Source organism: Rattus norvegicus, chromosome 4 (genome assembly GCF_036323735.1).
Source record: "Rattus norvegicus strain BN/NHsdMcwi chromosome 4, GRCr8, whole genome shotgun sequence".
NCBI lineage: Eukaryota > Metazoa > Chordata > Mammalia > Rodentia > Muridae > Rattus > Rattus norvegicus.
Genome location: NC_086022.1, coordinates 121,622,656 through 121,693,832, shown reverse-complemented (window position 1 = coordinate 121,693,832; position 71,177 = coordinate 121,622,656). Strand labels below are relative to the sequence as shown.

At 44.6% G+C, this 71,177-nt stretch overlaps 2 protein-coding genes and 1 long non-coding RNA gene across 16 annotated transcripts in view; 2 read left to right on the top strand and 1 right to left on the bottom strand.

The window, feature by feature from the left end:
• Cfap92 (cilia and flagella associated protein 92) overlaps nt 1-9,944 on the top strand; it is a 55,032-nt gene extending 45,088 nt beyond the window's left edge. For 8 of the 9 annotated variants that reach the window (XM_063285337.1, XM_039108729.1, XM_017593016.2 and 5 more), the window contains 4 exons: nt 5,748-5,912; nt 6,731-6,937; nt 7,018-7,174; nt 9,642-9,944. In XM_063285337.1, coding sequence (XP_063141407.1) covers nt 5,748-5,912; nt 6,731-6,937; nt 7,018-7,174; nt 9,642-9,817 — 705 coding nt within the window. In that variant the 3' untranslated portion in view covers nt 9,818-9,944. Of the gene's footprint in view, nt 1-5,747; nt 5,913-6,730; nt 6,938-7,017; nt 7,175-9,641 lie in introns of those variants that run through there. The other variant, XM_039108731.1, reaches the window with a different exon arrangement.
• A 3,908-nt stretch (nt 9,945-13,852) lies between these two features.
• Aplf (aprataxin and PNKP like factor) lies at nt 13,853-66,033 on the top strand. 6 transcript variants are annotated; one of them, XR_005503300.1, is made up of 11 exons: nt 13,857-14,206; nt 16,588-16,659; nt 28,164-28,336; nt 31,993-32,149; nt 32,416-32,551; nt 36,175-36,359; nt 45,883-46,238; nt 50,662-50,787; nt 55,883-55,929; nt 65,011-65,314; nt 65,643-66,032. XR_005503300.1 is itself a non-coding variant. In XM_017592825.3 (10 exons), exons 1-10 carry the CDS (start codon nt 14,111-14,113, stop codon nt 56,174-56,176), a joined length of 1,392 nt encoding a protein of 463 aa, XP_017448314.1. In that variant the 5' UTR covers nt 13,853-14,110; the 3' UTR covers nt 56,177-57,717. The 6 variants fall into 6 exon arrangements, 5 of the variants coding, with proteins under 5 accessions (XP_017448314.1, XP_017448313.1, XP_008761298.1 ...); XM_017592825.3 differs by lacking the exons at nt 65,011-65,314; nt 65,643-66,032 and adding an exon at nt 56,133-57,717 and having other exon boundaries at nt 13,853-14,206; XM_008763076.3 differs by having other exon boundaries at nt 65,011-66,032.
• LOC120102330 (uncharacterized) lies at nt 18,526-49,577 on the bottom strand. The gene is made up of 3 exons (XR_005503699.2): nt 49,458-49,577; nt 26,102-26,206; nt 18,526-23,611 (listed from the first exon to the last, which is right to left on the bottom strand). It is a non-coding gene; the product is annotated as an uncharacterized LOC120102330 (long non-coding RNA).
• Nucleotides 66,034-71,177: the final 5,144 nt, after the last annotated feature.

Here is a 71,177-nt window from a genome sequence, read left to right as displayed (position 1 = left end):
CCATTTCTTCGGCAATTTAAAGGCATTCTAACTATATGCCAATACGTTTTCTGCCGAAACGGTGCCGTTCTTCTTAGGATTGTACACTTAGGGTTAGAATGCTGACTCCATGGCCTAGATCATATATTGTTTTTCAAAATAGTAGTTAAGTCAATATATGTATGTAGCTGGTCTTTGCTACTTTGAAGGCTCTTCTTTTCCCCACCCTCTATCCCCACCCCTGGTTTCATCCCCTAACACTCGATAGGAGAGACAAGGGTAGAGGGGAGAGGAATTAGGAAAACCCCTGAGCTGATTTCTTTCCTTTTGCTTCTTTGACCATGACTACTAGCAAACCACAACCAACCTCCCGAAATGAACGACTCCCCCACCCCCTTCCTTGACGCTCGGGAATGTAGCATTTATATACTTTCTGAAAAGTTCCCAGAGTTCCAAACATCCCACAACTGCAGAAACCATCTGCAGCTGGCAAAACCACGCCCCTGTTCGAGAACGAGGCAGATCATAGTCAGCCACTGCAGCCAGTTCAAACCGTCCCGTAGCTCCACACCTGGGATTAAAAGGAAAGCACATTCCTGTCATATTTCTGTGTTTTATAAAAAGAAACTAAAATTCCAAAATTATCACTTCATATTCACCCTTATCACAGAGACCCACCTCTCTCCGTCTCTGAAGTGCTGGGATGAAAGGCACGCACCACCATACTTGGCTCTCTTTCTCTCTTTCACTTCACTTGATCTTAGCCAAAAGGCCGAGAAGCGATCTCTCTCTTTCACTTAAAAACCTCTCTCAATGGCATTTTGAGCAGGAGTCGTTTTAAATTTAGTATATTTCCATATTTTTCTCATTTCTTCAGGAATCTTTTCCTACTCCAAGATTATGAATCTATTTTCTTCTTTGAAACGTTTGTTTGTTTTGAGGTTGGGGTGCCCCAGAATCTTGTACCTGGAGGGCAAGCATTCTACCACTGGAGTGCGTTCACGATCTGGGTCCAAATATTATCATATTTTAACTCAAATGGATCTGGACATTTTCTTTCTTTGAGACAGGGTCTCTTGCTATACAATTCTCACTGACTTACATACAACTCACTGTTTAGGTCAGACTGGCACTGAAGTTTTGGGCAATACTCCTACCTCTGCCTATTGGATGATGGACGGCAGGGCTGAGCCGCCACACCCAGTTGGGGTTTATCACCATATGAGGGTGGAATCTACTTCCGTCTCCCCCTTGTGGGTGATTTGTTGCATTCTTAGTCTGTATTTACCCTCAGAGATTGCTCTGTCAAATCAGTTAGACCAGGTTGCCTAGGATCAGGTCTGTTTATGGTGGTTGGGGTCACCAACGAAATCACCTCTGTACCATTATTGTTCTCCTCAAAAAGGCAGCAACCTGCTGTCTTGGTTTCCATATTATATGTTTACTTCTGATTGTATTTTTACAGTATTTGGGTTTAACTTCTTGTTCTTTTTTCTGAGTGCAGGTGGAAATATAGATGACTGGTGTATTATAAAGCCATCTTTATATAATTTGGTTAAAAACAAACTATGGGCATGAAGCACTTCTCATGAGTTTTTCTCATTAATTTATATATATATATATATATATATAGTGTGTGTGTGTGTGTGTGTGTGTGTGTGTGTGTGTGTGTGTGAATGTGAATGTGCTTTGCATAGCACCTGTATGGAGGTCAGAGGACAAAGTTTTGGAGTTGATTTTGTTCTCATACCATGTGGATTCCAAGGATTCAACTCAGGTCATTATGTTGAACCATGTTGCCAGCTCTGCTCCACTAGTTTTATAAAACTTATAAAATATATTGTTATTATTTTATTTGTATGTGGGGGTTGGAGTAAAGGGGAGATAGAGAAGAGAGAGGAGAGGAGAGGAGAGGAGAGGAGAGGGAGGAGAGGAGAGAGAGGAGAGGAGAGGAGAGAGAACACCATGAGTGGGTATGGGTGCTTGTAGAGACCAGAGTGGTCATCAGATCTCTTGATGCTGGAGTTCCAAGAGGCTGGATGCTGAAACCAGACTCAGGTCCTCTGGAAGAGAAGCCATCTCTCTAGCCCTGAACATGGACATTTAATTTCTATTTTTTATTTTTATTTCATGTGTATGTGTTTTGCCTGCACGTATGTCTGTGCACTGTGGCCTGGCCCCTGTGGAGGCCAGAAGAGGGCACTGGATCTTCTGGAATTGGAGATGGTTGTGTGGGTGCCGGAAACCAAACCCAAGGCCTCTGGAAGAACAGCAAATTCTCTTGACCTCAAAGCCATCTCTCCAGGCTTTTTTTTTTTTTTTTGTAAATTTTGTAAATATTTTTGTAAATTCTGTTTCTCACATACTCTGACTTTGGGTTCTACCTTAATCGCATTGACATCGGTGAGTAAATTTTGTGTCATTTTACTGTTGAGAAGTCACAGCTCAGCCTCATGAAATGCTTCGGGAGATGCTCCAGTGTTTGTGGAAACAACGTGTGCCCCACCGTTACTCAGCAGCTGTGCACGTCTGGTATGCCAGCCTGGTGATCTGTCGGGCTTGCTGTATCCTGTTTGTTTTTTCCCCAAAGCAGAGTCATAGTTTATTAAAATCGATTTTTAACATAGATTTAAGCAGGGGCTGTTACTAAGTACTATGGAAAGAATGGGACACAGCCAAGTGCTGATAAAGGCATTTCAAGACAGTCACCTAGTTATTATTATTATTGTCTTATATTTTTTACTTTTATTTTGGTTTTTCAAGATAGGGTTTCTCTGTGTAATTCTGACTGTCCTAGAACTCACTTGATAGACCAGGCTGGACTTAAACTCAGAGACTGGCTTTCCTCTGCCTCCTGGGTGCTGGAATTGAAGAAGTGTACACCATGCCCAGCATTTTTGTTATTTTTTTTTTTTCAGTGCTAAAAGTTGAAGTCAGGGCAGCATACGTGCTAGGCAATTGCTCTGTGGCTGAGCCATGCTTCCCGTTAGTCTTTGAAATCTGTTTGTTTTTCTCAGTTAGTTACTAGGAAAAGTCTTAATAAAATCAACTATGATTATTAGTTTACATTTTTGTTAGGTGTCTCTTTTGGCTTTTTAAAAACATACAAATACATTTAAACATATACAAATATAAAAATAGGACTTTATATTATTGTTGTCCTACCTATGGGACCCCTTTTATTTTTAGAAGTATACATTAAATAAAATCTACAAATCTGGGCGGGGGTGGGGGGTATGTTTCCTGGGATGGGTATGTATGTGCCTACACAAACTGAATGCACCCTTTGCCTGGACCTGATAATCTAAAGTCTCCCCGACCCCCAGGTTCTTTGAGCCAGGGTTTCTCTTTGTAGTCCTGGCTGTCCTAGAATTCTCTTTAGAACGGACTGCCCATCTGTGCCTCCTGAGTGCTGGAACTTAGAGGCATGTGCCATCGTCGCCTGACTAGACTGGAGTTGTTTTTTTTTTTTTTTAAACATGTATTTTGTTCACTGTGCTTCTGCTGTGGAATGTGATGTCAATATGAAATGACTTCTTTTACAGATGGCCTGCTGTTTCCCTCTGAAATGTTTAAAAAATTTATTTTGGCTTTGCTTTTGTATGACTTTTCAGGGGAAACCACAAACATTTATTAACACAGATAAGGTACCAATGACAGATCAGAGAAACAAGTCTGTAGGTCTAACTTGATGGACCAGGGAGTTTGTTGGAGTTCCTACAGGGCATGGATGGCTGCTGCATTACTGGCAGATCCACCCAAGCATGGGTGAGGACTCACAGAAAGCTGCATTCTTGCAGCTCCCTGCACTGCCTGTGGACCACTGGACCAGCCAGCCTTTCCTCCCTACACTTGCTGCTGTTTAAATAACCTGGGTCCTTTGAATGTACAAAAATTCTGACCTTGTTAAGTTTCTCCTACTCCATTAGGGGATGCTTCAATTCTGAGGGGGTGCCTGCACCCCAGTCTTTGCTCTCTTTAATTTTACTGAGAATGGTCTGGGGTTTCTATCATCTTTCAGACCTGCATTATTTCCCTCAAGATGTATCACTTCTCCTCTCTGTTGGAAACTGTGCTATTTGGATGTTGCTACTTCTGTGTCTCCTCTGTACTCCAGTTCTTACACATATTCCTTGTATTCAGACTGCCTGCTGGGAATCCATCACAGGCTGATTTTCCGGCACATTCATTCAGAAGCTGTGAATTTCACACACTCAAATTTTAAATATTTATATACCTCGTGTTTTTCTTTATATTTGTTTTTGTTTCATATATTTTTGGTATCTGGACTTGCTTCCTTTAATATATATTTTTTTGTATCTACCTAAACCATGTCTCCCAAGTTTTACCTCCAGATGATCAGTGCGGATTGTTTTCTCTTACCTCACGTGTTTCTCAGGCTACTTTGGTTATGACTCAAATTCTTCTCTCACATCTCAGAATACCTGGTACCCAGAGCACCTGGTGACCTACTTGATATCTTACACCAGGTGGCTCTTTTGATCCAAGCTTTGACTTTAATGTAATGGAAATAGCATGGGAGGAGGGACCACCTCAAGGTCAGGGCTGGAAGAGCAGGGAATTGAGGAACACAGGTTAAACCTTCTAAGGATGGGGGGAACATAGAAAAATAATGAAATGTTCTTACTTATGTCCATGTGGGCTATGGCCAGATCCAGTGACACATCTAGCTAGTCTTGGTGCGCACTGACTTGTTTAAAGCCATGGCAGCCACATCTTGTCTGCATGGGTGCTTTCCTTGTGCGTGAATAACAGTTGTAGCCCTTCTTCTGACTGTATTGAGGTCCTCCTTGGGACTCTAGCCAAGTCATTTGCCTATGTTAGGTAACCATCTGGACCTTAAGCGCTTGTTTGAGCAGAAGGTGGTTATTTTTCCAAATTCAGTAGGGAAATGGCAGGCAAGGTGAGAATGTGGTATGGGCCCTTCTGTGCCATCTCCCCCTTCCCGGCTCCGCCCACATTCTCCTGCCCTTTATCTTTCATTTCCATTGCTCAGGCAATCTTCATCTCTTTCTTCTACCTCTCTCTCTTTTTTTATCTCCCACTGTTCCTATTCGATTGAAGCCAGGTCCTTGCTCATTCTAGGCAATGGCTCTCCCGCTGTGCTGCCGCACCCACACCTTGTTTGTGTTTGTGTTTTAGATGGGTTCTCTTTGTGTAGCTCAGCAGGCTTCAAACACACGATCCTCCTGCCTGGGCCTTTCAGATGCTGACTTTACTGTGTACATACCAGGTTCGAGTTATTTTATTTGTAATTCCCTAGGAAACTCTCAAGTAAAGCCACCTTATTTCTTCAGCGTCCTTTCTGAAGAGGGGATAGCCCTCATTTCCTTACCCAGATTTCTGGGAAATCCCCTTGCTCCTGACATAACCTGTGAAACACAGTGCTTAGTCAGCCATGGCTAATAATACCCATCCCTGGGGCCTTAGGACATAGGGCCCCTTTCTGAATCATGAAAATGCCTTAGACCTCTGAACATTTGAACTGTACATTTTTATCTTTTCTACTTAGGCGAATGTAGGAATAGTGGCTCCATGTGTGATGTAGTTGGTGTCCTTGGGAAGTCTCAAGATTTTACCCCTCCAAATTCCACTTTGGACAGTGACATGTTGGACTAGAGGGCCTTTTGTCATGGCTGTGTGACTGTGTGATCAGTTTCTGCACCCTGGCTCTGAGTCAGAGAACATTTTCTGCACACGAGAAGGGTCTGGTATGGGTAACAACTGGCCTCTCTCTCTCTCTTCAGAAAAATATCACAGAAGCCTACCAGTTCACTAAGCAGTCTCAAAAGTCAATGAAGAGGATAATTAGAATTGCCATTCCTGAGAACAAAACCGTCCACAACTACAGCACCCAGACCATGAATTCCACAGAGCTTGCCAAGAAGCAAATGCTTCAAGAGATGGCCAAGGTGAGTGACAGGGCAGCTGGCTAACACTCTGTCTTACCGTTCTGTTGTTATGAAGAGACACCATCACCAAGGCCACTCTTATAAGAAAGCATTTAATTGGGAACTGAGAGTTGGTCTGTGATCATTATGGTGGGAAGCAGAGAGAGAGGTGTGGTGCTGGAGCAGAAGGTGGGAGCTTTACCTCCTTCTCTCCAGGTACCAATAGAAAGAGGAGAAAGAAGGAAAGAGGCAGGGGGCTGGTGTGTGCTTCTGAAACCTCCTAGTCCACCTCCCATTGGCACATGTCCTCCAACAAGGCCACATCTCCTAATTCTTCTCAAACAGTTCCGTTCCTTGACAACTAAGCATTCAAATACATGAGCCCACGGGCGGGGGACCACTCTCATTCAAACCACCACACACTTAAGTTCTTCTTTCTCTGACCAAGGGTGGGTGAAGTCAACCATTTAGGGACATTGGACAAAGGATCAGGTGATGGGAGAAGAGCCAGAGGTGCTCAGCACATGCTTAGACACTCATGGCTGAAAACAATCCAGAAGCTGTTCCTCTGGGGAGCATTGTGTTGCTATGGAGACAGCTGTCGACCATAAGAAAAAACATTTAGGCTTTTAGCACCCACCACATGTAGAAAATGGGTTTCTCTGTCAAAGGAGGCAACGATGTGACTATCACGGGTCTGCCTTAAGCATTTAGTTAGAGCACCTAGTGTTAGGACCGTCTGTATGTCCTCAGGTGTTTCTGATCCGTGCTTGGAAGCTTGATTGTTCCTAAGCCCTATCTAATGCTATTCTTACAAGACGTTGCCTCCTCACTTCTAGGAGCCAAGGAAGAGATTCACGTATTCACAGAATTACCTCTCGGCTATGGTGGATCTTCAGGACCCAAAGGAAGAGGAGAAGAAAGCCCAGAAGAAGTCCCGCCAGGCCTGGCTCACAGCCGGTGGGTTCCAAGTATGGGGTCTTCAGAGCGCCATTGGAAGCCACCAGCAGGATCTTAGACTGCCACCCATCAGAGAGCTAAATGAGGTCTTCGGGGAGGAGCAGGGCCTCAAGTCGGGGTGCTTGGGAATGTCCTTCCCCGTCACTGACTTGACGTTCTCATTTAGGAGTGGCAAGAAAGCGCTCTGTTTGCTAATGTGCTGAAGCCTGTGTTGGATCGGGAGAGGTGGGGCTGGAGCCAGCGCCACAAGGATTTTGACCTGTACAAGAAGCCGCCACTTGACTTTCAGTTGCCTTCTCTTCTGGCTCCAAAGCGTGCATCTGGTAAGATAATATTTCTGAGCCGAGTCTGGAGGAACTGCTGGCAGGCTGAGCTCTGGCCCACTGGGCGTCTCTAGCACTCTGTGTTGGTTTTGCATTTGTAGTCATACTTTCCAAGTTAGGAAACCAGGATTCAGAATGGATCTGGTAGATGTAGGGCAGAGACTCAGGATACCTGGGCTGTAGGTCTGAATGTGGGATGCTGATTGGATGCTTTTGGACGAATCTCGTTGGGCCTGATTTCTTGGCTATAAAACGGGACATTAGAAGGTATATTAGTGGCTTGTGAAGTTTCAACATTGTGACATGGGACTGGCCTCTGGACCCCTGGCAAGTTCAGAGCAGAGACCTGGGACCTTGTGGGAGACTTCTAACTCCATTTTAGTTCTAGATGGAACTACTGGAATTACTGGGGGAAAGTGAATAGTATCAGAGGCATAGGTCTTAACCAGTCTCCCAAGTCCTTTTCTCTTCCCTTACACAGTCTGTTCATGGAGAACATCTATTTTTTTCTCTAAAAGAAGTTGAAACCTTGTGTTGAGGGAGAGCATATACATTTATCAAACAGTGAGATTTGCCAGAAAAAAAAGTTCGAGAATGCTAGATCCAGTTAACAAAGGGATCTCTCTTCTGGGCTCCTGAGGGACCTGGCTACAGTGGAATAGTTTCCCAAACCGGAAGCAGGTGCTGACAGGTGCTCTCTTCCCAAGTGTGGATGCTGCTTCTGCACCTCCTGGCAGGCCTTTTTTTTTTTTTCTGAGACGGGAGAGAACCTGTGTGCTGCTGCTCCAGTTCTGAGTGAGGGGTACTGTAGGCTCTGGTGAGTGAGCAACATGCAGCTCAGAAGACCAGGCTTGCCTCTGGGGCCCCTTCAGCGGAACCTCCCTCGAATGTTTGCCTGTAAAGACAAGAAAGAAGTTCAGACGAGCGCTTACCACTCCCATCAAGTTCAAGAAATGCAGAGGAGAACCAAACTCGAGTCTAAGCCTCTGAAATCCAGAGGGATGAATGGACAGCAGGTGCAACTGCCCTACAGGCCAACACATCCCACAGGGCTGCAGGAAACAGGGTTTAATGGCTCTTCCTAAGCTTCCCGCATGTAGAGTAGTGTTCTATGTAGCCTCTTTGACCTGGTACTTTAAAGGTATGTAGTCCACTCGTGCGAAGTTCCCCGTTTGTTAATTTGTTAACCCCCCCTAGCCGACTAATTAATCTCTGTAATGTTAATTTCCAAGTCACAGCCCTGGCAAGATGCTTGGGACAGCCTAGCTCTCACAGACCCAACCTCCCATCTGTCTATTTCAAGAATCTGAGCTAAACAGAAAAAAAGTCTCATCTCCTTTGCTCTCGAGAGCTCGAAAACCAGACAGAGGCTTGTCTGCCAGACAATGCGTATTAGGACCCTGCATGCACTGCACAGCAGCAGAGAAGAGCCCGCCGGTGCAGCCTCGCTGTGTCTTCTGCACTCAGCACCTGCCAGTGCAGCCCTGCTGTGTCTTCTGCATCTACTGGTGCAGCCCTACTGTGTCTTTTGCACCTGGCACCTGCCAGTGCAGCCCCACTGTGTCTTCTGCATCTACTGGTGCAGCCCTACTGTGTCTTCTGCACCTGGTGAGGCCAATGAGGAGCCTTATATGGGAATGCATACACATAGCCACAGTTCAAGGTGGTGCCATTCTCTCATGACTGGGAGGCACGCTGAGAGCATTAGGGCTGGGGGAGGGTACCACTGCTTGCTTCCAGGACCTCATTTCACACAGTGAGAAATCAACAGAGGATCACACATGAAAAGCTGGTTTAGAGGGGTAATAGGACCAGAACGTGAAGGCTAAAAGGGACAGAGATTTTGATATTTTATACTCTTGCTGATTAGTGCTTCTGACATATGCTGTAAGTGCATTTCATAACTACTGCTGATTGTGTGAACCAGTAGAAATGGCTGCTCACACCTCAGTCTCCTGGGAGCTTTAGAAATGACAGCATGAGCCTCAGTTTCCACTCTGGTACCATCTGAATTGGTGCAGCCTCACACAGCAGACAGCAGCAATTGAATGATCTGTTCAGGATCTGTGGTCTCCATAGTCGCAGGGCCTCAGCTCAAACCTAGCTGTGGCTTCTTAAGGAAGGAGAAAGCCCCTCAGCACATGCAGGTGAGAGACGGTCTTCCTAATGACTCCAAGCTCTACATTTTTTTTTTTTCTATTTTCAGTCAGGGTCTCAAGTAGTTTAGGCTGGCCTTGAACTCACAGTGGAGCTGAGGCTGACTTTGTACACATGATTCTCATGCCTCTACCTCTCAAGTGATGGGATTAGCCTGTTGTCTGATCTGGGAGGCTATGTGAATGGCTTGCTACACAATAGGTGTTGAGTGACGACATTGCTTCCTGGACAGGATGAGGAGCACACAGGCAAGCAATGGGTAAGGTGCTTGGTTCATGGGCTCACCACTCACCCACTTGTCTTTTCTCAGGTGGTAGGCGAAAGGCAGACATCCGGTCTTCTGAACAACGTTGGCGCAGTCAAGTCACACCAAGGCCACCTAGTCTCCATGGCAGTATCTCTATGCAACCCCATGACTTATTCTCTCTCAGTGACCCATCGTCCTGTACTAAACACTCTGTCTCACCTAACCTCCACGTCTCATGAATCTTCAACAGGACTATACCACTCAAGTCCCACCTTCCACGGCCGCTGGTTTCATTAGTAGTATAATGAAGGGGCTTAGCTCAGTGCCCATAACCCTGATACAAATGCACGATTGTTCCAAGAGTAAGTTGTTCTGTGTGTCTGGCCTGTTTTGTTTTTAATATGGGGGCCTGTGGGACTCACCTGGTGATTATGATTCCAGAGTCTAGTGTGAGTGGAGCAGCTGTCACGTGCCAGCTATCCTACAGGTGGACGAGAAGGTTAGTCACCGTAACTCCTGCTGGTTCTCAGTGGTCTGGAGCAGATGCTCAGAGTGGACCCCTGCTACCGCCATGACTCTGTCAGAACTGCACCTCTGCTGTCTCAGTCGCACTTTGCTCTTCAGCAACTGAGAACCATGATGACTCTCCCTCCCTTAGTGTTGTGGGAGTCTGGTGTCAGTTGTTCTGTCAATGCAACACCAAGACCTAGAAATTTGTCTAAAACCCTAGGCCAGCATTCACTTGGCCCAATGCTGCTTTTAGCAACAAGAGCTCCATAGAGTAGCCCCATGCGCGTCTAACCCTAGCTGGGCATCTCCTCTTTATTTCAGGGAGTTTCTTTCTACCTGGAGACTCCAGAAGGAGACTATAGACCCCTCAACATGCAGCTACTACAGGCCAGCTGCCCCAGCCCATGGCGACCACAGTTTCTGGCCACGAAGGTGGAGAGTAGGCACAAAATAATCCCATGGTTGCTGGCTACGAAGAGATGGTGGACCCAGGCCAGCAGGGCACACTCATCTTCCAAAACTAAATAGCACCTTAACAGTTTGACCAAATTAATACACGGTCACCTCTAGCCTGCTCACTCTGCCCTCACAGGGCAGAAAACAGTTACTTAGTACCTCTTCCAACCATACCCTACTTGACCCACTTGACAGAGCCAGGGCTTTCCAGGTAGACAGGGAGGAGTTGGAATCGGGCATTGGAGTGCTCAATGTCCCTGGAGAAGCCTAGAGGCTAGTGGTATCCCTTTGCAATAGAAATACGAGAAGGAAATCCAGACATGTGGTATACAAACACCAAGGTTGCCACTCATTCCCAAGTCAGCTTAGTAGTCTCGAAGCCTCTAGGCAATGATTTTATCACTCACTATGCCTCCTTCAGGCTCTCTGCAGGAAGTTCACAGTGTTGCGACTGAAGGACTGGCAACGTGGAGCTCTGTGTTCACCTATGTTGGACATGTGGGCTCCTTCTGTATGGCACAGTTCTCTCAGCCTATCAGGGAGCAACCAGCCATATGGATTATAAGATGTGTGTGTGTGTGTGTGTGTGTGTGTGCACTTCCACAATATGTTGTGTGTGTGTGTGTGTGTGTGTGTGTGTGTGTGTAGGCCTTCCACTATATGGTATGTGTGTGTAGGCCTTCCACTATATGTTATGTGTGTGTAGGCCTTCCACTATATGGTATGTGTGTGTGTGTGTGTGTGTGTGTGTGTGTGTGTGTGTGTGTAGGCCTTCCACTATATGTTATGTGTGTGTAGGCCTTCCACTATATGGTATGTGTATGTGTAGGCCTCCATTATATGGTGTGTGTGTGTGTGTGTGTGTGTGTGTACACACACACACACGTGCGCAGACCTTCCACTGAGGAAATAGCCATGGGCCAAACCTAGAGCATGAGGAGATCTGTCATTCTTGATTAGCTGTGCAGCTCAACCTCTCACTGAGTGCTGCATACTCCATGACTACTTCTGAATGAGTCTACCTTGCTTCCAGTCCCTGCCTCCAACAGGAGTGACCAAGTCATTTCATGCTCAGCATCAACTATGGCTTCCAGAAGTCCTGTGTCAGCAGAGCTCTTCCCCAGGCTGCTTGCTTTCCTAACTGCCCCGTCTACCTTTTGAATCCCTGTTCTTACTCTGTTCTACTAAATGAGCCAGTCCACAAGCAGGACAGACTGACAAACCTAGTAAAAGTTTCTTACTCTGTATTGACCTAGTGCTACCCACTGCATGCAGTCTGCCACCCACCAACTGCCTGTTATGGTTATGGGAAATGTTTACGTTACGGATTAAGGTCTGAGTCATGGACAGGGTCAGGGATAAGAATGAGGGATTAGAGTTCGTGTCCTAGTTAGAGTTTTTGTCAGTGTAACACAAGCAGGATCATTGAGGAAGAGGGAATTCCAATGGAGAAAATAAGGAAGTCTACGGGGCATTTTCTTGATTAATGATTGCTGTGGGAGGGCCCCACCCACTGGGAGTGGTGTCACCCCTGGGCAACTGGTCCTTGGTTGTATAAGAAAGCAGGCTTAGCAAGCCATGAAGAATAAGCTAGAAAGCAACATTCTTTTGGTCTCTGCATCGGTTCCTGCCTCCATGTTCCTGCCTGGAGTTCTTGCCCTGACTTCCCTTCATGATGGAGTACAAATGCAAGCCCATGTTAATTTTGGTTTCTTGGCTCTGTATAGAATTTCATGGGAGTTTTGATTAGGAAGAGGGACAAAGAGCTCCAGTGACCCTCAAGTCTGTCTTCGGCCTCCTAAAGTAAGGTTAAGGTTTAAAGAGGGGGGCAGCGTTAGAATATCTGAGCCATCTCTGGCTAAGGTGTGGCCCTGCCCATTACTGCCAAGTCTCTAGTTGCTTCAGCAAGATGTTCTGACAAGTTGATAGGTCTGTGAAATCTCTCTGGGGGAAACGTCTCTCATTTTGATAGGTCTGGCTTTTGGCTTTTCATCCAGCATGGGATCACTGAGGAAAATTCTAGTCTCTTAGGGCCCACTGCTCTGAGAGTCAAAACGAGGGTCACAATGACTTTTTAACTTCATTTCTGCCAGACTGGTGACAAGGTGGTCTCTTGGGGGAAGAGATGACCTTGTTGCCCCATGGAGGCATTAGGTGATCAGACTCCAGCCCCATGACAGGATGACCTCCTTCCGCAGAGTCATGCTGTGCAGGCCTCAATATGGAAGAGAAACCCTGAAGGCCTTGCAGAGTCTGTTCTCAGTCACAAGAAAGGAAAAAATCTTAACAGAGCAGTGCCAGACTCTGGGCCAGGCTTCTTCCAAAGAGAAAGTTCCCTGTGGCTGGAAGCCCTGAGCTTAGCAACTGACTTCTCCATAGAAAAGACCACCTCTGCCCTCCTCCTCCGCCCGAAGGTTTGTGCCAACTCCCCAACTCCAGATAGACTGCTTCCCCCAATCCAGGCCTCCACCAAAGGGAAAGAGGCCCGCTACAGATCCCAGCCAGAGAACAGGCCTCCTCTACAGAGAAGGAAGATCCTCCGGCCCCATGGGCCACGTGCCTAAGGCAGGCTTCTGCCTTTGAGAAGAGAAGACTCAATTGAGCATGGGGCTCTTGCACAGGAGAGTTAATGACCCTCGAGGCTGAACCCTAAAAGTCTAAATCCAGACATACTCCTTGGGGTAGGGAGGACAATCCTATCATTAAAGCCTAATTTAGCTGAAGCCGTTTCCTTATGGAAGGAAAGGAGAAGAAACACATACACACACCATACTCCACTGGGAAAAGAACATCATCCTGTTGAAGTCACAGGGCCACCAGGCCAGCACTGTGGCTATTTATTTATTTATTTATTTATTTTTTTCCGGAGCTGGGGACCGAACCCAGGGCCTTGAGCTTCCTAGGCAAGCACTCTACCACTGAGCTAAATCCCCAACCCCGACTGTGGCTATTTAAACACTCAGGCCAGGGCTGGTGAGATGCCTCAGTGGGTTAAGAGCACTCACTGGCTGCTTCTTCCAGAAGTCCTGAGTTCAATTCCCAGCAACCACACGGTGGCTTACAACCATCTATAATGGGAATCTGATACCCTCTTCTGGCATGGGAAAGCATACAGAGCACTCACATATGAAATAAAACAAACAAAAAAGATGTAAACACTCAGGCTTAGACCTCATAACTATTATAGTTCCACCCCCACACCCCTGCGCAGAGATGCACGCATTGCCTTTCGGGATTGGTAGTTTTTCCTATGATGACTGCATCCCGGAAAGGAGCGGAAGGGAGTTGTTAGAGACTACAAGACCCAGAGTTCCATGAGTCTTGTGGGAGGAAGCGCTGGAAGATTGTGGGTGTGAGTTACAGTTTTAAGCTGTAGTTTGGCGGTGAGCTGACAGGTAATTCCTGCACGAATCACAAGCTCTCAAGAAGTAGGGATTCCGGAAAGGGAAGAAGTTCACTCACTAGAAAAGGAGCCTCGGGTCTCACACCCCTTTGGGACTTGCGCGGCGTGTCTGAGGGAGGTGGCTACGAGGTATCTCCAGGCGAAGGAATCTGATTTTACCACCATGTCTTCGGAGTTCTTTCTGCATCCTCTGGACGGCGGTCCCCGCGTGCCCGTGGGGCCGGGGCAGACTGTGATAGGCCGCGGGCCGCTGCTGGGAGTAAGTGTGGGAGGTACTCCTGGGCGTGGGCAGCCAGAGTTTGTTCGGCTGAGGCTGTCTCTGTCTCCTGTCCTTGGGAACTCCACACCTTGACTCTGCTTGTCAAGACTTTATAGGTTTGGGGCAGTAGGTTTTCAAGCAACGTTAGTCAAGTCACCGACATTTCTTTTTGGTGCCTGGAAAACGTACGGAAAGAGTTAACATCATTATCCTATCCAGCTGGCAAACTGGGGCCAAATCCAAGTTGAGCTTAGGGTTATAAGATGTAGAATGTAAAAAGACCAAATAAACAAAAACGCTATTAAGTATTTAAAGACGAATAGTACTTTAAAGGTTAACGTGTCACATGTTGACCTACAAAGCTTACCCTATTTACAGTACCGTATGGCCCATCACAGAGAAGGTTGATGGCCAGTGACCTCCCCTAAGCTAACTTCTTTTATTCCCTGGCCTCTTTTGTGGGGCCGATGGGCCTTACCAATAATAGTAATATTCCTTTTGGTGATATCAGAAGCAATCGTTAAGTTGTCTGGGTAGTGAAGCAGTCATTATTCTAAAGAGATACTTTAGATTTACTACTTAGATGCTTTCTATTAGCCTCGTTGAAATGAGGAAGTTGGAGTTTAAACTGGTCACTAAGGTATAATATATTCTTTACCTTCTTTGGGAAGAGTAGGAACCAGAACATTTCCAGTTTGCACTATGAAATTATATTCGCGTTGCCATAAGACATAGCATTTACAAAGGCCACTCAAGAAAACCTGGCGATCTAGTTAAAATATCACAAGGGAGAGATGGGTTAGCCATTAAGAGTCTGGAACTTCTTACAGAGGATTGAGTTCCCAGCAGCTATGTCAGGCAATTCACAAATGCTTGTAATTCTGCCTCTCTGGGCACTGTACATACATGCCTATCCTGACACACAGGTATGCATATATAACAAAAAATAAAAATGTAAGAATTAAAAGAATTTCTGTTTTAAAAATCTGTGTGTATTTCCCACCTGAGCGGTATTTTCTGTTTTCTTGCTGCCCTGTTTCCTGGTTTCTTTCTCTTCTTTCCCCATTATCATATGAGTTTTGTGCTCCAACATAGACTGTCAGATTGGCGTTTCTGTCTTTCTTGTGCATCGTCGCTAAAGTGTTTTGTAATCTCCACCTCCGGATTGGGCTTTAGATGTTGATATGTTTTGCTCTAGCTGTTGATTCTTGTGGGATGTGTTGGAATGTTAGACTTTAGGTTATTTTAAATATATTTGTCTTTAAAGAGAGGATCTCACTACGTAGCCCAAGCTCCCCTTGGACTCAAATTTTTCCTGCCTCATTTCTCTGAGCCGGGTTTACAGGCACATATGTACCCAACGAAACCACTTTCTATTTATTTTTTATTTTTTATTTTTGGTCAAGAGATGATGTTTGTAATGAAATAAACCATGTGTCCACCAGAGGTCACACTATACTTTTGTATTATTCAAGATATCCTTTTCTTCCTAGTGTTAGGCATACTTAAAAGATAGATCTAAAAGATCTGTTATTGTTTATGTGGATAGTGTACAAAAGGAAGGAAGTGTACAAAAGATGGACTGTCAGAGGGACCGTTTTTCTATATGAATGACCTTACATGGGTCTAGTCATGTGACTGTTTTCTCACATATACCCTCTGTTTTTATTCGTAAGGATCTTGAACACTGCATATTCTGAGAGTGACTGCCCAAGTTACCTGCATCCTCTGGGCTTTCAGGATCCAAATATGTAAAATGATTAGTAGTTGCTGCTGTGAGGTAGGAAGGACGATAGTTTCCAGCATTTAAAATATAAGCAATTCGGAACATCGTTGTGGGTGAGTGATTGTGAATTGAGCATTACTAACCCAAAACAGGAAGTGATCATATCGAAGACATAGAGGTTGTTTTCCTCCTGCCTTTTTTTTTTTTTTTAACTGCCACACGTGGTCCCAGAACAGAAAAACTTTTCAGCCTCTGTCTACCCTTATGGTCACATCCTTCGGATTTACCACGTAGTTTAAGACAGGCTGAATTTTTATATTTGAAATGTTTCCTAACAGTACATATTGTATGTTATTTCTCTTGTTTGGTAGATTCATTAGTAGGAATCCTGTCTAGGAATGTTTCATGTATGGGAACTGGAGGGTTTGGGGCTGCATAGACTGTAGGCTTTTCTGGGTGTCATTTACTCTTCCATGATGTCGGTAGGTCTCCCCTCTTCACCACTGTGTCATCTGTTAAATGAGCGCAGTTATTTGACATGCAGTTATGAGTTAATAATATATGTAATGTCTGACCTGCTCGTCTCATACGCATTGCTAAGGGTTCGTTTATTTTTCAGGAAGCGGCTCTATTTGACATCTTTTTCCCCTTGTAGATAACAGATAAAAGAGTATCCAGAAGGCATGCCATTCTTGAAGTGGTTGATAGTCAGCTCCGAATCAAACCAGTGAGTATGTTGATCTCTTTTAACCCTTGGCCTCTTGCCCTTCTAGCAACTGACTGGAGAGGCCTCAGGCTTGGCAATAGGGAATTTATGTCAGAGCCCATTCTCCTGATAGCTGCAAGATAAGTACCTAAATAGTAACTTATTTCTCATAGTACAGAGCTGAATCTGAATGGTTAGATTAATGGAAGATGATTGCCTGGGTGTAAATTGTAATTTTGTTTGTAATTTCCGTAAGAATACCTGTGACATGGGTAAGTACACGCCCCGTGTAAGTGAGAACCCGAGCTCTGATCCCTGGCACACACACATGAAAAGCCGTGTGTGTGTGTGTGTGTGTGTGTGTTTGTTTGTCTAACCACAGTGGTGAGGGGGGCTGAGACAGTGTGCCTGTAGCTTGCTGTCCAGCTCAGGCTCAGTGAGAGTCCCTGTCTCCAGAGAAGAGGGAAGAGTGTGGTAGGGGAGGAAACCCCTCTCCCTCTAAGAGTGTGTGCAATGTGCCTCCCCCCCCTCCCCAGAAGGAAGGAATGTCTAATTAAGAGGCACGTGTTTGCGGGCACGTTCACTTTGGAGTAGTTTATTTGGTGGTGAGATAAATTATGGAACTTGTCTTAGTCAGGGTTTCTATTCCTGCACACACATCATGACCAGGAAGCAGGTTGGAGAGGAAAGGGTTTATTCAGCTTACACTTCCACATTGCTGTTCATCACTGAAGGAAGTCAGGACTGGAACTCAAGCAGGTCAGGAAGCAGGAGCTGATGCAGAGGCCATGGAGGGGTGTTTCTTACTGGCTTGCTTCCCCGGGGAAGGCACCACCCACAATGGGCTGGGTCCTCTGCACTTGATCACTAATTGAGAAAATGCCCTACTGCTGGGCCTCATGGAGGCATTTCCTCAAGGGAGGCTCCTTTCTCTGTGATAACTACAGCTTCTGTCAAGTTGACACACAAAACCAGCCAGTATAGAACGAAATCCACTGACTTTGGACATTTAAGGTATCTTTGTATTCTCCCCATCCCTGGCTTGTGCTCTACCTCAGAGCTGTACCCTAGCCCTGTGATCTCATTGTTTTTGTATTCTCGTCTGTTTTATACGTCTTTACTTCAATTTACACAGAATTTTGCACACTATGCTTTTACTATGCTCTGCTGTCGTCGATAATAGCCTTTTTCACTCTAATAGAACTGGGAAAATGTTTAAGTAGAACTGGTGTTGCCCCATCTTGACCCCGAATACGTGACATTTCGGAGTTTCTTCTGTCCTCATGTTGTGCCAAGCCCCTTGACAGTGTGTCAGTGTGTACTCGGCACCCTGGAGCTGCTGTAGCCATCTCTGGATCTTCGCTCTCTTACTTTCCTAGTTGAGTGTTAAGCTCCCTGAGTACAGGGAGCTGGCTTTTGTGTCTCTAGTATCTACTGAATGCCCGGACCGGGTCAGGTTCTTAGTAAAGTTGACTGCATGAGTCAGAGCTGTGATGAGAAGCGGAAGGAAGTCGGTATCCAGGGGTTTTAATGAAAGCATGTATTTTTCAGTCCCCACTTTCTAATATCCTTCTAATGAACGACCACGGCTCAAAATTAAGAAGTTTGTTGTTACTGAAGGACCGTGAGGGAAGAGTAAGGGGGATTTCTGTCCTTGTCTCTGATGTTTTCTGTATTTAGATTTAGTTGGTCCAAGAAAGCAAGAATGGATAATAAGCCATCTGGCCCCAAGAGAATGAATCGTGACAATGCTCAACATTCTGCAGGATGTAGCTGGATTGCTCTGTAACCCATGGAGGTGGAAGGGGTGAAAGACCCCCAGATTTTGGGGAGACTCTCGCTCCAGTCACGGGTTGAGGTACCCCCAGGAAACACGAGAAGCCGGTCTTGATGTAATCAACAAGAGGCAGTTTTATTTACGAGATCTCGGGCTGACACGTATCTCACACAGGAGATTGAGTCAAGCCCCGAGCCTCTCTAGGCAGGAGCTTATATAGGGAAAACCAGGGGTTTCGTGTGAATACACATAATTGGCTAATACAAAGGGTGCACAGTTACTTTTGGCACGGAGTTACATCAACAAAGCATACGTGTAATCTAGCATCTCAGCAATGTGGGCAGGGCAACTCATCTCACTGCAGCAGGGGGATGACCCATCCTCAGGGAGTGAAGGAAGGGGAGGGGGTGGCTCCAGATGGCCAGTGTCCTTGGGAGTTGATAGTCGGGCCAGTGAGCCCTATCTCAAATTCTCTCAGGCATGTCTGGACTTTGTTCATGACTAACTTTTAGAAATTTTAACCCTTCATTCCCCTCTACTCCTTGTGAATAGTCCTAATCTTAGGACTACGAGTCTAGCGTCTAGAGGCTCTTCACCCCGTATAGCCCGATACAGCCCGATACTGTTGTCTCAACATAAGGACATGTATAGCAGTAATCCGCTCCCTGACAAAAGCTAGAAGGCGATTAATGATGTAGGGCCCAAAAGTGAGCAAAAGGAGGAGGATAATCAAGGGACCAGCTAAGGCTGACAGCAGGGTGGTAAGCCATGGGGACCTATCGAACCAGCTCTGAAACCAGTTATCAGTGGTTTCTCGTTCTCGTCGTCTCTTGTCCAACCTCTCCCTAAGTTTAGCCATAGAATCTTTAATGGTCCCGGAGTGATCGAGGTAAAAACAACATTCTTCTCTCAAAGCAGCACATAGCCCTCTTTCTTTAAGGAATATCAGGTCTAATCTTCTCCTATTTTGAAGGACTACCTCTGAGAGGGAGGTTAGGTATTCGTGGAGGTCAGCTAAAAAGTCTTTAGGATTCCAATCTGAACACTATCTAAACCTATACACCAAGGTCATGACTATCTTAGAACTTTTAAACTTATGGTCCCTGAGGCACAGTCCCAAGAAGTGTTAGGAGTATTAACATATGTAATGTTACATCATTTGTAATAGAAATCAAGCCTATCTCTATATTTTTCTCGATGGAACCCAGGGCAAACATGAAATTCTTGTTTCTAAAGCACACTCCTCAAGTGAGCATTATAGCAACATCCCAGTCACGTCTCTGATGTATCCACTTATCTGATGTGCAAGTCTAGGGAGCTTTTTGAAGATCTGAGTGTCCCTCTAGGTCCCAGTTCTCAGCCCCAACGGCTAGTATGCGGCTGGTGAGGGCTGAGAATTGACGGCTGTCAGGGTGGTCAGCAGCACCAGGTACGGTCCTTTCCAGCGAGGCTCGAGTGTCTGGGCTCCGTGTCATTGTATGTACCTACAGTCTCTGACCTGGAACGGATGAGATGTCTCGGAGGTCCCTGGGGCATAGGCTGCTGCCAGCTGTGAGCAGATTTCTTTCTGTATCACCTGTAGGTCTTTTAGCCTGACACATAAATCATTATTACTATGACGTGTTGGTTCAGTAACATCATCTAATACAGTCAGAGGATCTGAGGCCCCATATAAGATCTCAAAGGGGGTAAAGCTGAATCTGGAAGGGATATTTCTTGCTCTGAAGAGAGCAAGAGGGAAGGAGTGTCACCCAGTCTGCGCCAGTCTCCATGGTCAATTTAATTTGGTCAGGGTCTCTTTTAGAGTTTTATTTATTTACTCTACCTGTCCTGAACTTTGAGGTCTGTAAATATAATGTAATTTTCAATCAACCTCTAAATACTTGGCCACACCCTGGCTTACCTTGGCAACGAAAGTAGGGCCGTTGTCTGACCAGATTACCTTGGGCATTCCAAATCGGGGGAAAGTTTCTTCCAGTATCTTCTTGATGATTGTAGAGGCCGTCTCTTAGTCCAATCCCAGTTCCCAGTGGCTGTCTCTTGTAGGCAGTTGTTGGCTTCACCAGGGCATCCAAGAGATGGTAAAGGCATCTGCAGCGCTGATGTGCTGGGGGGTAGAAGTTCAGCCATCCCAGATGACATTGTGTTGTCCACCACGGCAGCACCCACTTATCTCTGACCTTCATGAAGAGAACTGTTCCTGTCTGTGGACAAGGTCCTCGGCTTTCAGCAGGGGTCAATCAGCCAGTCGCAGAGGTCTTTCCTCCACCCATGGGCTTCTGCCAGTGCTTGACACTTGTGCTGTGGTGGCTCCAGGTCAGGATTGGGCAGCAAGGTGACCAGATTGCCCCCAACAGGTGGAGAATCTAGTCCATGGCAGCTGACCAGTGGTCCCATCTTTTGGGACACTCTATCAGCCACTCTATCACAGTTTAAGTCCTGGATTGGGTGATAATTGTCAGAGCCCGGCTGGCAGGAATGATGTGTTCCAGGCAGAACGGCACTAAGCCACACACACACATCTCCCAGCATCAGGTACTGGTGCACTGAGACAGGTCTTAAGCTCCACATACACAGTCTGTAGATATGCATACACATGGCCTCACCCAGCCATTTTAGCCCACACAAGCCATTTTGGAGAGCAATTTTCTAATGAGCAAGGGATAGGGGCAGTCAGGGATGACCATGAACTAGTGGGTGGGTTACCTGGCCCACGCCAAGGTCCACTGTTCTTCGGGCAGTCCATAAGTATTGTTCGTTGCCAGTAACCCCTTGCACTCAAGGTCTTTGGATATTGACCCACTGGGGGGTGGGGGCATAGGAGCACAGAGCATTGGGTCCCTGTATCCACACTTCCCTTCTATCTCTGTACATAGCCAGCACTCTAGGACCAAGAAGCTCTCCAGTGTCCCCTCTTGTTCTTTCTTGGGCAGTCCCTGACCCAGTGTCCTTTTTCTTCGTATTAGGCACACCGATCTTTAGCCAGGAATTCTCTTCTGTTGCCAGGTACTATCTTCCTAGGTTCCCTAACTACTGTGGCCAGTATATGTTCCTCTCTTGTCTCTTTCTCTTCCTCAGTCTCTCTGCCTGTATCTTCTTCTACAGCTATTAGTTGCTGTCTACTTTTGTGCACTGACCCTGAACCATATATCAACCTTATTTTCTCTGCAACTTACAACAACTCTCTCAGTGACTTAGCTTAACCCTTCAAGTTTCTGTAACTTTTTCTTTATACTTTTTTCTTACTTTAGCCAAATTGGTGGGGCATTTTCTAGCCCCTCTGAGACCCACCCTTGGAGCCTGGCGGCAGACCTGGCACTCCCTACCTTTAGGCGTTTTGAAGTCAACAGGCAGAAGTGAGGGCCTTCCATCCGTGTCTGGCCTCTAGTAGGATTCTGTCTTTCCTCGGTGATAAAGAAGACCTGTAACAGTTACTAACAAGCATCTCAAATGGGATGGTGAGAAAACAAGGGAATCTTGAGAATAGAGGTCCACTGAAGAGGACAAATAGCATTTAGTCACACAGCTAAACCAGGAGGCCTTCTTGGGACAAAAAGGCCGTTGTAGAAATAAGCACAAGCTTTGTTCCTGTGAAACAGAAAGGCAAGCAGAGAGGCAGCTGATCTGTTATCGACTATCTCTCTGGACTTAGATTTTCCCTTAAGGAGTACCTTCCTTTAGTGCCAGCTCAGTGGCTTTATCGCTCAAGAGACCCATCCTCTAAATGGCACTGGGCTTCCAGTAACAATAACAAAAGGATGGAGAGACGTTAGAACCTGGGTGTTAGAGTGGCTGACAAAAGAATTGTAACCAGTTCACCTGGGGCTATCAGGACTGTAGTAGTAGTCCTTTACCAAGCTGTCTCACTGGGTTAAAGGCCCATGGAAAAGAAAACATTAATCCTGACCTTGGCCACAGCCAAAGACTGAATTCTAAATTTTGACTGGCAAAACAAAGTTCTTCACAGTTTGTTGCAGATTCTTTAAAACTATTTTAGGGGCTTCTCTGCCCCCCAACCTGGGGCATTTTGACCACAGGGGCAGGAACTGGCTGCTGTGGGGATAGGATCAAAGGCACTCTCCATGTCAATGATGACTAACAGGGAAGGTTACTTAGTGTTGGAGATCAACTCCTCTCTTGGAATAGGGCCAGCAGATAAGGCAGGCTCCCTTAAAGAACTTCTCTTAATGAACACTCTCCTTTTGTGAGCAAGTGTTGAAGGTCTGGCCACTGAAGGCAGCAACTGGAATTTTTTTTTTCAGGGCCAAAATACAACCACTAACTCTACGCTATCTTTGTTGTCAAAGTGCCAACCCCAGCCAGCCTCCTTACCTTGAAACTCCTCTTGCGCTGACTTGGCCAGAGCTGCACTGTTGCCCACGCGCAGCCTGTAGCTTGCTAGTAGGCCTGCATGCTTGCCACCCTCAGCCCCTACATTTTCCTACTCTGTGCTGTCCCTTCCTTAGAAGCTGTGAATGTTTAAGCAACAGGGAGAATTTTTCTTCAGGATCTAAGGTAAAGTTTTCAGGTTCTTGTTAATGCCTGCTTCAGACGGATCACTCGCTAACCTGGAATCCTTCATACACAACGGTTAACAGCAGCTGGGCTGGACAATGGGAGTAAAGAAAGGGGCAGCTCTCCTTGGGGAGGAGGCTCAAGAGAGAAAGACAAAACTCCCCGGCAGAAAACAATTTCTCTCAAGCAAATTATTTTTAACTTTTAAGTTAAGCACCAAGAGGACCAAGTAAAACTCTATGACGAACAAAGCAAACAGTTTCATGATTTCAAACACAGTCAGTCCAAGATTTCAAACACAGTCGTCAGTCCAAATTCAAAAACGAAACAAAAGCCAAAAAGACACTCGACAATACCACAGAAAACAAACCAGACAAACAAGACCAAGACAAAGCATCCTATAACCAATTTCCACAGATGCCTGGTACCTTCAGTACCTGGCCCAAACTGCAGCTTAACCTTAGCTGCTTCTGGGATACCAAACACAGAAACAGAATACAGACAACAGACACTAACACATCTAAGCACACTTGTCCATGCCTATACTTAAATAGGCAGCCGAACACGACCTCCGAAGTCAAGTCACAGTCAGATCTCTTTGACTGTCACCTGCCGGGTCCTCCCGACAAAAGTCGGCTCGTGGGACGTCTCCCAGAGCTGGGGCGTCCTCACTTCCACTATCTAAAAAAAGAACAAAAAGAAAACAGCTATTCGAAGTAGAAACCCAGTACCTACTCACAGGCATCTGTCCGGGGTGGGAAGCCCTTCCATCCAAGCACACTTAAATACGGGGTAGGAAGCCCATCTACCCAAGTGTACTTAAAAACGACGGGGTGGGAAGCCCATCCACCCGAGTGAACTCAAAAACAACGGGGTGGGAAGCCCATCCACCCGAGTGTACTCAAAAACAACGGGGTGGGAAGCCCATCCACCCGAGTGCACTCAAAAACAACACAGAGTGGGAAGCCCATCCACTCGAGTGCACTCAAAAACAACACAGAGTGGGAAGCCCATCCACTCGAGTGCACTCAAAAACAACGGGGTGGGAAGCCCATCCACCCGAGTGCACTCAACAACAACAGGGTGGGAAGCCCATCCACCCGAGTACACTCAAAAACAACAGAGTGGGAAGCCCATCCACTCGAGTGCACTCAAAAACAACGGAGTGGGGAATCTTCTTCTGCCCAGACAGTGCACCAAGACCTTAAACCGGTACTGAAAAACACAGACTACAGGACTTAATTCACACACACACTACTCTCACACTCACACAGCGGCCGCTTTCCAGCACTCACACTAACGTACCTCCAAGAGGCATTCGGATCTCCGGGGGTTACGCTCCTATCCCGGACGAGCCCCCAATGAAAGACCCCCCAGATTTTGGGGAGACTCTCGCTCCAGTCACGGGTTGAGGTACCCCCAGGAAACACGAGAAGCCGGTCTTGGTGTAATCAACAAGAGGCAGTTTTATTTACGAGATCTCGGGCTGACACGTATCTCACACAGGAGATTGAGTCCAGCCCCGAGCCTCTCTAGGCAGGAGCTTATATAGGGAAAACCAGGGGTTTCGTGTGAATACACATAATTGGCTAATACAAAGGGTGCACAGTTACTTTTGGCACGGAGTTACATCAACAAAGCATACGTGTAATCTAGCATCTCAGCAATATGGGCAGGGCAACTCATCTCACTGCAGCAGGGGGATGACCCATCCTCAGGGAGTGAAGGAAGGGGAGGGGGTGGCTCCAGATGGCCAGTGTCCTTGGGAGTTGATAGTCGGGCCAGAGAGCCCTATCTCAAATTCTCTCAGGCATGTCTGGACTTTGTTCATGACTAACTTTTAGAAATTTTAACCCTTCAGGGGGAGTGGACACCAATACTTCAGCTTTGGATTGGTGGATCCTCTAAGAGTGCTGATGAGTGGATTTCTTTTTTTTAAAATGAACTCTTAGACTTTTCTGGACTGTGTTGTTAATATTCAAACCCAACTGATAGGAATGTGCAGAGAAATAAACCAATATAATTTTTACAACATATGTAAAGTCTTAGTTACATTTATTTGTGTTGTGTGTGTGTGTGTGTGTGTGTGTGTGTGTGTGTGTGTGTGTGTATCAAAAGCACATTATTAGGAGACCATCCTGTTTACTAATGGATGGAGATTTCAAGTTTATTTAAAAATTTCCTAGTGTTAATGAAAGACATCTGTATTCTACAACCTAAAATAGGTAAAATTTATTTATTTAATGTGTATAGTGTTCTGTCTGCATGTATGTCTGTGTTCCATGTGTGTGCAGTGCCCATGGAGACCAGAAGAGGGCATTGGATCCCCTGGGACCGGAGTTATAGATGTCTATGCACCACCATGTGGGTGCAGGGAATCAGACCTGGGTCCTTTGCAAAGAAACAGCCCATGCTCCTAATCACTGAGCTGTCTCCCCAGCCCTAGACGCTTTCCTCAATTAGCTCATTACAGGGACTGAGTTCTCCTTACAGCTGGGTGAAAAGTAGTCAGATATACTCTTACTTCTGTGGCTGTGTTAAGAATGCAGATAATATAAATGTGCACAGATAAAAGAATACGTTAATGGAAAATTTTCTCATTAAGTTTTTCCAGGGCTCAGTGAGTCAGATTTCTACATAGGATTTGGCAATGTCCAGTTAAAATTGTTTTCTTTGAAGACACACTTCACCATTACTGAGTCAGTATTAGACCTTATTCCAATCATAAGGCAACAGTGTATGACTTTACTGGTATCGTTTGAATACTAGATTGTACTAGACTTATTAGAAACTGGAGCCAAGGAGATATGTAGGAAAGAACACTTGGCAACAAGCCTAAAGTCTTGAGTAGACTCCAGACCCAAGTAAACAGTTCAGTGATGTGTTCCCCTAAGCTGAGCACTCCTGCAGAGAGATGAGAGAACTGTGTGGAAACAAGGGCTGCTGTCTCAGGTGGAAAGAGTGCTCACTCCCATACATGTGTAACCCCTCACAAAAACTTAAAAAGTACAGATTATAGACAGGAAAAGAGAGTTTCAAATAGTAAAGCATTTAAATTATAACCATTAAATAATAAATAAATAAATAAATAAATAAATAAATAAATAAATAAGTGGAATTTTCCAGTAAACATGACCCTTAGATCTAGGAGAAAGGAAAATATCTTCTTACCCTTTTCTTGGTATTGTTTTTTGAAACTTGACACTGCGTTTAACAACTTAGAGTTCCAGAACTGAAGGTTCTGAGAAAGGCCCGATCTTAAATAGTCAGCAACTTCTGAAACGGGAATTAGAGATCTTTTAATCCTATGGAGTAATTTTTTCTCCACTTTATTAATTCTGATTCATGATTCTATAACTATTCGGTATTTTCTTTAAAATTTTTTTCTGGTGTTAAAATTGCTCATTTACTTTAAGGCGTTTTAGTGATTTAGATGAAAAATGTTTAGACTATTAACAACCATTTAATCTATCTAATCTCAGGTCCCTGTCTACTTTAGCAGTGTTGGGTATGGGGTTCATCTCCTGCAGTTTGCTTACTTTCTAACATTCAGGCCACTCTGCCCTGCAGGCAGGTCTCTGCTGTAGGTCCCAGGGTTCAGAGCTGGGTTAAACTGATTTCAGCACCATGAATGCTAGTCAGCACGAGGGAAACTTCTTGTTGGGCCCCAGCTTCATGATCAGCCTTCAGTCTTATCATTAGGTTGTGGAGATGATCCCCAAGTCTTAGGAGGAGAGGTGTGACCTAGATGTCTGCTTTAGGGCTAAACATTCCATAGTCGCTCGTTCTCTGCATAGTCCCTTGATGAGTTGCGAGTCTCTGGGTTAATCACTGTCTACTGCAAAAAGAGATCCTTTAGTGAGGTTTGAGAGATGCACTAGTCTGTGGGTGTGGCAGTAAGTAATTAGGAAACTGCTTTTGAAGAAGCCACACACATTGACTTATAAACATATGTGTTTTCGTCTGTTTGGTATATATTCTTTACAATATGGCTGCATTTGGGCTTATTTGCAGATTTACTGGCATGAGGGATTTATAGTATTTTCATAGCTTCACTTGTGGGCTTCGCCTGCTTTATAACTTTTAAAAACTTAGATGCATGTAATTTGATGAATTTAACTTTCTAAATTGTATGTATGTAGGCTGAACTTAAAGAATTGATCAATATATTTTTTGGAATATTGTTTTTACTTCTAGAGTCCACTGTATGAACAGTTTATGAAAAAGATTATTAAGGAACATTGGTTCACTCTTCGGGTGGGTAGACTTATTAACTGGCTGATGGTTTGATGTTTTAAACCAAGTTTTCTTGATTCCTTTGGCTATGTTATGGCATAAATGACGCTGTTCTTCATTCTTAGGGAGTCATGTGTATACATTCATACATACATACATACATACATACACATATCTCTGTGTGTGTGTGTGTGTGTGTGTGTGTGTGTGTGTACATGTGCATGCATGGCACATATGTGACTATCAAAGGACAACTTGATGAAGTTGGTTTAATCCTTCTGTTTGGGTCCTGGGGATTGAATTCAGGTCCTCGAGCTTGGAGGCAGGCATCTTTAATTGCTAAGGCTTCTCACCAGCTCCTGTATTTGCAATTTTCGAAGTGCCTTTCAGAATATATTTTAAAAATTATTTTGGAGGAAACTATCTTTGGTAATTGGAGGCAGCCAGTGGAAAATATAATGTAAGATAATTAGTGTAGTAATAGTTTTGTTTTTGATATGTGTCAACTACTACTTGTAATCAATCTAAATGATTGTCATGGAGGGAGTTTTATTTAAAAGTACAATTGTCCTTCCAAGATAACTGCAAAGAGAGCAGTGACGCTTGAGAGATTAGCTCATCAGCTCCTGCCTCATGGTTTTTGACTTTTAAACTGTGTCAGAAGTTATTAGAGGATCCATGGCAAGCAAGTGCTGCTGCTGGGACAGGTACATTTGGGATAGACGTGGGGACGCATCTGTAGGAGAACTGTTTATTTTTTAGTCTTTCTTATCCATTGAGTACTTTATTTAACTCATCAATGATGATTTTGTTTGTTATCTTGGATTCTTTCAGAGCCCCTTTTCATATGTAAATGCTATGGTCCTAGGTCCCAGGCTTCCTAACCTTTTACGTGTAATTTTATACTCAATTGTTTTGATACCAGAATTGTGGATCAGTTCCTGTTCAGTTGTGTTTTTCACAGGCTGCTGCCTCGCTCTTTTCTTTTTTTGATTAGGTCCACAAGAACCCATGTTTCCACCAGTCCTCGGAGAAGAGCCAGCTCTCGCCAATGGAGACCCACGTGTGGAGCCGGTTGCATCCTGGGGACAGCTTTTCCTTGTTACTTGACAAGTACGCTTTCCGTGTTTCCTCTACACAATCTGAAGTGGAAGTGGAGAGTACTCTGAGGTAAGGTTGCCTGGCGAGATGCAAGTGAGTAGCGGTTTGTATCCCATTCCTCCACCGTCACAAATGCTTCAGGAAAATCGTTCCAGGGTTGAGCTGTATTTGGGCTGCGGTAGTCACATAATTTGTTTTTCTGGAAAACACTGGCTTTGGAAACTTATGCCTTGTGGTGTTTGCTCTGATGTGTGCTGGCTCTCACCTTGTATTCCTGTTTCCTCAAAACAGAAAATTAGTTACATGTTTTCTTGAATTTTTAGCTTTCTTAATTTTTAAGGTATTCTGACTTTTTTCTGATTTTGGAATCAACCTCTATTTTGCATTTGTTACTATATCAAAAACTTAAAACTGTTGTTATCAGACCTGTGTTTATCTGCTTGGCACTGAAAAGCCAATGTAAGGCAGAGAGTTGGTAGAAAAGCAAGTGTACTCAGCAGCCAACACCCTAAAAAGTGGAGGGGTCTTTCTTCTCCCCAGAAGAGCATCTTGGGGATGGAGAGGATGGCCGGGTGCCGAGGGTCCTAAGGCAGCATCTTCATCATCAGGCGCGGGCTTTTTCTTTGTCTTTTATTTTTTCCTGACTGGAAACTCGAAACCCCCCGGGCAAATAAATCCCTGTATTCCTTTAGACAAGCACAGTGTTTGTTTGCAGGTCTCCATTCCAGCAGTTCACATGCTCTATGTTAGTTGATGTTCCAGACTCAGGATAAGGAGGGCTGTCTTGTTTTCCGATGTTATCTGAGGGCTGCCATGCGTTCTGGTTTTTGAAGGAAGATTATAGCAGTTAAGGGCTCAGTCATCTCTGTGTTTTTTATAGAGTGTAGAAGAGGAAGGGAAGGAGAGGAAACTGCCAAACACAGCTGCTAGGAGTAGCCACTGTTAAGTGTGGCATAAGCTTCATGTGTCTGAACATTGAAGTCTTCATAACAGTGACTGTGAGGGGTTCCCACCGCTGATATCTCTGCTGCAGCTGAAGAAGACAGAGAAGTTTCGAGACTTGCCTAGGGTTACATAACAGGTCCACGTTCCAGACCAGTATTTCCAGAATGATGTTCTTACAGACTACCCACTGCCGCTCCAGAATGGCCGTGTGGGTGCCCACTGTGCAAGTGCCCAGAGGGCGGCGAAGTCAACCTGCAGTCGTCTTACACTGGGATGAATAGGGAAGGAGGGAGGGGGGGAGGGGAGGAGGGGGGTGGGGAGAGGGTGAGAGAGCGAGTGTGTTTGTGTTAGTTCCATGAGGAAAGTTACAAGTTGTAAAGTGTATCTTGCATTCCTGTTGCATCCCCAGCAGAGGGTGCAGAGTGGGTCTTGGTGCTCAATTGTCAGATTGGGTGACATTGTGACAAGGTAAGACTTTTCCCTGGTGAAACGTCACTGTTGATGCAGAACGAAGCAACACAGTTTTGTCCTTTAGGGAGATTTTCTTCACGATAGTCTCAAGCAAAGTACAGCAGTTTCTTGTCATATTAACTTATTTTTTCTTAAGTATTGAAATTCTCTGCTGTCACCTTGGCTAAGGATCCAGTCCTTTTTTTTTTTTTTAATAAATCTCTTTTTTAAAGATTTATTTTTTCTATATGAGTGCACTGTAGCTGTCTTCAGACACCAGAAGAGGGCATCGGATCCCATTACAGATGGTTGTGAGCCACCATGTGGTTGCTGGGAACTGAACTCAGGACCTCTGGAAGAGCAGCCAGTGCTCTTAACCGCTGAGCCATCTCTCCAGCCCCAAGTACTGAAATTCTTAGCACTTACATTCCATATAAACAACTGCTGGTTTCAAGAACTAATTCCGAACAAAGCAATAAAATGTGGATAGAAATCTCATTTTAATGTGACAATGAAAAGCTTTAGCACTCATTTGTAGTTACAGAAGGGTGTGGATTTAGATGGGAGAGGAGCTGGGAGGCTCTCAGAGGGGAGGGGATAGGGATTCAGAATATATTGTATGAGAAAAATCTAGTCACAGTACAAGGAAAATGAAAGGAAAAATTTATAAAATCATTTGTAATTCTTTTTAATCAGTTTCTTTGTATTAGCATATTTCATATTAAAGATGAAAATAAGCAGCATGTTTGAACATAATTTAGGTTATATTTGGAACCTTTAAGGATGACTTAACTACCAATACAGTCTTAAGTATGAGCATGATTACTGAAGAACTCACATTTCCCAAGTTCAAAACCTGCTACAAAGTGCAGTCATTATTTCTGACGTAACAGCAGACATAGCTCAGTGGAGTTGAGGGTTCAGAAATGAGCCCTTGCTTTTACGGTCTTTACCATGGGCAGAGGCACCAATTCTAATCAAGTCAGTTGTCCAGACAGCACTGGAAGAGCTGATATCCACCAGGAACAAGTGAAGTTAGACTTTCACTTTATATCACATAAAAATCAAAATGGATTAGACACCCAAATCTGAAGAGGGGCGTATATATATAAATCCTTACCACCCTGCGTCAGGTGATGGCCTTACAAGTCTAACAGCGAAGTATTAGCATTTGGTAAATCGGATTTCCTCCCATTTGAAACTGTGTATGCTTATGAGAACAGTAAGAAACAAAAAGCACAACTGAATGACAAAATATTTGTAAATCACATATGTCTGTACCATCTACATCTAGAGTATATAAGCAGTCACAACTCAACAATGAAAGGGAAACCTGATTTTAATCTGTTCAGCTGATTGGAATAAATATATCCTAAAATAGGCATGAAAAGATAGTACTACTAGCCACTGGGAAGTTTAGCCAAATCTATAATGAGATACTCTTAAAAATTTGAAAAAAAATGCTTATTTAGCGACTAGGCATCTGTAACCAAAGACATTAGAAAACGTTGATATTGGCATATGGAGAAACTGGAATTCTCATATACTGTGTGGTGTTATGAAACAGCTCATTCTCCTTGGAATGCCCATATTGTTGGTTCTTTAGACTTTTAAAAATAAAAGCAGCCGTATGACCTCACACTGCCCTGTTAGCTTTATGCCCCCAAATTGAAAACATGTGACTTTGTAATAGTCAAGGCGAGGAAACAAACTGGATGTTGATCTGCTTTTGAGTGGGTAAGCAAATACAGGATAATCTTGGAACGGGAGACAGTTCCTGTCATTCACTGTGCTTCCTACCATTGGAGTTCAAGTCTGTCTTTGAAAGAGGTCAGTCCTTATTTTAAAACCACTGAAAGAAAAAATTTAAAGCTGTCCATCAGTCTCTTTAGACACACATTTCTGAAATCTTTTATCTTCAGTTTTAAAGGTGTATTTATTTTCATTTTATGGATGTGATCGTTTGCATATATGTGTGTGAGTGCACTATATATGTGCTTGTTAGCCTCAGAGGCTAGAAGAGGGCATTGGACCTGGAGTAACAGACAATTGTTAGCCGTCATGTGGGTTCTGGGATCTCAACCTAGGTCCACAGCAAGTGCTCTTAGCTGCTGATCCATCTCTTTGGCCCTGGCCAAAGACTAATGCAAGATGTGATAATATATGACAAACTTTTATTGTAGTATAAACTGTGCTTTTAGGTTTCAGTTGGACAGAGGGAGCCCAACACCCCAGTGAGGAGTCCTCGGAAGCATAGAACTGGATGACCTCGAGGCTGCCACCAGACGTGTTATTAATGATAGAAAACCAAGTTCCGTTTTATTTTGTAGAAACAGTCAGATGCTCGATGAAGATGATATATTGAATGAGATGCGGAAGTCCCCTGTGGTTAACTTACCTGATAAGGCGGCTGGTGCCTCACAGCTGCAAGGAAGCCCCGAAGTAACGAAGACCAAGTGTCCCCCCATAGATCCTATGGCGAGAGACGTAAGACCCCATTCTAACCTGGTCCTTATTTCAAGGAGAGAAAAGACAACTGAAATCATGCACGTTACAACGCCCTGGGCTTTTAAGTTAGTCTCTAGAGAAGGCCACACTAGATTGACACATAAGCTAATAGGTAATGAATTTCTTGTAAGAACTCTAACCATTGTGGATAACTATGTTAATGCTAATTTTCTTCAAAGTGAATCCTTTTTCAGAATCAAGGATGAGTGGTTGTCTCCAGGAAACAACTTCTGGTGTTCTTTTAGTCCTCTTCAGGTGACTGCCGAGCTTTCAGTGAGCACCAGCCAGATCCTGCCCACAGGAAAAGAATCCTCCCAGCATGGATGTTAGCAGGAAGTCTAAGTGATCAAAACCTTTCCACACCTGCTGAGGGTGGAGGAGGTAGGTTTCTGTTTTTGTTAATGTTGCGTCTCAAGGAAACATTAAAGACAGTGTCAAGGTTTTTCTCAGCTAATAGATGTAGAACGGTGGTTGCACATGATGTAGGTTAGCCTGGGACTTAAATTCCATTCTATTTATTTATTTGAGACATGATCTTAAACTGCCTCAGTCTCCTGAGTGTGGTGTTACAGGTGTGGGCCTGCCACACCTGCTAACCTACGTGTAAGGTTAAAACATAAGCTGTCACTTTATAGCATTCGTCTCACGGCATTCTATCCGTTGCTACCTTGTTGAGCATATGATAGTCCTCTTACTGTCAGATGCGCTGCTAATAAATATTCTCAGATGGGACTGTTGGTGTCACATCTGAGATGAAAGGGCAATGCCAGGTACACAGTGTTTGTGCTACGATTTCATGTGATCCTGGCCCAGTCCAGCTCACTGTCACAGTAGACACCTCAGTGATTCATGCCTTTCTGCTGGGTATGCACCGGTTGCCGCATTTTTAAAATGCTTTTTTGTCAGCGTCAGGCCCTAGGTTTCCTTCACAGCACTGTAGGACAGAAAAGCAGCGTCTGTGTGTTCATACTGTACTGTGATTCTCTAAAGCATACGCTGGTCCTAATAGGTCTTTGTAGAGCCTCTGGAGCACCTGTCTTTGTATATAGCATTTTTCTTCTTCCCAGTTTGTTTTTAAAAGTTTTCTTTGTTCCTTTCTCTTTTCACCCAAGTTGTGTACAATTTTTTCCGGTACAGTTTTGACAAGCGTTGATGATATTAAACGTTTTTCCTTAGTTCTGATAGAAATAGCCTTTCCCTCGTTAAGTTTGTTAATAAAAAATAAAGGTTTTAAATGTATTCTCTTTTTCGTATTGACGTTATTTTCTGTGATTTTCTTAGGGTGGCTGTTTTAACAAATGTTAACAGTTAAGTGCCTTTCTTACGCATTGTTAGCATTTTGAATATCAGACTCACTCTTTCGGATAAATCACTTTTTCTGGGCGGTTTTGTGTTTGATTTGGTTTTGTAGTTTTAGGCCTGGAACTCAGGGCCTCACTTGCTGAGCAAAGTTCACCTCACCTGCACCCTCTGCAGAGTTTCTCTTTCTTAATATCGCTTTTATTTATTAAGGTTTTTTTTTTAAATTACTGTTTTAAGTGGTATCCACATATAATTAATTATATTTTAGTATAAAGTCTTTTTAGGGGTTTTAATGTATTTGCTGGCCTGGTGAAATGTATTGAAGAATGTTGCTCTTCTGTTTCTGCCTGCTATAGCAGAGTACTGTTGCAAAGCAAAAGTAAAAAACATTTACTTTCTCACAGTTCTGCAGGCCAGAAGTCTAAGATGTGGCTCATCGATAGCTATCTCCTTTATATATCATGTCACATCCAGACACTGACACACACACACACACACACACACACACACACACACACACACTCATACTCAAACAGTTGGGTAGAAGAGCAGACATCTAGTATCCTCACATGAGGGGCTCATCCTCATGACCTAAACGCTTCCCAAAGTTCCCACTTCCAACCCCAATCACACGAGCATTAAGGCACAGTCCCGTGGGAAACTTGAGATGTACTAAACATCCATTTGTAGCAAATGGCCAGTGTGACTCTCTTGTGCTTGGAGACATTTCAGTAAAATAATGGTGCTTGAGTACAAGCACCACACAACAGTTGGTCTGATAGTGAGGTTCACTAGTGTGAGATCTGATAGTGAGGTTCACTAGTGCGAATATGCCAGAGACTCACGTTTAAGAAAAAGGGAGCAGGATAGTGTAGATTTTAGCATACTACTCAGAAGAACATGCAGTTCAAAATGGATGAACTTTTATTTCTAGAACTGGATACCAGGTGACTCCTGTATATTACTTCCACTTTGGTATGATTGATATTCCTATTGATAACACAGACACTCGCTGAATTGCATAGTCTTGGGGATGGGTCAGGTTATTTCATACAGCTGAACAGGAGGTGGGATAATAACGTGCAGCTAAACAAGGAGGCGGGCTTAGTTAATATCTTTAGGAAGTGCCTCTGTAGGAGAATGGTCTTCAGGCCATAAACATCCTGGGGGAGAAAGCTGTGCTGAATTGTTTCTGCACACATTGTCAACATCCAGGGAAGACTTTGCCCAAACTCTTGGAGCTGAGACATTGCCAGTGTCAAGAACACACATTCATTCGCTCTGTTCCCTAAGCCAGTTTGCTGTTTGTTCCCTGAACTGCTGTGGGCCCCTTGAATGTTCTTCAGAATAAGGCCAAGAGAAGGAGGCCCATCGGCCAGATCCGGCCCCTGCCTACTTTGATAAGTAAGCCTCTGTTGGAATACAGCCCCGCTCCCCTGGCTGTATCTAATGCTGCTCTCCGCTGTGAAGGCAGAGGTGAGTAGCTGTCGTAGACATGCCGTGGACAGAGCTTTCTATTCTCTCTATTGTTTTAGGAAAAGATTACTCATCTCTGCCTTAGAACAGCAATGACTGAAGATCCTTTGCTGCTTCTTCCTGAGCTCTCAAGGGAATCTTCAGACAAAATTCGGTTATGTCCGTAGTCCACTTAGTCAAAGGATTTCACAGTCTTCAGGGCACATAAAGTCACCTTCATGGGGCTCTCAGTGCAGCGTAGCAGACACACCAGCCATGGATATTTCCTCTTAGTACGAAGTCTGCTTCATCTTTTCGGATCAGATGGCTATGGATTGGTTGTCAGATGGGGACACTGAGGCTCACCGACTATTGAACTTTGATTACCGTATATGATGCCAATGTGATGTCCATTGTCACTGAGGCTTTTCAGTTTACAGAGTACAGAGGGCATTCTCTTTCTGAGGTTTTGGAGTTTCTAACCTATATTTCAAATAACTTAAGTTGGATCCTAACTTGATGGTGGGCATTCAGGATATAAAATCCATTAGGTCACTCTGTGAGCTTTTCTCTTAGAGAAAATTAATGCTACAATTTAAAAAAAATTATAGCTAATGTGTCAGGGCCTCTATTAGATCACATCTTATGTCACTTACTTCTAGTGACTGAGTTCTTACAGTTTCCCTTTCGCAGATGTAAAAGACATTCTGAGAGTTGCAGTGAAACAGTTGCAGTGGGCCCCATGCATCTCGGCCTGCTGAACTCTGGGGCAGGAGTTCTCAGCCACCGTGCTGTGTAATGCTGTGGGATTTGTAAATAGGTGTTTCCCAGTGGACATTTCTGTAAATGTGATTTGGACTTTGCAGGTGTCCAGCTCTGTCACTCAGGTATAATCCCTTACGATGGGACCTCTCACTGAATCTGGAACTTGCTGGAGTTTGACTTCATCTGCTGGCATCAATCCCAAGTGATCTGTCTTTGCCTCTCCTCTCACACAGAGCTAGGGTTACAGGTCCACAAAGCCCTACTCCCTCCCCTTCTCTTTTCTTTTTCTCATTTTGCTGCTGGATATCCACACTCAGATTCTTAAGCTTGCACAGCAAATTATCTTACCCACTGAGCCGTCCGCCAGCCTGTGAACCACTTGCTATTTGATCCTTTTTGGCTATATGGAGTATCGACCTTTGAAGATACAGGGAGTAATTTTCTTCCTGTTCTTTGTGTTTGGGTGTTTGTGTGTGTGTCAGATAAGGATGCCATCCAGAGGGATGGGAAAGAAGGAACCCATGAAGATAAAACCCCAGTAAATACATCGTGGCGTGGGAGAAAGCGGTTTATTCCACCAGGAAATTCAAAAAGTGTGTCACCAAAACAAGACCCTGGGAAGAAATGGAGAAGGTCTGACCAAGAAGGACTGGCTGTTTCACCCGAGGTGATTAAAACTGTGTTGTTTATTTTCTTTGTCTGGATTTTGAGATAGGAATAACCGTTCCTTTCAGCCCTGTGGAGAAGTTCAAGTGACGGGCACGAATCATGTGCTGGGTTTATAAAAAAGAAACTAAGCTGCCTTTTATTCTGTGTCTATGTAGATAAAACCTAGCTCAGTTTTTTGCTTTACTGAAATATAATGTTTAATATAGAGGGATAGTTTGCATTGTAGAGCAATGTTTCAGACTAGAGAAAGGTGGAGATCTCTTGGCACTGGTTTTAATTTGGCCTCTGTGGACTTCACAGAAGCACTGTGGGTAAGCGTAGTGAGGAGACGGATAGTGGAATGGATCCTCACAGAGCACGGGTCACTCTACTGTGGCTCTGTGGTGATTGTAGGCCTGTCATTCCTCTCTCAGTGTATACAGTCTTCTGGAGTGGTCCGCCTGAGTTGGCATTCCTTGATGCTGGGTATTTAAAAAGAAATGAGGCCTGTTTATTACATGATATTTTTATTTTTATTTTTTAACCTGGAAGCTATAGCACATTTTATTAAAATAAGGCAGACTTTAAAAACAACAATACTTTTATTTATTCTTTGGGAATTTCATATTATATATTCCCTCATCTCCCATAACCACTCTCCCATCCTTCTATCCCTAGCCACCTACTTGAGTTTTTTCCTTCTCTGACCCCCGCCCGTCAAGTCCACATAGCGCTGTACACAGAGGAGTGAGGTCTGCACTGATATGTACTTGATCTACCAGGGGTCACATCATTGGAGAGAACTGACCTCCCCTCTCAGCAGTTACCAATGCAAGAGCTCCTCACTGCTGAGAGTTCAAACCCGGAGTCTACCCACTATGCTGGCTTTTGGGTAGCCTGGACTTGCACAAGGTTTGGACATACTCATGCATTTAACTTCTATTGAGAGGTGGCCCCAGGACAGAAAGTCTTCACATTTTTCCTCCTTTCAGAGTGGTAGCTTAAGGTGATGATTTTCATGGACTTGTAGGCCACTGGCTGAGCTCTGTGGTTCTCTCAGTCTCAGGAAGTCATGCTGGGCCTGCCTTGGCACAGGATCCACTGGGTCACTGAAAGGTCAGAAGTCGTCCTCGAGATCATTCTCAGTACTACGTTCACACGCATGTCCTCTCCTAGGAGAGACCAGACTCCCTAGCGCCTCTCCTAGCTAGAGAAGTGGATCCCGTCTCTAAGACTCAGTGTCCTAATTTACCAATGGGGTCAAGTGTAATCAAATAAGATGAATTCTGGCCCATCTGTATTTGCCTGTGGATCTTAACAAAGTAGAACTTGTCTTACTTAAGCTTCTAGACTTCATATACTCTGCTTGAACAGTGGGGAATCTATTCACTTTGCCTGTTTTATAAGAAATTACTTAGTTTCAAGGAGAATGTATGTTTTGATAATACTTCATCCTGACTAAGTTTGATAATTGAAAGAAAGACTTTAGGAAATACCCTTTTAGTTCACAGTAGGGGACAGAAGAAAGCAGACCTGAGTTGTTCAGTGTTTGTGAGGCCTTGATGACATCAGGAGTGGATAACAGATGCAGGAGGGACCCAAGAGCTCCCCTTGGCTGGCTGCTCTGCCCTTAAGAGGTTCACTTCTCTTTGCTCAGTAGAAAAGAGGCCCAAGCTCTCAATCTCTGTGCTGGGCTCTGTTGAAACAGAGAACAAGGCTGAGGCTGAAGGCCCAAGCCAGGTCCTCCATGTCTGCCAGGTTCCTGTCCTAGTTCTCATCCCTGAAGAGCAGCCAGTCCTGATGGGATAGCATGGAGAAGAACAGGAGACAAGCTCACTCTGAGAGGAAACAAAGAAACTAGAAAGATTGGTCCCATCTAGTCTGATGCGTGGAGGCTGTGTGGACCTTATAAGAACCCAGAGCAGTATCCCGTAGAGTAGATATTCTCTTAAGAAAGACTGAAAAAAGAATTGGAGAGAAAGCACAGGAGTAACCTTCTGGCCCATTTCCTGCCTGTTTATAAGCAGTGCCTTAAGTGTACTGCAGTAAGAACTCAAGGAGGAGAACCATTGACCTGCCATCCTTCAGTACCTGCAGGAAACTGACAGCCATAGTTTACTGCTAGGAAGCCCTAGGCTCAGAAGTAGACGCTTTTGTGTACAGCAGATTTCCCTATTGTGTGCGAGTTTTGTGACTAGTATCCGCCTCTCCATGAAGTCAGTCGTTCAGTTGTAGTGCTGGATTTTATCAGGCCTCACGGGTCTTCTGTAACTGACCAGCTCATGGCCCGAGTGAGGGCTCTTGAACTGATCGACGAAAGGCCTGCTGTGGTTTCCGTGTTTCTGTCTCCTCTAACAATCCATAGTGAAAGCCACTCTCCCTGTGCAGTAGCTTTTGCAGGTGCTTGCCTGGGAGGCTGCACTCATGAGCGTGTTAAAGCTGCTAAGACAGATGGCAGGAGTGGGTTACTCCTCTCGCCCTGCTGCCACAGGAGGACACAAGGGCTCATCTTCTTGTCTACCATCTTGTCAGAACATGCTTGTCTTCTCTTGCCTTCTGCCGTAAGATGGCGGAGTAGGAAATCTCACATCAGATGCCAGCAACTTATCATGGTCTTCCCGGAACCCAAAGCTGAGAGAATATGTTTTCATCACCTATAAGCAACCTAGTCTGATTAAGGCCATAGCATTTCTTTTACACAATCTAATTAGAACTGCCACAGGCAGCAGAAGGAAGCACAACCAAAACAGCTGCTTCAAAATGGTCTCCCTAAATGATTAGTCATTGCTTACTGTTATCAAAGCAAGCCCAACACCTTACCACTTAGCACAATGACCTGTTATTTCTTACAAAGTCTACTGAGTTGGCTGGTTCAGCTGGACACTTCTTTTATGACATATTTTATGCTGTGGCTAGAGCATCCTAAGTGGCCACTTACAAGAACAGTGCTCTGTAAGGACTGATGGGATATCTGCGAGCGGTTGTGCCTCCCTCCTCTTACCATTAGATAATCCAGACTAAATGCCTTTACCCGACAGCTGGGTCCCAGGAGGGGAAAGTTAAGAACTACCAGAGGAGAATCCTGCTGAAGAGGTGGGGGAAGGATTGTAGAAGTCAGAGGGGCAAGGACACCACAAGAAAACCCACAGAATCAACTAACCCGGGCTCAAAGGACCGAACTGACAACCGCCTGCATGGGACTGACCTAGGCCCTCTGCACATTTGTAGCAGTAGTGCAGATTAGTCTTCTTGTGAGACTCCAAACAGTGTGAGCAGGGGCTGTCTCTCTCTCTCACACGCACACACACACACACACACACACACACACACTCACTCACACACTCACACTCACATGCACATTCACTCACTCACACACTCACTCACACACTCACTCACACACTCACATGCACATTCACTCACACTCACATGCACATTCACTCACACACACACTCACATACACATTCACTCACACACACTCACACGCACACACACTCACTCACTCACACACTCACACTCACTCACACTCACACTCACTCACTCACACACTCACATGCACATTCACTCACACTCACATGCACATTCACTCACACTCACATGCACATTCACTCACACACACTCACACACACACTCACATACACATTCACTCACACTCACACACACATGCACATTCACTCCACTCACACGCACACGCACACTCACACACTCATACTCACACACTATCATACTCACACACTATCATACTCATACACACATGTACACTCACACATTCACATGCACACGCACACTCATACACACTCATACACACTCACACTCATACACACTCACATGTATACTCACACACACACACACTCTCTCTCTCTCTCACACACACACACACACATACACATTTTGATTCAACTTAAAAAAATTCAGCATAGCCATCTGTCAGATCAGAGGATTAGGATGAAGTTTAAATGTATTATGACAAGATATGTTATGTATCTTTGGGTATTATTAAGAGATTTCTTGATCAAAAGTTTTTGTGAAACCAGCATTTTATTCCTGCTGTATTTTTTCAAGGTCAGAAAGCTTATAAAAACAAACTAACATACTGTGTTTAAAAACAAAAAGGGCTTTCAGATCATTTAAGGCCAAGGACTAGGATTGTATTATGCCATTTCAATGGAATTTTTTGGTCCTAGAAAGTTATGAGGTCCCAGGCAGATGACAGGGTGAGTATAAGTTGGAGAGTGAGGGGGAACAAATCCATCTTGAGAACCCCTAATTCAAAAGTAAAAACATTAAAATACCTCAAAATCCGAAACTTCCTCAACTCACTTGGGACTTGGATAGTCTCAGACTTTGTCGCTCCACTGTAAATCTTTACAAGTACTCCATGCTCCGAACCTCAGAGATCTTAAACATTTCTGGTCCTAAGCACTCTGGGTAAGGGACTGACAGTCTACCGCTGCTCACAGAGATTTGGATAGAAGGGCAAGTGGGAACCTTCACAGGAGGAAGGACTGAAAATGTGTTCACCACAGGCCCTTGCAGTCTCTAGAGAGAGACTGGAAGAGACGAAGTAGGGTCTCCGGGACAGGGAAGGGGAATGGTGGTCATGGTGATGTGATGTAGAATGCAGAGTTTGAGCCACTTGGGGACAGCGAGGCATCTGATTGGAAAAGTATCTGAGAAGCAAAGCTTCCACGCTCGACATCTGAAAACTGGGTCTGGGAAGCGGAGGGGGGAGAATATTTCCAGCAGGGGTCATGGGTAACATGTTAGAGACATGTTAAGACATGTTAGAGGATGCAGAGGTAGGATTTCAGGTTGACATCTTCAGTTTCAGGGAGAGGCTTCCCAGGAGGAAACACCTAGCTAGTGTTTGAACCACCAGTCTGAGGCTTGTGTATGAAGTGGAGTTTTCCATTGTTCTCCTGGGAATGTTAATGGAGTTGATGCAGGACTTTTAGGGCAACATATCAGCATGGTCATTCGTGCCAAATCACCTTGCTGAATTTATGTCAGAGGGAAGGTCTGTTCCACCCCTTGCAATACGCTGACATCAGATGGGTGAGGGGCAGGGAAGTGCTTCGTAGACAAGTCGACAAGCTGTTTTAACAGTCTTCAGAGTATATTCTGATCTTCCTCAAAGGACCACTAGCCTCATGATCTCTGAAGTCTCAGACACACACTTATACTTCTTATGTGGTCTTTCTACTGTTACCAGGTCTCTCTAGCCCCCCAGGCTTAGTCCTTTAACCTGTCCATCAAATAGTAAATAAGTAGAGGTGGGCGTTTAGTAGATCTGAAGCTCTCATTCTCCTACTCGTAGGTGTCCCTTACGTTTTTCCTATCCCCTTACCCACCAGGTCAGTGTCTTCCTTAAGCCCATGAGCTTTGGAATTGGCACAGATCAAATTTATGTATCAGCAAACTTAAAAATTACTGTGTATAATGGATTTTGGGATCATTTATGAATAATTGAAACCAAGAATGTTGAATTCTTGAATGCCAAGGAGTCTATGTATTAATATTGCATGGAGTTCCATAAAGAACATTATGGTTTCCAACTTTTGTGTCTCTTATTTGATTATTTTATTTTGTTGGATGTGGTGCTGTCTTAGGTCTCTCTACATAATCCTGGCTGCCCTGGGACTCCCTCTGTAGACCAGGATGGCCTCAAACTCATAGGGATCTGCCTGCCTCTGCCTCTTAAGTGCTGGATTGAAGGCGTATGCCACCATGCCAAGCTGTCTCTCTTATTTGAAATCCCCTAATTTACAGTATTGACATCTGTGATTTAAAAATTTTTTTCTCTAAGAAAGTCAGCATTTATGCATGTTCCTTGTGAGGAAGTAAAGGTTAATTTGCAATAAAACTGATTCTTCTGTGTGATCCTTGGAACTACAGAGAGTTGGACTAGGATGGGATATATTTCATCCTCTGATCTTCACTTGTAAATAGCAGAGTAATGCATGCTAGTTATTGTCTTGTTATTTAACTCAGTCAAATAATTGCGTATAGTATTACAAACAGAATATCCATATTTATTAAAGATGAAAACTCCCATTAGACTTGTCCTTCAGTCCCACTGTCGTACTGATCTTTGTAGCACTACAAATTCTTCACCAGGATTTATTCAGGCAAACACATGCTTTCTCTCTCTCTCTCTCTCTCTCTCTCTCTCTCTCTCTCTCTCACACACACACACACACACACACACACACACACAAAGATGCTGCATTTATTTTCAACATGGCCTTTCTTTATAACTCAACTTGGCTTTTGTCTTGATCCTTCTGCCACAGCTTCCCAAGTACTTTGATGATAGGTGTGTGTTACTGACTCTGCTATGAGAACATTTTTTTAAATTTAAATTTTTTGAGAGTTTCATGCTTGAATACTGTATTTACATCATTCCTACTTGCCTCCCCCCACTCCCACTCAAGTTTATGACCCCTTTCCTCTTTAATTATTGTTAAAAGCACGTGCACACACACCACCTACATTCAGGGTTGCTTGTATGTACATGCGTTTAAGCCTTCCCCCTAGGGACTGTATACCTGGTCAGAGGTCTCAGCCCTGGAGGAAGCCAATTCTCCCTCTCAGCAGCAGTTGGTTGCCTGTAGCTCGTCGTAGGGGTGGGGCCTTGATAAATTTCTTTTATCTATGTTGGCATAGCAAATGGTCCCATTTAGGCAACTGTGTCGTTGAGGTTTGGTGGGTCCAGCTTCTCTGTCATGCCTAGTGGACATTGTTTTATGGCAGGCATTATGACATACCTGCCCTGTCTTCATGACTAACCCTGAGCTTTTGGTGTGGGAGTCGGGTTTGGGCAACCCACTGTCACTCGTCTGTGTTCTGACTGATTGTGGATGTCTGTAATAGTCATTATCTGCTACAAAACCTTTGAAGGGGGGTGGTGGAGTGAGAGGTGACTTAAAACATTAAATGCCAGCGTAGAATGATACCATGCTCTAGTTAAAAACATCTTAGAGGGGCTGTGAAGATGCCACAATGGGTAAGAACACTTACTCGGAAAGCACAAGGACCCAAGTTCACGTGTCCAGCACCCACATGAAAAGCCAGGCCCAGCTTCACTTGCCTGTCACCCCACACTGGAGGGAAGGGAGGGCAGATCTGAGAGTTCTCTGGCCAGCAGCCTAGCCAAAAAAGGCAGTTTGGATCCAGGAGATCCTGTTTCAAGCTAGTGCTGTGAAGAGTAAGAAGGAAGATGTCAGAGGTCTTGCTCTGGCCTCTGCATGCGTGTACGTGGGCATGCGTGCCCTACCTCTACAAAAAAAATCAATAAGATAATAAAGCCACCTTTTAAAGGCAAGCCTTGCCTTGCATCCATTAGTTTAACATCTCCACAATATTTTATAGGAAGGATGTATTCTAATTTATCATTTTCCAATGTGTTTCTTTGTTCTGAAATAAGCTGTATAAGATGTGGAATGGGACCCACCCAACTTCTGCTGGAACCACAGTATCCCATGTTGGAAGGAACCTTAGCAGTGAAGATCACCCCTGTCCTCCCGGGCATGAGAATTGTTTACCCTCTCACCTCCAGGCTTGTACAGAGACTCCTAGAGGCTGGGGCCCTTTAAGGCACAGGGAGCCAGGGCTTCTGATGTCCTTCCTAACTAAGGATAGAGAATGACTTGCAGAGCCTAAATATGCCACAGGAACAATAACAAGTTCTGGGCTATTTGCTTAGTTGCCAGACTTACTGACTCGCCCACTGCTGGACAGGAATGAAGGAAATGGGGAGAACTGTCAAGCAGGCTGGTAGATGAGGACTTTTCAATTCCCAGCCCTGATGTCCAGGTGGTGGCCTGGGGATGGGAGTGGGGTGTGGTTGGGAAACGTGAAGTAGAGTGTATGGTTTAGAGAGATGTAGCATGGAGATGCCACCATCCAAGGGCGGGGGCAATACAAGGAATGGCCAGCTGGCTGTTTTCGCTAGATTATCTGCCGCTGTGCAGAGCCATGACAAGACCCACACTCCATCGAGAATGTGATTAGCCAGTATGAGTAGTATTTTGAAGTTACAGTTTCTTTTAAAACTATTGAAACATTTAAATAATTAGTCCAAAAGAAGCCAGGTGAATAATATATCAAGAAATTTGAAGTATTAGCTATCTGTTAATACTAAAGTCAGCTTTTGCCAGATGGAGGCCGACAGCCCCAAACCTTTACTTAGAAACTGAGGTGAACATTCATGTGCTTGTTGCTACTCCGCATAGCTTTGACAAGGTTAGCCGGGAGACTCGTGTTAAATGTGTCTGCTCCATAGAATGTACTTACATGATTCTTTAGGTTTACTCAGTATGCTGATGGCCAGAACAAATGTAAAAGGCACACAGTGGCGATTAAAATATCTCCTTGGTGCAGCATACCGTTTTTGTCAATATTTTTTAATTTTTGAGATAATAATTACCCTGCCCCCAAACTCCTCCTGGATGCCCTGGTACTTCCTCTCAAATTCATGTTCTTCTCTTCTTCCCTGTGTTATTATTAATAACATACATAGTATATTATAATATAGCCCACTGAATCCAGTTAGTATTGCCTATATGCACATGGGCAAAGTGCTAACCACTAGGATGTGGGCAGCCTACCAGGAGGCTCATCCCTCAAGAAAAGTGACTCTTTGTAAGCCATCTCCTGCCTGGAGCTCCTCAGCTAGGAATGGGACCTTATGAACTGGTCCTATCCAGTTCATAAGTAAGAGTTAGAGCTTTCTGAATGAGGTCATGGACAGTGAAGTAGAGTGTCTTCTAGCAGCTGGGTGGTAGTGGTGCACGCCTTTAATCCCAGCACTTGGGAGGCAGAGGCAGGCACATGTATGTGAGTTCTAGGCCAGCCTGGTCTACAGAGTGAGTTTCAGGACAGCCATGGCTACACAGTTAGACCCTGTCTCAGAAAATAAGAAAAAGGCAAAACCAAACAACGCAAGAAGAAATAGAACATCTTCTCCAGTTTCCTTTGTATGTTTTCTAGCTATTTTTACTAGTATCTGACATAGTCCTAAAGGTTCATTATATCTGTAAATTGATTTTGTTAACAAGTTTCTAAACTAAAAACAGAAAATGGTTATCTTTAGTTGCTTTAAAATAAGTTTAAAGTTTTAAGGTTATTTTGTAACATTAAACTTGTATTTTTGTCCTCTTAAACTTTTTTTTAAAAAAATATATTTATTTATTTTACATATACGCGTACACTGTCGCTGTCTTCAGACACACCAGAAGAGGGCATCAGATCCCATTACAGATGGTTGTGAGCCACCATGCGTTGCTGGGAATTGAACTCAGGACCTCTGGAAGAAAAGTCAGCACTCTTAACCACTGAGCCATCTCTCCAACCCCCTTTTAAACTTTAATTTATATATTTCTTTGTAGCCTGGGGTATCCTAGAACTCACTCTGTAGGGCACACTGGCCTTGAACTCAGAGATTGTCTGCCTCTTGCCTCCCAAGTTCTGGAATTAAAGGCATGTGCCACCACTGTCTAGCGTTTGCCTTTTTTGATGATACCGTTTCTGTATTTCTTTTACAGGATGTGCCAGAATCATCGTCTTCAATCACAGTAAGTGACCCGGATATGGATATTGTGAAGGCAAATAAACTGAGTGACACAATTTCAGCAGAGGAACTAGGTGAGGCCCCTAAACATAAAGCTGTCACCAAACCAACCACGAATGACAAGGACAAGACTATGAGCCATCCCAAGTGTCGTGCAGGTGTCCAAAGTAAGACATTTCTTGAGAAATCCCAAGGATGCCATCCCGAGTCCAGCTCTGCTCCCTCCAGTCCTGGTGCTTCGCACACAGACACCGCCGATTCAGTGCTAGGCTGTTCAGAGGAAAGCAAGGTCCGGAGGACGTCCTGCATGTATGGGGCCAACTGCTACAGGTAAGGTGGAGGGACCTGCAGGCGGCCCTTCAGCCCATTACTTCTCTGCTGTTTTGTACTGTGTGTGTCAAAGCCTAACAAACCACGGCCTTACCATCAGGCACTTTCCCGCTGTGCATTCTGGGAAGTCCTGCCAGGAGCTCTTAGGATGCAATGGGGACGTAAGTGTTTAAGTGTAGACATGCTGACTAATGCAAGGGCCTGATACTGGGGAGACCAGGCGTAAATACCTGCTTACTGAATAGCTTAATTTTAAAGAGATGCTTTTGGAAATAATTATTGCACTCGTCTACTAAGGTAATTTTAGATTGTGTTTAGGCGTTATATTGTATTTAATTATTTTCTTCACATTTTTCTATAAAATAGAAATTTTCTTCCCTTGAAAATTAGGAAAATGAGATTTTATGGATCCATATTTTATGTATTCAAATCATAATCTCAGTTTGAGAGTGTGGCATAACCTGTTTCCGTTGATGGCATCCCGCTTGTCAATCTGTGCTGTGTGCTGTACATGTGTGTGCACAGTGCTGTACATGTGTGTGCGCAGTGCAGTACATGTGTGTGCGCAGTGCAGTGCATGTGTGTGCACAGCGCTGTACATGTGTGTGCACAGCGCTGTACATGTGTGTGCACAGTGCTGTACATGTATGTACACAGTGCACATTCACCATGGATTCTGTTCATTTCTCACTCTCCTACTCTTTAAAACATATTGTCATTTTAGCATTAGAATAGCTATATTTTTTACTTTCAACTGTTATGAGCTTTAGATTTATACATGATTTTGTCTGTGAAATGTCCTTACGCCTAGAATGTAATGTAAAAATATACAGCAGATTATAAACCATCCCTTACTGTGGGTTTGGAAAGTCCTGTTTTGTGCTTGTGTTAGTTGGCTTGTGTAGCCATAACAGAATACCACAGACTGGTGTGCCTGACTTCAGAGATTTGATTTCTCTCTGTTCTGGGCACTGCCAGTGTTGAGGGTGGCGGCATCCTCAGTGCCTTCTCTCTGCAGGGCTTCCTCTGGTGTCTCCTCCTCGCTTAGGAAGATGCCAGGCATTTTGTTAGGGTCTTAGCATGATCACCTCACTGAGCCTTAGTTCTCTTCTCATAAGTACATTGGAGGTTAGCACTTCCAACACAGGAGTTTTGAGGGGACACACATTCAATGAATAGCAGTATTCAAGCCTGTCATTTCCTTTTGTTATAAGGTGTAAATGTTTTATCAAATAAAAATTTATTTACTTATACTTTATAATGATAGTTTAGTTTTAATCACTCTTAGCCTTAGGCAGTAACTAACTTTTAATAGTTTTGAAATAAAGAATGCCTGAAATTTGTTTAAATCAAAGTGTTTGTATTTGTAACAAAGAGGAGAAGTAACTTTTATTGAAATGTTTATATTTATAAACAAGCGGGGAGAATGGCATTTTGAATTTGAGATACACCACATACCCACAAGATACATATCTATAAAATCATTACAGCTTCAGTGTTATTGCTGTAAACTCTCCCTGCTATCAAACGGGTAATACCCCAAGTCTCTAGATTTTCTAAATTTACATTCCTCTGTTTTTTGTCTTAATTCTTAAAAATTAATATACAAAGTAATGGGTTTTATCATAATGTTTGCATATATTTTATTACAATTTATTATAATTTATCCCTTCTGGTGTCCTCTATGCTCCTTCTTGTTTTTTGAGACAAGGTCTCCCTATATATGGTATAGTTCTGGCTGTCCTGGAACATACTGTGTAGGCCAGGCTGGCCTCAGACTCACAGTAATCCTCCTGCCCCTGACTCCTAGTCCTGGGCTTAAAGGTGTGTACCACCATGCCTGGCTCTCCATGCTCCTCCTACCCTCCCCTAACTTGCTGGTTCCCTTTCCTTCCCAAGTAACCCCTCTCTGCTTTCATCTCACAGCCATTAAGTCACCTTCGCTCTTTCCCTTCTACTTGAAGATCCAGCTTCCTCTTCAGCCTCTTGTAGTTTCCCGCCCCAGTCTAGGTTTCGCATCCGAGAAAAGTGTAGCATTTGCCCATCTCAGTCTGACTCATTTCACATCACATGCTGATTCGCAGTTCCCTCCGTTTCCCTGCAAATGTTACGATGTTTAGACTGTGATTCTCATAAGTATGCAGTGGTCCCTAGAGGCCACAGAACATTATTGTTGTTGATGATCAAATGCAGAGATAAGGAGGAAAGGCCAACTGCTTTTTCTTAAGCTTGCATTACATCCTCGTGAATTTTAGATTGGCACTAAAAGGTATGTAAGGGCTAGTGGGATGGCTCAGTGGTGATGCTAGATGATTATTTTCATCATCATCGCCGTCCTCCTCCTCCCCCCCATCATCATCATCACTTTGTCAACTTGACACAAGCTAGAGTCATCTGAGAGGAGGGAATCTCAATTGAAAAATAATGCCTCCATAAAGTTGGGCTGTAGGTCAGATTGTGGGACATTTTCGTGATTGATTGATGTGTGATGACCCAGCACATTGTGGACAGTGTCAACCCTGTGCAGGTGACACTGAGTTGTATAAAAAAGCAAGCTGAGCGAGCCTTGGAGAGTGAGCAAGCCAGGAAGGAACACTCCTCCATGGTCTCTGCTTCAGGTCCTGCCTCCAGGTTCTTGCCCTGACTTCCTTCCATGATGAACTGTGACCTAAGAGTTGTGAATGGAAGAAAACCCATTTCTCCCCCAGTTACTTTTGGTCATGATGTTTTGCCACAGCAATAGAATTCAAACTAAGTGGGTAAAGGCACTTGCCACCAAGTCGGGTCCCTAAAACACACCCAGGCCAGGGGAAGAGTGAACTGCACCCCTGCCCCTGCAATATAGATGAAAAGCTAAATGCAAAGAAGATGTTTAAAGATGTTAAGATTTGTTATTAATAATATGTGAGAATATTTTCATTGTTATTTTAAATACATAAGTGTACTTTTCTCATTTCCTGTTCTGTGTGGCTTTCGCCTCCCTGCCTAAGCTCTAGAAACAGAGCATGCTACCAACCCCTACACAGATAATATCAGATCTGCAGATGAAAAACCCAGACACACAGTTGTTCAATTTCAACTTGCCTTTTTGGTACAATTGCTGGGCGCTGCTTATCTCCCGTCTGGAGAAGCATGCCCTTATCGACACTCTTAGCTCCACACCTCTCCTCCACCTGCTCAGTTACATTTAGTCACCACTCAACATCCCCAACTGCCTACCTGTAGAAGTGGCCTGTGGCCTCTCTGCCCCAGATTTCACATGGCTCCTTGGCTTTTCATTCTCCAAAGCTTTGGAAACTCTCCCTCTTCTCTCTCTCCTGCATATGTCTCTTCCTGCAGGGACCTGGAAGTCCCACCCATCCCTTCTGCCCAGCAATTGGCCCATGGCTTCTTTAATGATAGATCAAGAACCAATTGGGGAACAGGACCTTAGCATCAGAACGACCCCTACAATTTCTCATTTTAAATTTCTACCAGGGTAAACCCCCCACATAAACAGAAGGCACTCAAACTCTACTAATAAATTTTAAGAGCATAAGAAAGCCTGGTCCAAAGAGTTTGAAGAATGTTTTTAGAAGACAGGACAGTATACTTTGTGTAGTCATAAGATCAGAAACATGGGGTCTTTCTAGAATGCTGGTAATGTTTTTATCTTACCGTAGACCATAGAATCTTTAAAGGCTGTAGATGCTTATGTTTGTTCGATACCCACGTGAACGACATACTGCTTGCAAGTTGTCCTTTTTACATGTCACTGCTCATATGACACTAGAAACTGTTTCTCTGAGAGTCCATGCTGACTCACTGTCCCTGCTCAAGAGAGGGAGGGACCTGGGATAATGAGGCTATAAATGAAATGGACCAAAGTCTCACACAGTAGGCAACTTAACTCAGAACCCCAGACAATTTATGGAGGTTAAGAAAGGTCACAGGAGTAAAGTTCTTGTGAGATCAAACTGAATACAATTACAAGAACTGGCTGCACTCGGCAAAAATGTGTTTTTCCATAGAGGCATAGAAAATTTAAACATTTAATGGAGTAGCAGCAACAAGCAATAACGAGTATTGGAAGTAAACTCGTTCTTATCTGCTACCCCTGGGAGGAGCATGGACCCATATTCCAGGATCAGTTCTGAGTTTTGAATAAACTGAAGTCACATGCCTTTGTTTTCTTGGAGTGTTCGTTCTCACAAGCACCCAGAGTTTTCTTCACATGGCTGCATTCCTGGACAGTTTTCTAACAGCCAGATGTCAGGTTGGTCATCAGCATGGCATGGGGGTGTCACCTGTGTTTACGTTATCAGCGAAGGCATTTGGTCTCTTTCAGAATAACCATATACTGGTTGGTTTCACTGTGCAACCATTACAGACCCATAGCTTCCTGTTGTTTTTCCCTCTGACAATATGTTTATTGTCCTCACAGGAAGAATCCGCTCCATTTTCAACACTTCAGCCACCCTGGTGATAGTGACTATGGAGCTGTACCTGTCACAGACGAAGGCGTGACTGGTGACAGGCCTGAGTGTCCCTATGGGGCATCTTGTTACAGGTAAGGAGGCTGAGCCATGTGGCTGCCCTTCTCCCTAAATGCTTCCTAGGCAGGCCAGACGACGGCCTGACTGGAGCAGTCCCTGTCTCGAGCCTGCAGCATAGTTTTCATTAAATTTGTGTTGAACATAGGTTTTCTCTCATATAATTCTAAGTCGTTATTGATCCTTTAAGTACCTGAAGCTTTTCTGTATTTCTGTCTAAAACACAATCAGGTTCATCTACAAAACATCCCAACACATACTCTGTAAGTCTTGGGGATGTTATCTCTGCTTCTGTCGGCTTCTTCAACTTCTACTGATCCACTCCTCTTGTCAACACCCAGAACTCAGGCACAGCTGAAGAACACGGGAGCCTTCCCTTTGCACGTCCACACTGTCTCCTCCTCTTCCTCCTCTTCCTCCTCTTCCTCCTCCTCCTCTTCTTCCTCCTCCTCCTCTTCCTCCTCAGGCTGAGTAGACCTCTCCACACCACAGTCTTTCTTTACCAGAATGTCTCCCCACCCGGGCAGTGAACATGTTACATCAACATGAGCGATTCTTGGTATTTTGAAGTCTTGTTTATTAGGTGGATGAACTTGAACTTAACCAAACTAAAATAAAGTAATCCCAAATAGAGAGAGTCGAAGGCACACAGGGGTTGCTTTTTAGCTAATTTTGAGGACAGACTGCAGACTGAATCTGCTGGCCATCATAAAGTTGGTGCAAATGGCCTGTTTTATGGATCACAGCAGAGGCACTTAAGCATGTATTCTGCAAATGCTGCAAGCTGGCTTCTGTGGTGATTTCATCATGTTATGGTGTTTTTGAGATATTTTCCACATCCTTACTGATTTTATTCTGTTGTTTTTGTTACTAGGAAAGTATTTTTAAATCCCTTATTTTGTATCTTGTCTTTTTTACCTAATCCTGCCATGGTTTTCTAGTCTTAAAAACTTAAGAAACTCACTGGAAAAGCCATAAAAATGGAAACTTTCAAATGGAAACTTAATCAGAGTCTCTTCCACATTGGTGATATTTAGGCGCTTTTCAAATCTATGGTGGGCGGGGTTATTTTCCCAACTTCATGTTTTGCAAGTTCATATTTGGTGTGTAGAAAAGGTGCTCTTTTGATGTTGATTTTATGGCCTGCTACTTTGCTGAAACTTCCCTTAGTAAGACTCTGGTGGAGTTGTAGGATCTCTTGAAGAGAGGACCAAGTCACTGACACAGAGCGATAGTTTAAAGAGAGGACCATGTCACTTACATGGAGAGATAGTTTGATTTTGTCCTCCCCCATCGTATCCCTTTTCTTTCTTTCTTTTGCCTTATTATTACTCTGAGATTTCACACATCATGAATACGAGTTGGGAGTGAACAGCCTTTCTTGTGTCTGACTTTAGGTTTTTCTCAGTCAGCATGATGTCATCTTTGGGTCGTGTGGACTGAGTAGGTTTCATTAGCCAGACGCTGGCCTTGGAGCCCACACAGCGTGCAGGTGCCGGGGAAGCTGCCTTCCTGGCTCTGGATCATGTCACAGTGACTGGGGAGGGTGAAGGAGTCACTGAAAATTTCCTATTTGAGTTTGTGCTTTGGGAGTCCTGGGTCCCTGTGCTATCCTGTGTCCAGGAACAAACTAGAAGCATCAGTGCCAAACCACGGGTGTTGACCTACAGCCCTGGGCAAGGTGCTAGGGAAGGAGGAGGAGGCAGGGCTGTGGAGAGCCCTGTGATGCAGAGAACCGGGTCTCAGAGGAAATGGAGCCTGCTTTTCATCAGAGACATCAAGTAGAGAGGCCGTCTGAGTTCCCAGGAGTGGGCTGGGAGGAAGGGGCTGGATACAGGAGTGACCCTTGAGCTGCAGTGCTGGTCACTGCATCTTCCTTTGAAAGTTAGTCCTGTCCATCTCAGCCTGACATCCGTTAGCTCCCTGTCTTAGGGTTTTACTGCTGTGAAGAGACACCATGACCATGGCAACTCTTATAAGGACAGCATTTAATTGGGGCTGGCTTACAGGTTCAGAGGTTCAGTCCATTATCATCATGGCGGGAGCCTGACAGCGTGCAGGTAGACATGGTGCTGGAGAAGGACCTGAGAGTTCTACATCTTGTTCCAAAGGCAAACAGGAAGGAGAGAGACTGGCTTCCGGGCAGCCAGGAGGAAGCTCTCAAAGCCTACACCCACAGTGACACACTTCCTCTAGGAAGGCCACACCTCCAAGTAGTGCTGCTTCCTGGACCAAGCACATTCAAACCACTACATTCCACTCCCTGGCCCCCATAGGCTTGTTCAAACATCAGTCTGTGGGGGTCATACCTAAACATAGCATAATGCAAAATACATTTAATCCAACTTCATAAGTCTCCATAGTCCATAGCAACCTCAACACTATTAAAAGTCCAAAGTTCAGTCTTCAACCACTTAACTGGAATCCTCTGTAAAGTCAAAATCAAAAGGGAGAGCACATACCTTAAATATTACAGGATATACATTATCATTCCAAAATGTCATAGTGAGTAAATACTTGGACAAACAAGACCAAAACTCAGCTGGGCAAACTCCAAACTCTGCACCTCCATGTCTGACTTAAAAGTTCTCGGGCCCTACACTCACAGTGACACACTTCCTCCAACAAGGCCACACCTTCCAGTAGTGCCTCTTGCTGGGCCAAGCATATTCAAACCACCACACTGCCCTTGTATCAGTTCCTTCTCTTGCTTTTAAAGCCAAACATTTATTTACTTGAAACTTATAAACTAGACTTTGAGGGACACTCCAGTAATAAACAGCTAAGATCATGTTTAACCTTTCAATAATCTTACTCAACTGTTATTAAAGAGAAATGCAAAAGAAGAAGAAGAGGTGGAGGAATGGGAGAAGGAGGAAGAGAAGGAGGACGAGGAGGAAGAGGAAGAGGAGGAAGAGGGGAGGAGGAAGAGGAGGAAGAGGGGAGGAGGAAGAGGGGAGGAGGAGGAAGAGGGGAGGAGGAGGAGGAAGAGGGGAGGAGGAGGAGGAAGAGGAGGAGGAGGAGGACGACGATGACAACGACTGCCTGAAAGGAACATTCATAGGGAGCGGTCCATGTAGGAGAGAATACTTGCCAGCTGGGACTGTAGTTCAGTGGTTAGGGTACTTGTCTGATGTGCTCAAGTCCTTGGGTTTGAGCCATAGCACTTCTAAAAAGGAGGAGGGAGGAAGGAAGGGAGGGGAGGAGAGGGGACAAGGTGAACATTTGTCAGTGGCCTATTCGTTCATTTTGTAGGTTTGAAATGATTTAAATAATAACTAGCAAAAGTCCTCAGGTGCCCAGTGGTGGTTTCTAGAGTGAAGACAGATCTGTGGTGTGTATGCCCTGCTGTGTTCCTCCTTCTCTCATGCCCACACTGACTGACCTTTTACCGAGGACTGAGTTTATAAGCCAGTAACTTGCACCAGCGTGTTCAGCAGGGAAGGCGTTGCTGAAGCTTTTCTGTTTGCAGCACATGTCAGTCGTCCATGTTTCTCAAGCTTAGAGTTTCCGTTGCAGCAGGAGGTCGGACTCAGGTTAATTACCCCACACAGTCTCCAGTCTTCACACCTGTTGAGTTATGACCTAATTAGCCATAAACTCGCGCTCCTGCCCTGCCTACTGCTCACCCTCAGGAAAAGTTAGGAAGAAAGAGATACCATGAAGAAATGTCACACCCCTGGCACACGGCTGGCCTGCTGCAAGCAGTCTGACTGACTCTGGAACTGCTAAGGACAGAGCCTCCCACCCGCCAAGCTGCAGTTTCAGCAGCGAGTGGGCTCTGTTGGTTCTCTTCCTCAGAGCAGACTGAAGCTTAGCTTGTGGGGAGTGTTTGCCTCCGTTCAGTAGTGACGTTCCCGCCATAGAATCTTTACTTTCCTGGAGAGTGTGTAGAGGATGTTTTGTGGTGGGAGTTTTAAAATCAAATTTAAATTGCCGAGAGTGGGCAGGGAGATCTATTATGTGGTTGTTTTTTTTTAAACTTTGTGTTGTTCAGTATGCTAGTCAAATTATCTATAATTTAACTAAATTAACTAAAATCAAATACAATTCAAAATTCAGTTTCTCAGTCCCAGTGTCCACATGCCTTCACTGTTTAATGTGCTGTGTAGCACACAGAGAGATTTCAGCACCACAGAGACTGTGCAGGTAATGTTAGAGACTTAAAATTAGCATTAGCTTCTGTCAAGAAAATAGGTCTGTCATTACAACTTACCTGCAATGACATTGTATTTTTCTAAATCTCATTACTTAAAGTTATGTTTTTATAATGACTTCCTAATGCCTGGAATAAAGAAAATGCTGGGAGCAAATACAAAATATTAGGTAATGCTAAAACCCAGGAAACAATTATTATTAAATCAGATGGCTCCACATAATTAGGAATTATTTGCTTTACTCAGTAGTGTCAGAGGCACAGAAGAGAAAAAACATAAGACTGTAAAAGTATAATTTTATTGTGGAACATTTTAACAAAGTGTACATGGTCTTAGCTGATAATAAAGAAAAGGTGCTTTTACACTGGTGCTGTCACTTCTAAATGGAAGCTTTAATCATCTGATAATTGTGAAGCTCTTAAATCCAGTTCATTACTGTGTCTATCCTCTCTCTGCATTGTTGTTTCTTGAGTTAAAAAGCGCCAACCCTCACACTCAGTAAATGCTGTAACGAAAAAGCAAACACTACTGGGTAGAGTAGCACGTGCGTGTAATCCCAGCAGCCAGAGATTCAGGATCTAGGAGTTCCAGGGAGACCTGGGATGTGTACAAGATCCATTATAGGTGATGGTGGTGGTGGTGGTGACAGTGACAGTGGTGGTGGTGGTGGTGGTGGTGGTGACAGTAGTGGTGATGGTGATGGTGGTGGTGGTGGTGGTGATGGTGGTGGTGGTGGTGGTGGAGGTGGTGGTGGTGATGGTGGTGGTGGTGGAGGAGGAAGGAAGGAAGGAAGGGAAGGAAGTGACGGGGAAGAGAGGGACACATCCTTTCACGAGTTGCTTCTTGGACCCTGACTTTGTTGCAGGTTGCCGAGCGTGCTGCTGTTGCCACTGCTCTCACTTCTCTTTTCAGTCCTTGGAGAACTCTGTCCTGTTTTCTTCCTTTTCTTTTTCAGGAAGAATCCCCAGCACAGGATGGAATATAGGCACAGTGCACTTCCGGGTAAGTAACCTTACTTCAGTCAACTCAAAAGAAACCTTTAAACTCAAAAGAAACCTCTCCCATTAAACCAGGTATTTCAAAAATCTTGTTGCTTTTGCTGATTTAATAAATTACTTCTCTTAGATTATTTTTAATGAGTTTCTAGTTGATTCTTTTTATTTTAAAAAGATTTATTTATTTAATATATACTGTCCCTCTCTCAGACACACCAGAAGAGGTCACTAGATCCCATTACAGGTGGCCGTGAGCCACTATGTGCACCAATTTCCTGTTCCAAGTAAAGGGAAGAACTCTGAACTGACTGATGACAAATGCTTCCCCAGTCGCAGCCCCACAGCACACGCTTCTCCTTCGTCCGCTTCTCTTGTTTTCAAGAACCCGAGAGCACAGCATCAAGCTGGCTTAGCAATGGCGAACGCACACTGACGTCTGCCTGGGAAGCCCGAGGCGGGGACTGGGTCGGCTCATTGTTATTGTCAGTAATGTCCCCCTTCCTTTCATCATTCTGTCTTAGAGGGCATCCCTCCTCAAGGTGCTTGCTCTCAACGAGAGGGAGTTTTACACTCTTATTAGACCAGGACAGTCAGTGTTGACGTCTGAGGAAAGAATGAAGAACTTCAATTCTTGATCCTTAAAGAGTGAATTTTCCTCCTTCAACTAGCCTAGACCCTGTGAGCCTTTCTTCCCAGCAAACCTTCTCAGTACACCAGGATTGTAGGCATCCCCATGAGAATGTAAACCTTTAGCTGCCCAATTGGCCTTTGTTTTGGCTGTTTTTGGACACTTTAAGAATTTTTCTCTCGATGCATCTCAGTCTCATTGCTGTTTATGTAATGTGAGGACTAATTCAGCAAATAATAGCTCTGCTGCGAGGAGAGGTGCAGTCCATGCTGCAGCGCTGTGAGGAGAGGTGCAGCCCGTGCTGCAGCGCTGTGAGGAGAGGTGCAGCCCGTGCTGCAGCAGTGTGAGGAGAGGTGCAGCCCATGCTGCAGCAGTGTGAGGAGAGGTGCAGCCCGTGCTGCAGCAGTGTGAGGAGAGGCGCAGCCCGGGCTGCAGCAGTGTGAGGAGAGGCACAGCCCGTGCTGCAGCAGAGTGAGGAGAGGTGCAGCCCGTGCTGCAGCACTGTGCTCCCGGGTTCTTATACCTACTTATGTGCCCAGTCTATGACAGGGTGATGCAGATGGCCTCACAGTGAGAGAAACCCATGGGGTGTCTCTTGGTGTGTTAGCCCATACAGAAATGCACTCTTTGTCATGGCTGGCAGGGTCTAGAGGTTGTTATTTGACAAAATTGCTTTACTTAGCTGCATTCCATGATTTTATAGCAATAATAGTATTTTATTTAACTACATTTTATTGGCAATTTATGTGTCAAAATATTGTCCCGTACTCTACCCAAAAGCTGTCAATATGCACCATAAAGTATAGTTTAAAATGTCTGCAAAGTTTGTTGAAATCTCAATGAAGTGTTTTCTAAATGGAGGGTATACTTTAGAACAGGGAACTTAATTTTTTTAATTTTGAGATTTTAATATAATTAGAACATTCAGCACTGAACATGTAAAGAAATTTTTTTGTACCATAAAGCCATTCTTTCTTATTAGCAACAAAAACATATACATTTAGACCACTGTTCACCAATGTCTGTGTCTTCAGAGGTAGCAAACAGAAAAGTCCCTAAGTAACTTATAAGCTTCACCACTGTTATTGTATCTCTTTACTTTCTTATTGTTGCTATTAATCTGTTTCTGTGCCCGATTACAAATGAGAGGGAGGGAGGGAGGGAGGGAGGGAGGGAGGGAGGGAGGGAGGAAGAGAGAGAGAGAGAGAGAGAGAGAGAGAGAGAGAGAGTAAATGAATGTGTGGGTGTATATGTGCATGTGTGTATTTGTGTATTGTGTGAGTGTGTGAGTGTGAATGTGTGAATGCATGTATGAGTCTGTGAGTGTGTGTGGGCACATGTGTATGTGACTGTGTGTGAATGGGTGTGAACTGACTTCAGGTTCGAAGTGGAGATCTTAGAACCCAGCTGTATGGAGGGAGCAAGTCTCTGGACTTGGGGATTGCCTCGTGCTAATGTGATCAGAACATCTTTGCCTTCTCTAAACTGGTCTGAATGCGGTAAATATTAGATTGTTAGGGTCTCATATTTCCCAATTCAGATGTATCTACAGCGTACTTCTGATAGTTGTTTTTCTCCCACATGTAAAATGTTCATCATTATTTAGGTTTTAAACTCATATATATGTAGATTAATTTCTTCAGTGTAGCGTAGCGTCAGCATTAAAGCAACCACACCGGACCCTGGGTGTTTAATTTCTCACTTTGTCCTCCTAAGACGCTGCGTCTGTGGTTTTCCTGGTCTCCTACTTGTGCAGCTACGGGTTGCAGAGCTTATGCACGTTCTGCTGCCCTCTGCCATGTTTCTTCTGCGTCAGCTCACATGAGCTCTTGCTAGCTTTCCCCACATTTTCAGAGTGCTTTGATACAGATGGTGGATGCAAGAGAAATGAGTGGCAGGAAGGTTTTGTCATGTACTTCGTCAGCTGTTGCGTCTCACACCTGGCTTTTGGAGTGGTTCTTCCAAGCCTCTTCCTATGTGGTATCACCTGCAGGTGACTGGTGCTGTTAGAAGAACTCAGTGATTACTAGGACTGCTGTAAAGATTCTAAACTTATGTAGTGGGGTACACATGTTTAAATGTCCCCCTATTCCCCAAGAAACTCAACCCCAAGAGATTTAGAAAAAAGCAACAAGGCTTATCTGAGGATTCAAGCTGCCACTTAGATAGGAAGAGCTGAAAGAACATAGGAGCACAGGCTGTCAGGGCCTGATGCAGTGGGAGCACAGGCTGTCAGGGCCTGATGCAGTGGGAGCACAGGCTGTCAGGGCCTGATGCAGTGGGAGCACTGGCTGTCAGGGCCTGATGCAGTGGGAGCACTGGCTGTCAGGGCCTGATGCAGTGGGAGCACTGGCTGTCAGGGCCTGATGCAGTGGGAGCACTGGCTGTCAGGGCCTGATGCAGTGGGAGCACTGGCTGTCAGGGCCTGATGCAGTGGGAGCACAGGCTGTCAGGACCTGATGCAGTGGGAGCACAGGCTGTCAGGAGCCTGATGCAGTGGGAGCACAGGCTGTCAGGAGCCTGATGCAGTGGGAGCACAGGCTGTCAGGAGCCTGATGCAGTGGGAGCACTGGCTGTCAGGGCCTGATGCAGTGGGAGCACAGGCTGTCAGGGCCTGATGCAGTGGGAGCACTGGCTGTCAGGGCCTGATGCAGTGGGAGCACTGGCTGTCAGGGCCTGATGCAGTGGGAGCACTGGCTGTCAGGGCCTGATACAGTGCGAGCACCGGTTGTCAGAACCTGATGCAGTGGGAGCACTGGCTGTCAGGGCCTGATGCAGTGGGAGCACAGGCTGTCAGGGCCTGATGCAGTGGGAGCACCAGTTGTCAGAACCTGATGCAATGGTGAAAAAGTGCAATATAAATTCACAAGCTACTTTTCCAAATGTGGAAGCCTATTACCAGCTTGATACATTAAAAAACAAAAAACCGAAACAATGACAAACTAGTCTTTTGTTTTAAAGTAAAACATTAAAAATAGTATTATAGTGTATAGTAAATTTTCCTTCTCTAGAAATATTGTACCAAATAATATTTATGGGAAAGAAAAAGGGAAAATAAACCCTAGCGGGTTAAGCCATTATCTGCTGTGAGGCACGTGCATCAGCAATTTGGAAAGAGTCTCCCGGGAAGCGCCCAGGGCTTGGTGCTAGGTAAGAGCTTTGCTGCTGAGCTGTGTCCCCAGCCCTAGAATTGCCATTCTTATGTGACAGCTTCCTCTGCAGAAATAGAGAAGGCCAACCTGGCCATGTCCTAATACTGTCTGGTGGATAGTAGGTGGCGTCAAACTTGCAGCTTATTACTTTTCTGAAGGGTGTTTTCACCACTGTGCCAGTCACGTACGTGTTTCCCATCTGTTTGTAAAGACAGACGACAGCTATTTCTCCTTTTCTATCCTCACGCAGTCAGTCCTCACTTAGGCAGTCCATTTCCACAGTTCACGTTGCTACACTAATTGGTAGAGGTGTTGAAAGAAACTATTTTGGCTTTAAAATGATCGTTTTAGAGTTATAGATGATCTTTGAGATAATTATTTCATAGATTTTTTTTATTGATTTCCATTAGATAACGTAACTTCCATGATTGTTCTGGTTAGTTTTATTGTCAGCCTGACACAAACTAGAGTCCCCAGGGGAGAGGAAACCACACTTGAGAAATTGCCCAAATCAGACTGTTCTGTAAGCATGTCTGTGGGGCATTTTCTTGATTACTGGTTGACATACCAGGATATAGCCCACAGTGTGCAAGCCCACTGTGTGAGAAACCACTGTGTGCAAGCCCACTGTGTGCAATTGCATCCCTAGCATGTGGGCCTGGGCTGTGTAACAAAGCCAGCTGTGTATGACCCAGAAAGCTACACAGGAAACAGCCTTCCTCCAGCACTCCTGCCCCTGTCCCTGCCCCTGCCCCTGCCTCTGCCTGAGTTCCTGTCCTGTCTTCACTGAGGTATGGACTGTGAGATGTGAGTGAAATAAACCCTTTCCTCCCCAGGTTGCTTCTGGCCCTGGGGTTTATCACAGCAACAGAAAGCAAACTAGGACAATCTTCATTGGCTTACTTCAAACAGAGATCTGGACTCACATACCTGTTTCTCACAAACCACGGGTATTTTTAGGGATGGGGGCAGAATGAATGGCCAACCATGAGACTTAGAATAACTGTCAGTAAGAAACCTACCAGCTTTGCTGGGGAAAGCTGAAAAGAAAATGAACAGCTTCTGTGTGCACCTACTTCAGAAGAAGCAAGATCACTTTGATTTTGCAGGATTACTCAGAAATTATATTTCAACTAAACTAGGGCTAATACAAGAAAAGGCTGGGGTTGGGGATTTAGCTCAGTGGTAGAGCGGCCCTGGGTTCGGTCCCCAGCTCCGAAAAAAAGAAAAAGAAAAAAAAAAAAAAAAAAAAAAAAAAAAGAAAAGGCTGTGCGCCCACAATGAAAAATGTTACACTATTGAATTCTGTGCACACTTACTGGGAGTCAGAACTATGAAAACCGAAGTTATTAAATTGTGTTTTGTTACTGATTTAAAAGCAGAACAGCTGCTTCTGGGTTCCTGTCACTTTGGTTCTGTGTGAACTTTGCACTGATGAGACTTTTCTGCAGCACACAGAGCCTGGCCTGGGAGGACAGAGTTCCCTACGTCTCCAACTTATATCAGAAAGTTTCTGTACAGTGTGTAAGTAGTGAGTGCTGCCCCACGCTCAATGGGGGTTTTCCTGGTTCATCATTTTGAACCTAGACGTCAGGACACCACAGTTCCATCCTGGATGTGCAGTGGGACTTCTTCCCTTGTCTCTAGCGGCTCTCCAGAGTCTCTTTGCATAGAACACTGGCTTTCATAGGAGAGACAACTCATTCCTAGCTTATGTGTTAGGTTCTAATACCTCTGTGACCCAGTTAAACTGAAAGACAGAAACAGACATTTCTAAAAACACCTTCAGAAACTACCAACGAGACAGAGGACAGCAACTCCGCGCTAAGGATGTTTACACTGTTTAATGCTTAAACTTGCTGATTGAGTCTACTGCAGGAGAGTGATAATTGGTTCCACGAAGATTGTCACTTGTCAGATCTGCAAGATGGCTCAGCAGGTAAAGTGCTCTCTGCCAGGTCTGATTGGGGGTGGGGGAGAACACAAGGTCTCACAAATTCTCCTTTGATCCTCCAACCTTCTCATGTACACCCTTGTGCCTTTTCTCTCTCTCTTTCCCTCCCTCCCTCCTTCCCCCCTCTCTTACTCTCTCTCTCTCTCTCTCTCTCTCTCTCTCTCTCTTTCTCTCTCTCTCTCGATAAATAAAAACATTTAAAACATGTTATCACATGTCTAGCCAGGTCTGTGACTGAGCACTCTGGAGACTGAAGTAGAAGAATCACAATTTTGAGGCCATCCTGGGCTACCCAGCAAAACTCTGTCTCCAAAAGTGGAAATGAAGTACCCATGGGGCGGGGCAGTGTAAACAGACAAGAGCTGACCTTCAGCAGTCGTCTCCCTAATGACACAGTGATGTTTCTTCATTCAGAGATCGGTAAAGCGCTGTGCTTGGGAAATTCATCGTCCGTCCATCGTCAGACTCTAGGCTTCCTATTAAAGACGCACAAATAATATGCATGTAAAATGTAGAGGAGAAAGGAAGAAAGATTCTTCTGATGACTAGGACTCAGTACCTCAGGACAGCTGGACAAAGCCCTGCGCTTGTGGGGTTTACAGTGATGAACAGATGTCTGAACAGTCACGTGATGATCTATGCCTTTAGCACTAACAAGGAGGGAGAAGAAAAGTGTGCGTAAGAGGATATAATGGCTGCAATACTGAGGCTGGAGGAAGGTACCCTTCCCACAGGACAGGAAAAGCAGCACTTCTGAGATTTTGACATTAGAGCACAGGCCTGCAGCATGGAGAAAACCAGTGAGTTCAAAAGCCTACCTGTACTTAGACTGCGCCAGGACCCAGAACAGCTGTAGAACTGAACAAAAAGAAGAATATACTCATGACTTAGTACCCTCAAAACGGAGGAATGAAAGGTTAGGCCAGGGATAAATAGTCCACGGAAATGACCTCAAGTCTTCCAGAGAGATACACAGCTACTGGGGGCATTCTAGGCTCTCGGTGGAAAAGTGGCTAGAGGGAACAGTTGGAGGCTTTAAGAGAATGTTGCGTCCAGGGAGGAGAATTAGGGTGGAGAATCAGAAGTGTTGAGTCAGGGCATCAGAGTTGGTGAGGGGCAGAGATGACACCTGGGAGGTAGAGCCCAGAGTTGGTGAGGGGCAGAGATGACACCTGGGAGGTAGAGCCCAGAGTTGGTGAGGGGGCAGAGATGACACCTGGGAGGTAGAGCCCAGAGTTGGTGAGGGGGCAGAGATGACACCTGGGAGGTAGAGCCCAGAGTTGGTGAGGGGGCAGAGATGACACCTGGGAGGTAGAGCCCAGAGTTGGTGAGGGGCAGAGATGACACCTGGGAGGTAGAGCCCAGAGTTGGTGAGGGGCAGAGATGACACCTGGGAGGTAGAGCCCAGAGTTGGTGAGGGGCGGAGATGACACCTGGGAGGTAGAGCCCAGAGTTGGTGAGGGGCGGAGATGACACCTGGGAGGTAGAGCCCAGCAGATTATTCCAGATATTGGAGTCGGTTTTCAGGGAGGGAGAGAATCAAAATGGCTCTAGCTGACAGATTGGAGAGTACAGCAGTTGTGTATCCAAGACTGTGGACAAGATAAGTAGGTTTGTGTGAGGGGACTTGAGAGTCGCGTCCAGGGAGAGGCAGTTTGCAGAGCCTCTTAGTCACCCAAGTGGATATGGAATTCAGGAAACCGTACGATCGATTCTAGAATTCGTGGCATTTGGTCAGGGCTTAGACCTATACAGGAAGAGTTAGGAAATAATATTGAATAGAATCATTAAGAAATCAAGACAGGGCCCCAGCCTGAAATGAAGGTGGTCCAAAAATGAGAACACACTGAGGTGAGAGCGCCCAGCAGAGACAGGCAGGCTAAGTCTAAGGATTTTGCTTTAATGTGTTTTTCTTATGGATCCTTAAGATGCTTTCTGGATCTGAAAGATGCAGTTTTTGAGGTAGCAGCAGCATAGTAAGTGCTAGTGCATTGTGTTCGAGTCTCAGAAAGCATGTGAGATACTCCCACGAGGAGCGTGGACAAGGGTGGAGACCGGCTTTCCTTGCTGGCTTTGTTCCATTCCTCAGTTTCAAGCTACTTTGATGTCTAGGCTGTTTATAAATGCATTTGCCATAAGAAATGGGGATGGGCTAAGACTAGCTGGACATGAAACTTTCTTCAAGCTGTTCAATGGGAGATAAGTCTACGGGTAAGTGGACCACAGTGTCTCCCTTGGGCAGGGCGTGTGCACTTCCTCTGTATGAGAATTGTGTGTATTCTTATGTAATCTTTTTAGTTTTGGCTGCTAAGAAGTTAAGACTATTTGTGCTCAACGTATACTAAGTATGTCAAACTTGAGATTGGTATTTATTCATTCTGCTTTTTCCGTTATTAGCTTTGCATTATATTATTACATTATCATTAAGATAAGCTGCCTTAAATCCCTTCTGAAGTGAGCTGTGATATAGAGGAAAATGTAAGCATATTGGGCTGTAGCAGTAAAAGAATAGACATATTACTTGGGCGTTCATTTAAGGTATAATGGTACATTATGTGTGAACATTATATAAAACAACAAAAATATGCACTAAAGGGCAGGTATTGACACATTTTTTTAAAAAAACTGGCTAAAACATTTAAAATAATGTTTTTAAAACATCAAAGATTATAGAGTAGTAACGAATTACCAGGCAGTTGAAAAGTTGAGCATCTAGAACAGCAGAGCCCTAAGCCATCTTCCTCAGCAAGCGTGATGTACTGTCAGAGAACCGGAGTCGGTGCTTGCACAGATCAGTCAGAGTTGGAAAGAGTCAGGAGGAACGAAGTTGGGGGATCAGACAGGAAGCCCTTTCTTACAGCAGTTTGGGGTCCAAGAGCAGAGGAAGGTTAGATGGGACCTGACCAATCTGGAGAGAATCCAGGCCTGCTGGGATTTTGTAGACATGGTGACTCAGACCCTGGGGATGGCGCCTGCCACTGAGGTCTGCAGGGAAACTTCCAGGTTGGTTCTTAAACTCAGTTTCCAAGCTAGTGCTTACAGATGGCGCTTGCTGTGGCCAAGTCAGTGGGGACGGGAGAATAGCGCTCTCAGGGGGCACTGAGGAGAGCTGCGATGGAGTGTTTTCTCCCATTGGGAAGACCACAGGGCGGCATGGTGTTATCAGGGACAGTCACTGATTCTCATGGGACAGGATAGTCACAGGGACCTCACAGTGTGCAGAGCTGGGACAGTAAGAAACAAAGGAGCACGTCAGTGTCTGCTCTAATAACCTACAGTGGTAAGCCATAGATTAATAACGCCTCGCTGCTGAGTGATGACCGCTGTGCTCTTCGTCAATGTTCTGCCTTTCAGCCAGGGTTGCTGTGGATGAAGATGACGATGATGTTGGGCAACCGAGTGACAGTGACAAGGATGAGGAAGACTATGCGCCGACAGATGAAGATTCTGACTGGCAACCAGGAAAGGATGATGAGGAGAAGGAAGATGTGGATGAGCTTTTGAAAGAAGCAAAGCGGTTCATGAGAAGGAAAACGTAGCTTTTCTGCAACGACGGAACACACACTCACATTTGCTTTTCTCCGTGGGAAACATAGTCGCTTCCCTCTTCCACTAGTTCTCTGCACTTGAAGCCTTGGAACACCGGCCTTCAGTGAAGGTGGGGAGTGAATGCCGGCTGCTGCCTGTTTTAGTGTCTATTATGCACCCGTCATTGGAAGCGGGTGGAGTTGGGCAGACTGATCTTTGTCATATCCTTTACATACTGCTAATAAAAAGCCAGAGGTTGCACAAACCTTTGGTCTTCTGCCCAGAGGTCTTTATAGTTTACCCTGCGAGCTTAGCCAGGCGATTGCAGAGGAGTGGGAGAGCCTAGCCCCACACTGCTGTTGAAAGAGTCCCTCACAAAGCTGGACTTGAACAAATGACAGCCAGCAGTGTGCTATGTCTGTAATGTATTAGATGTGGCTGTGTGATTTCATTTACAGCATTTGTCCTTTGAATCCTGGGAAAACAAATGGATGCTGAGAATGATCCTATTAGCTCCAGGGCAGCGTTCCTGGCCTTGCAAGGAAATGGGCTTTGTGCATCCACGACTGCATATGTGTGTCTGCGAGAGAACAAAGCACACGGCTACGGAACACTTCGGTTCCTCTCCCGATTACTTTGCCTGCACTGCGCACCTTTACACTGAGGATGCAGAGAAGGTTCTAGCCACAGTCTCCTTTTCATTCTTCAAGAGGAAATAAAATGTGCATCTTAGAACAGGAGGTGTTGCATATGTTTCCTTAGTACTTATGGGTCTCTATGTACTTGTACAATGTTAACATTTACTTAACCTGAAGACAGACAGAATAAATATTTCTCTGTTATCATTACTGTGGTTTATTTGTGAGCTTGTTTTCCCTTCTGTGTCAAGTTCTCTAGAAGAACAGAACTGATAGGATATATGATACAGGGGGATTTATTAGATTGGCGGATACGATGAGGGCTGAGTAGTCCACATGGCTGTCTTCATCCTGAAGAGGTAGAGAACTAGCAGCTGCCCAGTGCATGAGGCTGAGTGACGTCCTCAGCAGTCCCAGTCTGGCCCTGGTAGCCTAGCAGGTTCCAGAGAGCTGCTGGTCCTTGTTGCACATTGGCAAGCCAAGGAAGCGAGATTCCCTGTGTTGGCCTAGGAGAGCCGCACAGAGGCAGAAGTAGGGCTGACATTTCACCAATGGGCAGTGAGGGAATGCAGCAGAAGCAACACAGCTTCCTCACTGCTTTAGATCTGCACCTCTGCGTGGCGGGTCTCCCCCTCCCCCAGTTAATCCTTCTGGGACACACCCTCACAGCCCTGCCCAGAGGTACATGTTTTAGCTAAACCTAGATCCAGTCAAGTGACAAACCAAGATTAACACACCTTCTGTTGTCTCTGTTCTTGAGGGGTTGATGAACCTGTGAATCTTTGGACTTTTTTCCGTCCTGCACTGACTAAATCTTTAAAGGGTTCTTTCACCCTTCCACTCCGTATAACTCCAAAGACGTTAAAGCCTGTTCACTGAAGGGCTGTAGGCAGCAGCTACAGAGCGTTAGTCTTTGTAGTTCAGCATTGCACACACCAAGTGCTGTTGGCCAATGAGTGAGTAAACAATCCACCAACTGCACAATGGAATATTTGGCCATAACGAGAAGTGAGGCACTGACACGGGCCGCAGTGTAATCCTTGAAACACACTGGGAAAAGCTAGACACCAAAAGCCACACATGATCTGAGGTTATTTGTGTAAGATGTCTGAAATGGGCGAATCCTTGGAGACAAAGCAGAAGTTGTTAGGGACCTTGGGAGGTGGGTAGGGAGGTCACTGGTGCACATTAAGTTACTTTTTGAGAAATACCAAGATTGTAAAGTTAGGGGTGAGAGCTGAACCATGAGAGTAAGGAAAATGAAGGAGGGCACACATGGAAAGCTGAGGCAGTGTCTGAGAGAGTCTCTGAAGCTGAGACTGGTCTTCAATGGAGCAATGTGGATTTTTTGCCTACATGTCATGGGTACTGGGATTATAGGCATGTGCCACCACACCTGATTTACACAGTGCTAGGAATCAAATCCTGGGTCCTATGCAAATACCCTAATACCCTAATAGCTGAGCCACACTCCCAGCTCAAAAACTTTATCTTTTTGAAATGGGGTCTCTCTGTGTAGCCTTGGCTGTTGTAGAACTCACTATGAAGACCAGGCTGGCCTTGAACTCGCAGAAATGTTTGTGTCTCTGCCTCCTGAATGCTCGGGTTAGAGGTGTGCATCACCAAGCTTAAAAACTTGCTTTTTAAAATTAATTGTCATAAACTTCAGTTAAGAACCATGCTCCCTAATGCTATAGTCGGTGGATTTAAACTCTGTCCCAGCCTTCATGGTGGGACGCTTGTTTTTGTTGCATTGTGACATTGAGACCTTAGGGACTGATGGAAAGGAAGACTTTAAAAGATGTGATTGTCAAGGAATGAATATTTTTACTATAGTTGGCATTTAACTTAAATTTAAATTTTTAACATTTAAAGTTAAAATATAAACACCTCATTGTGTTAGTTTGAATGACAATGCCCCCATAGACTCATGTTTGAATACTTGGTCCCTAGTTGGTGGAATGTTTGGGAAGGATTTGGAGGTGTGGTCTTATTGCAGGAGAAATGTTCCTGGGGATGGGCTTTGAGGTCTCAAGTGTCTTCTGCCATCCCCAGGTTGCTTTTTGTTTCCTGCTTCTGGATCTGGTTGTAAGCTCTCAGTTGCTGCCTCAGTGTCCTGCCTGTCTGTCTACTTCCCTGTGTTCCCCACACATGGTGGTAATGGACCCTTAAGCTCTGGAACTATAAGCCCAAGTATACCCTTCCTCCCTAAATTGCTTTGGTCATGCTTTTATCGCAGCCACACACAAGTACCTGATATAATGATTTCCCCTGCCTTTTCTTCTCCCCAACCCTATGTATCGACTCTCCCCCACAACCCCCATGTTTTCAAATTTGTGGCTTCTGTTTCTTTACTTGTTGTTATGTATATAGCTTTAACTTACATTTATTTAAACTGAGTTTCAACTTGGTTGTGGATTAGAATTTTCCAGAACATTCTGGAAAAAATTTTAAAGGAGAAGTACTGGGCTCCATCACAGACCTTGGGTCAGAATTTTTCAGGTGAGCACTGGTTCTGGTATCAAACAAATAGACCCTCACACTGTAGTCTGACATCAAGGATGAGACACTGCTGAAGGGGATGGAGGACAGACAGAGTGAGCCTCTTATGTGGGTCAACAGTGAAGCAGCACAGCCCCGACAGTAAGGACAGAGCATCACAAAGGAAAACAGTGCCAAAGCTTAGCATTGTCTGTGAGACACTCATTTTCATGATAAAGACAGGAGCCATAGCAAATATTCTTTGAAACCAAACCAAAGTTCAAGGCTTTCCTCTCATCAGCATCCCATATCAATCCTCATGTTTTAAACTCAATAGTGTGAGCTCAGCCTCTCACTACCAGCCAGCTGTAACCAGAGAACTCAGATATGTAAAGGAGGGAGTCAGATCTGCAGAGCCCACAATGGAGACCTTCAGTAACAAACACCCAGAGGATGAGAAAAATAAACCTGTCCTCGCTTCGTTTCCCATTGCTGCAATAAAATACTTATGGACAAAAACAAGGTAAGGACAAGAAGGTTCATGTTGGCTCACAGTCCAGCAGTACACAGTCCTTCATCATGGAGAAGCAGAGGCAACAGGAACTGATATCATTGTATCCATGTTCACTCAAGAAGCAGGAAGGGGTAGATGCTTGTAGTGGTCATCCTTCCCCATTTATTCGTACCAGGATCTCCTGCTCAAGGGATGGAAGGAAGGGAAGGGGAAGGGAGATTCTAGATTCCCTTAATAGCATCAATCACCACACTAAGTAATGTGAAGCTTTAATCTGAATCAAATCATCTTTGTGCAAAAAATCAGATGGAAATTTTAAGTTGGAAATAATTATGACATTGTGTGATACACAGACACATGCTTGATGAATCTTTTGTTTGGAATGTATAAGAGAAAAGATTAAAAATAAATGAACTGTGTGTTTTGTCCCCAAAGCCAGACAGAAGTGTCTATATAAAACCAGGAAAAGCAGGACAGACTATAGTAAAGATCTTAAGACATAGGACTAAAAAAAGCAATAGACTTAATTAATAAACAAAAAAATAGTCTTTGAAATGATCGATAAAATACACAACTCTTCACAAGACAAAGACGAGAGTTAAGAGATGGGTTTCTCCTAAGACTGAACCCCCAGTGAACGTGATTGTTGGGGGGAGGGCGGCAATGGGGGGAGGATAGGGAGGGGAACACCCATAAAGAAGGGGAGGGGGAGGGATTAGGGGGATGTTTGCCTGGAAACTGGGAAAGGGAATAACATTCGAAATGTAAATAAGAAATACTCAAGTTAATAAAAAAAAAAAAGAAAAAAAAAAGAGATGGGTTTCAACTGTAAATATGGGTATTTTAAAGTTTGCAAAGGGGCATATATAATTTTCTGTCAGTTTTCAGATCTACATGCATATGGCTTTTAGAAAAATACAATTGATTAAAATTTACTTCTAGAGATTTTTAAATCTTAATAGATCCAAGGAATAGGAATAGGAAATATTCAACTCTTAGCTCACTGAATCCTGGCTTTATGTGTAAAGCCCACCAAACCTCAATTCACAAAATAGCTTTCCTGTTAGAGATCTTGAGATGTGGGGAAATGTGGGGCCTCACAATTCTTTAAGTCATCTGAAGACAGCTCTGAAAACTTTAACAGCTGATCTCACCGTGAGCACAGAACGTCCTACTGACTGACCGGCTACCCCCAATGCAGGGAGACAGCAGACCTGGCAGGTCTTACACTGCAGTTTCGCAGGACTTCAGAGCCAGGAATGGATCCATGTACCCCTACTATGTAACTGGGAGTTTTAGGATAAAGTCTGGATTCCAGCAGCACCACAAGCCATGCTTGGCCACCTGTTCCCTTATGCCAATTACAGAGTTACAACAGCAACAACGACAGTGACAACAACAAAAATAAATAAACAAACAAATGAATAAATAAATAAATAAATGAAAGCTCTATTTAGTGTGGTGACATGAGGAAGAGGGGCAAAGTCATCCAACAGCACCAAATGCAGACACGAGGAAACAGTTCTTGATCATCAACTTTTCAGATCTAAGCACTTACAATTTTCAGTGTTCAGTGCTAATTGGCCAGCTCTTTCTAGAAGTCAATTTAATCATGGCTATGAATATGTAAGTATTTCACTATTCCTATTTTAGGAAACTGTCCTACAGACATATTTGAAGCTCACTATTAAGATGAATACCAGCAAATGTCGCTCTATCTGTACTAATTGGGGAAAGGAAAACAAGCCAGGAAATAATGCAAAAGGAAGCTGTAGGCAGAAATTTTTTGCAACCTACTTTTAATAAACATTCACCCTCTCCTCTAGCCCACTACCCTGCAGAGTTAGTGGAAGAGAAAAGCTATTAGGACATGGGGGAAGTGGACTTGTTCAGCAGCAGTTCTTTGGGGGTGAGCTCGATCTTCTTTCTCAGCAGTTCGGTCCTGTGGCAAACACCAAATACGAATCAGCAGCTGCAGCCCCAGTCTTTGGCAGCAGACACCACGAACCAAACCAGCTTCAGTCCAGCGCTGAAGAAACCTCAGGGCTCACCCACCAGCCTGAGGCCTGCAGAAGTGGCAAGCAGTAGAAGGAACCTCACGAGCAGTTCAGTTTCTCCCAGTGGAGCAATATCACAAGCGGAGCTCAACAGAGCTAAGTAAGGAGAACCAACACTTGCTTGTTCTTAGAGAAGAGTAGCAAGGCAGAGCAAGCCAAACCAGTGCTCTGTCTCCCACTGTCTGTGAGGTCATATTTATACTCCGTCATCATGGGTCCTTTCACGGGTTTGCTATAGCAAACCATCGTTTCACCTGTGTCGGGAAAACATTCTTTCCTGTGTCTGCCTTAGCAAGACATCCT

Coding starts and splice junctions, on each gene's coding strand:
- Aplf (XM_008763076.3), top strand. CDS start 14,111: ATGTCTTCGGAGTTCTTTCTGCATCCTCTGGACGGCGGTCCCCGCGTG. Junction 32,552..36,174: donor ACCTGCTGAGGGTGGAGGAG/GTAGGTTTCTGT, acceptor TGTGTGTGTCAG/ATAAGGATGCCATCCAGAGG. Junction 50,788..55,882: donor TATGGGGCATCTTGTTACAG/GTAAGGAGGCTG, acceptor TTTCTTTTTCAG/GAAGAATCCCCAGCACAGGA.